This window comes from Arvicanthis niloticus, chromosome 4 (assembly GCF_011762505.2).
Source record: "Arvicanthis niloticus isolate mArvNil1 chromosome 4, mArvNil1.pat.X, whole genome shotgun sequence".
NCBI classification, from domain to species: Eukaryota; Metazoa; Chordata; class Mammalia; order Rodentia; family Muridae; genus Arvicanthis; species Arvicanthis niloticus.
This window is the reverse complement of record NC_047661.1, coordinates 85,446,716-85,518,804: the sequence shown is the minus strand read 5'-3', so window position 1 is coordinate 85,518,804 and position 72,089 is coordinate 85,446,716. Positions and strand designations below refer to the sequence as shown.

Sequence of the window (72,089 nt, the reverse complement as noted above, 5' to 3'; positions counted from 1 at the left end):
ATGTGTGTTCTTTTGTGATTAGGTTACCTGACTCAGGATATTTTCTAGTTCCATCCATTTGCCTAAGAATTTCATGAAGTCATTGTTTTTAATACTTGAGTAGTACTCAATTGTGTAAATGTACCATTTGTATAAATGGATACATTTTTCATATCCATTCTTCTGTTGAAGGATATCTGGATTCTTTCCAGCTTCTGGCTATTATAAATAAGGATGCTATGAACATAGTGGAGCATGTGTCCTTGTTATATGTGGGAACATCTTTTGGGTATATGCCCAGGAGTGGTATAGCTGGGTCCTCAGGTAATGCTATGTCCAGTTTTCTGAGGAACCGCCAGACTGATTCCCAGAATGGTTGGACCAGCTTGGAATCCCACCAACAATGGAGGAGTGTTCCTCTTTCTCCACATCATTGCCAGCATCTGCTGTTACCTGAGTTTTTGATCTTAGCCATTCTAACTGGTGTGAGGTAGAATCTCAGGGTTGTTATGATTTGCCTTTTCCTGATGACTAAGGATACAGAACATTTATTTAGGTGCTTCTCGGCCATTCAAGATTCCTCAGTTGAGAATTCTTTGTTCAGCTCTGTATCCCATTTTTTAAATAGGATTATTTGGTTCTCTGGAGTCTAGCTTTCTCAGTTCTTTGTATATATTGGATATCAGCCCTCTATCAGTTATACAGTTGGTAAAGATCATTTCCCAAATTGTAGTTTTTTCCTATTGACAATGTCCTTTGCCTTAAAGAAGCTTTGAAATGTTATGAGGTTCCATTTGTCTATTGTTGACCTTAGAGAAAAAGCCATTAGTGTTCTGTTCAGTAAAATTTTACCTGTGTGCATGTGTTCGAGGATCTTCTCCACTTTTTCTTTTATTCCTTTTAGTGTATCTGGTTTTATGTGGAGGTTCTTGATACACTTGGGCTTGAGCTTTGTACAAGGAGATAAGAATGAATCAATTTGCTTTCTTCTACATGTTTTCCTCCAGTTCAACCAGCACCATTTCTTGAAAATGCTGTTATTTTTCCACTGGACGATTTTAGCTTCTTTGTCAAAAATAAGGTGACTATAGGTATGTGGGTTCATTTCTGGGTCTTCAATTCTATTCTATTGGTCTTCTTGCCTGTCTCTGTACCAATAACATACAGTTTTATCGCCATTGCTCTGTAATACAGCTATGAGATTAGATAATGGAAGAAGGCTATGTTTTTAAGGAGAGTTTAGATCCTTAAAAAATATCCTGTCAGCCTCTGCACTGAATAGGTACTCCATAAGTGTCCACTAAAGTGAAATTCCCAAAGCTGCCTATACTGCAGATGGAGCTTCTTCAGGGGGAAATTAGGGATTGTACTAACCTAATAATCTTGAGCAAGCCAATTAGAGCTACCATTGATACCTTTTGTCAGAGAGTCATCCCTATGATGCAGGTGATTCCTCTGAAGATTCATCCTACACTAAATGCTAAAGATTCACAATGTTTTTCATCAGTGTCCACTGTCATGCAGGTAGAAAAGGCTGTTTCACTCAAACAGTTCCTTGTAGCCTCTCTTCTGTCCCTAACTTATCCACCACTAGCATTTCACATATAAAGAAGTAGGTTTTTTAAGCACTAATGTTTAAAAAATTATAGATGGCCATTCAATTGTAAAACTTCACATTGGAGGACATGGCCTTGAGGAGGAGCAAAAAAGATTGAAGGACCTTGATAAAGGTTGACAAATGAAGTTCTTGCCCTGTTGTATCATCCCAACAAGTGTCAATGACAAGTACTCAAGTACTATGCTAGATGGATTTTGGTCAATGTGATAAAAGCTAAGTTCATCTTAAAGGAAGAAATCTCAATTTTTAAAAATGCCTCCATAAGACCTAGCTTTAGGCAAGCCTATAGATCATTTTCTTAATCAGTAATTGATGGGGAAAAACTCAGCTTTTAGAATGTGGTAACACCCCTGTGCTGAAGTCCTGGCTTTTATATAAAGCAGACTCATCAAGCTACGAAGAAGCAAACCTGTAAGCAACATCCCTCCATGGCTTCTGTATCAACTTCTGCATCCAGGTCCCTGTCTTGCATGAGTTCCTGTCATGACTTCCTGTGATGTGTATTTTTAAGCCAAATAACCCCTTTTCTCCTTAATTTATTTTGGCCATAGTGTTTTATCACAAAAATAGTCACCCTAACTCAGACAACTGAATTGTGTATCAAACAATGGGGTATTGCTGTAACAGTTCTGACCACATTGCTTGGAGCAGAATTGGGGTAGGACTTGGAATTTGGAGCTATAAAAACCATTGAGTTTTGAGATTTCATTGAGCTGTTCTTGGGGAGATTGGAAGGTAAGAATGTTGACAGCAGTGCAAATGATTGAGGCCTGGCTTTTGACATTTCACAGGGAAGCAAAAATTCTATATGCCTTTTGTGTGATGAATCTGTGATGTCTGCTCAGGTGGAGCTAAATAATGTGCAATGATTAACAAGAGAACAGAGCCACTAAAGTAAAAACTTTGTTTTTACTTTGTAGCTGGAACTGAGAAATTAGTGGTCACTGAACTGATAATCAGGGAGCCTGCTTGGCTTTAATCTAGGCCCTCTGTATATATGTTATGGTTGTGTAGCTTTGTGTTTTGTGGGATTCCTAACAGAGAAAGCATTGGCTTTTTTCTGACACTTTTGACATTTTTTTTTTTTTTTAGAAACTTTGTCTACCTACGTGGTTGACTTATTTCACCATAATAAGAGGGTAGGTGCTTAATCTTATTGAGGCTTGATATGCCTAGTTATGTTGATATCTCTGGGATGACTTGCCTTTCTGAAGGGAAACATAGGAAAATTGGACGAGGAGGGAAAAGGTGGAGAAGTGGATGGCATCAGGGGAGTAAGGGAAAACTGTAGTAAGAATGAAACATGAAAGAATGAATGAAAATGAAGAAATAGAGGAGGAGAAGGTAGAAGAAGAGGAGGAGGAAGAGAAAGAGGAGAAGGAGAAGGAGGAGGAGGAGGAGGAAGAGGAGGAGAAGGGGTGGTGATGATGGTGGTTGTGGTGGTGATGATGGTGGTGGTAGAAGAAGACAAGGAGGAGGAGGAGGAGGAGGAGGAGGAGGAGGAGAAGGAGGAGGAGCAGGAGCAGGAGCAGGAAGAGAAGACCAGCATCATTGATTCAAATCTTCTGAAAAATGTGTTCTGAGAATTAGGACAAAGAAACTATGTTCCAGAGGCTGACAAAGTTATACCTCCTTCTGGCAGCTGAACTTGGTAATAGATTCATACACTTCTTACTGATTTTGAAGGCATAAGTGGAACATAAAATGTAGTTGAGTCTTGGTACCATACGAGGCCAGGAGAAGCTATTGGTAAAGATGCCACCTCAGAATTAGAGCCCTTAAATTTGAGAGGGTCATGCAAAGAAGTTAAGGGTTGGCACTATGAAGAGAGCCCAAGGGAGCGTATTGGGGGAAATCTCCCAAGCTGAAACAATGACCCCAGTCTTTCAGAGATGCCAGTACCCTGGGATGACTACCAAGAACCACAGCAGCAATGGAGCAGAGACAGAAGAACATAAGAATATATATATATATATATATATATATATATATATATATATATATATATATAGAGAGAGAGAGAGAGAGAGAGAGAGAGAGAGGAGAATGAGAGAGCAAGAGAGTGAGAGAAACAGAAATAGAAAAAGAGAGAGAGCAAGAGAGTAAGAGGAAGAGAGAGAGCAAGAGAGAGAGAGAGAGAGAGAGAGAGAGAGAGAGAGAGAGAGAGAGAGAGAGAGAGAGATAGGACTATAAGGTTGAGCTGGAGAAGTGACACAAACTCTTTGGAAGAGACGAGGAAATTCTGAGTGAATCTCAGGAATCAGACATTGTGTTTTTTATACTGTGGGAAATTTGTTGTACTTTTATCTGATTGTGACCTTGCACTGCTTCTTTCCCCCATGAAGTGAGAAACTATTTAGCTAAATTTAATTTAACTAATTCATTTAAATAAATTTAATAACACTTGTAGAGACGGTAGTTTGCTTCACAGCCAGGATACCCATAGCCACAGAGAACACTGTAATGGTTTGGATAATCTCAAGGACCTTGATGAGAAAGAAGGAATCCAAACCATTTTTAAATTAAAAAACATTTACTTAATATATACATGTGTGTTTCCTTGCATGTTTATCTGTAACATTTGGATTAAATGAATAAGAGCAGGTTAACAGATCCACTCCAACTGGAATTATGGGCAGTTATTACCTGCCATGGTGGTAGTTGGTATCAGGACAGAGTCCTATGGATAGCTACCAGTGTTTTAAACTATTGATCTATTTTTGTTCGACATAATTCCTGATGGTCATTTACCATTTCAGTACAAAAGATGCTGCACAATGCCAAAAGGACATGTGTTTTACTATGTTTGTAGTGGCCTTATTTGTGATAGTCAGAACCTAGAAACAACCCAGATGACCCACAACAGAAGAATGGATACAGAAAATGTGGTTCCTGTACACAATGAAATACTACTCAGCTATTGAGAATAGGACATCATGAGTTTTGCAGGTAAATGAATGGAAATAGAAAATATCATCCTGAGTGATGTAATTCAGACCCAAAAGGACAAGCATGGTATGTATTCACTAATAAGTGGATATTGAACAATAACAAAAAGAATAACCCGGATATAATGAACAGAATACAAGAAGGTTAACAAGCTGAAAAGCCCAAGTGAGGATGCCTCAATCCCACTTGAGAGGAAGAAGAAAACAATCACAGGGGGCAGAAGAAGGGAGGAACCTGGATGGGTGAGTCGGCAGGGAGGGGTAAAGGAGAACATGATCAAGTATTGGGAGGTAGGAAACAGGACTGAAGCCCTGAGCACCAGCAGAACAAATGGAAACAGGCAACCTTGGGAATTAGGAGGTGGGGGGACTCTCTAGAATTTGCCAGATACATGGGAGATGAGAGACTCTCAGGACTCAAAGGGAAGGACCTTAGATGAAATTCCCTCCAGTAGGGAGAGGGAACTTATAGAGTCCACCTCTGGAAGAAAGACAGGGGATCAAGTGGAAGGATGTGGTTGCCATCCCACAGTCAAAATCTCTGATCCATAATTGTTTCTGTCTAAAAGAACTGCAGGGACAAAAATGAAGAAGAGACTGAGGGAAAGGAGGTCCAGTTACTGGCCCAAATTGGCATTCAGCTCAAGGGGAGGCTCCAAGACCTGACATTCTTACTGATGCTATGGTGCTTAAAAACAGGTGGCTAACATGATTGCCCTCTGAGAGGCCCAATGAGCAGCTGAAAGAGTCAGATGTAGATACTAGCACCCAACCAATGGGACTGAAGCTGGGGACCCCTGTGGTTGAATTAGAGAAAAGTTGGAAGAAGCTGAGGAGGAGGGTGACCCCATGGAAAGATCAGCAGTCACAACTCTCCTGGACCCTTGAGATCTCTCAGACACTGAGCCACCAACCAGACAACATGCACCAGCTGATATGAGACCATTGATACATATATAGCAGAGGACTGCCTGGACTGGACTCAGTGAGAGAAGATGCAACTAACTATCAAGAGACTTGAGGCCACAGGGAGTGGGGAGGGCTAGGGCTGGGGGCATCCTCTTGGAGATGGGGCAGGAGGTATGGGATGAGGAAAAATCAGAGGACAGACTGGGAGGGGGATAATGACTGAACTCTAAAAGAGATTAAAGAATAATAAAAAGAGAAAGAAATAGACTTCCTATATATCCTCCTCTAACTTGTTTTATAGGAAAATGGTAAGGCTTGTGAGCAGGAGAAATTTGAGAACTACAAATTCAGGCTGATATAACATCCTGAGTGTCTATACTCATCTTTAACACCTTGATTAACAATGAGATCCTCAACTGAGCAGATCCAGGTCAGCTCTGCCCCCAATCTCTAAGAATCCAGAGGAAGTGGGGCTCCCAGGTGCTCTAACCCTGGCATTATCTTAGGTAAGGAAAAAGCAATGCCTGCCCCAAACAGGGAGTAACTGGGACCCACAAGGACCCAGGAACTCACTCCTGGTCCAGAGCACTGGTTCCTTCCAGTCTGAGCTGAGCACTGAGAAGATCCTGGGCAGCAGCTCTGCCCCCAATCTCTAAGAATCCAGAGGAAGCCCTTGCCCTGATCCTGGTGGATGGAGCATCCACACAGCTGATCTGCTCCCCTGAGGAAACAGTGTCTGGAGGCATCCTAGAGAGGTCACGGACCTCAGAGCTTCAAAGCAAGGGACAACATATCCTAAAGCATCCTAGAAGAGCAACTACACTCAGAGCAGAAAACATTTACCTGGTCTACTACCATGGAGACACCATATCCTGAGATATCCTAGAGGAGCCACTGTACCCAGAACAGTGGGAGCTCAGGATCATAGAGACATCCGGACCCCAAGGAGTTCTGACACAACCAAGATAACCGAATGGCAGACTCCAGTCAGAACCAGTGAGTGCGAGTAGCACTACAGCTAACCAAATGGCCAAAGGCAAGCATAAGAATGTAAACAACAGAAACAAAAGTTACTTGGCATCACCAGAACCCAGTTCCCCCACCATAGCAAGTCCTGAATACCACATCACAACAGAAAAGCAGGACTCAGAATTAAAATCACTTCTCATGATGATGTTAGAGGACTTTAAAAAGGACATAAACAACACCCTCAAAGAATTTGAGGAGAACACAGGTAAACAGGTAGAAGCCCTTAAAGAAATGCAAGAAAACACAAATAAACAGGTGAAGGAATTACACAAAACCCTCCAGGACCTAAAAATGGAAGTAGAAACAATAAAGAAATTTCAAAGGGAGACTACCCTGGAGATAGAAAACCTAGGAAAAAGATCAGGAGTCATAGACACAAGCATCACCAACAGAATACAAGAGATAGAAGAGAGAATTTTATGTGCAGAAGATACCATGGAAATCATAGACACGGTCAAAAAAATATGAAATGCAAAACATTCCTAACACAAAACATCCAGCAAATCCAGGACACAATGAGACCAAACCTAAAAATAATAAGTATAGATGAGGATGAAGACTCCCAACTTAAAGGGCCAGTAAATATCTTCAACAAAATTATAGAGGAAAACTTCCCTAACCTAAAGAAAGAGATGCCCTTAAATATACAAGAAGCCTATAGAACCCCAAATAGACAAGATTAAAAAAGAAATACCTCCTGTCACATAATAATCAAAACATCAAATATACAAAACAAAGAGAAGATAGGGAAGAGCAGTAAGGGAAAAAGGCAAAGTAACATATAAAGGGAGACCTATGAGAATTACACCAGATTTCTCATCAGAGACTATAAAAGCCAGAAGATCCTGGACTGATATCATCCATGCCCTAAGAGGACACAAATGCCAGCCCAGACTACTATACCCAACAAAACTCTCAATCAATATTGATGGAGAAACCAAAATATTTCATGACAAATTCAAATTTATACAATATCTTATCACAAATCCAGCACTTCAAAGGATAATTGGTGGAAAACTCCAATACAAGGAGGGAAACTACAACCTAGAAAAAGCAAGAAAGTCATCTTCCAACAACCCTAAAAGAAGGTAGCTATACAAACATAATTCCACTGCCAATAACAAAAATAACAGGAAACAACATTTATTTTTCCTTAATATCTCTTAATATCAATGGACTCAATTCTCCAATAAAAAGACATAGACTATCAGACTGGATACATAAACAGGACCCAACATTTTGCTGCATACAGGAAATGCACCTTTGTGAAAAAGACAGACACTACCTCAGAGTAAAATGTTGGAAAACAATCTTCCAAGCAACTGGTCCCAAGAAACAAGCTGGAGTAGCGATTCTAATATCAAATAAAATAGTTTTTCAACCAAAAGTAATCAAAAAAGATAAAGAAGGACACTTCATATTCATCAAAGGAAAAATGTATCAAGAGGAACTTGCAATTCTGAACATCTATGTCCCAAATGCAAGGGCACCCACATACATAAAAGAAACATTACTAAAGCTTATAGCATACATTGCACCTCACACAATAATAGTGGGAGATTTCAACACCCCACTCTCAGGTATGGAAAGATCATGGAAACAGAAACTAAACTGAGGCACAATGAAACCAACAAAAGTTATGAAACAATTGGATTTAACTGACATCTATATAACATTTCATCCTAAAACAAAAGAATATACCTTCTTCTCAGCACCTCATGGTACCTTCTCCAAAACAGACCATATAATTGGTCACAGAACAGGCCTCAGCAGATACAAAAAGATTGAAGTAATCCCTTGTACCCTATCAGGGCACCATGGACTAAGACTCATCTTTGACATGGGCAAAAACAACAGAAAGCCCACATACATGTAGAAACTGAACAATGCTCTACTCAATGATAACTTGGTCAAGGAAGAAATAAAGAAAGAAATTAAAGACTTTTTAAAATTAAATGAAAATGAGGACACATCATATCAAAACTTGTGGTATTTTAATGAAAATGGAAAGACCATACATTAACAACTTGACAGCACCCCTGAAAGTGTTAGAAAAAAAAGAAGCTAACATACCCAAGAGGAGTAGATGGCAGGAAATAATCAAACTCAGGGCTGAAATCAACCAAGTCGAAACAAAAAGAACTATACAAAATACCAACAAAACCAGGAGCTGGTTCTTTGAGAAAATCAACAAGATAGACAAACCCTTAGCCAGACTAACCAAAGGGCGCAGAGACAGTACTCAAATTAATAAAATCAGAACTGAAAAGAGAGACATAACAACAGAAACAGAGGAAATTTTAAAAAATCGTCAGATCCTACTACAAAGGCCTGTACTCAACAAAATTGGAAAATCTGGATGAAATGGACAACTTTCTAGGCAGATACCAGGTACCAAAGTTAAATGAGGAGCAGATAAACCATCTAAAAAGTCACATAACCCCTAAAGAAATAGAAACAGTCATTAAAAATCTTCCCACCAAAAAATGTCCAGGGCCAGATGGTTTTAGTGCAGAATTCTATCAGACCTTCAAGAAAGTCCTGATACTAATCCTCTTCAAGCTATTCCATTGGATAGAAACAGGAGGAACACTACCCAATTCATTCTATGAAGCTACCATTATGCTCATACCTGAACCACAGAAACCCCCAACAAAGAAGGAGAACTACAGAACAATCTCTCTTATGAATATTGATGCAAAAATACTCAATAAAATTCTAACACACCGAATCCAGCAACACATCAAAACAATTATTCATCAAGATCATGTAGTCCTTATTCCAGGAATGCAGGGATGGTTCAATATTCAGAAATCCATCAATGTAATCCACTACATAAATAAACTCAAAGAAAAAAACCACATGGTCATCTCACTAGACGCTGAGAAAGCATTTGACAAAATTTAACATCCTTCATGTTAAAAGTCTTGGAAAGATCAGGAATTCAAGGCCCATATCTAAACATAGTACAAGCAATATACAGCAAGCCAGTAGCCAACATCAAACTAAATGGAGAGAATCTTGAATCAATCCCACTAAGATCAGGGACTAGACAAGGCTGCCCACTCTCACCTTACCTATTTAATATACTACTGGAAGTTCTAGGTAGAGCAATTAGACAACAAAAGGAAGTCAAAGGTACAAATAGGAAAGGAAGAAGTCAAAATTTCACTATTTGCAGATGATATGATGGTATACTTAAGTGACCCTAAAACTTCCACCAGAGAACTCCTAAACCTGATAAACAACTTTAGCAAAGTGGCTGGATGTAAAATCAACTCAAACAAATCAGTAGCCATCCTCTACTCAAAGGATAAACAGGCTGCGAAAACATTATGGAAATGACACACTTCACAATAGCCACACATAAAATAAAATATATTAAAGTGAATCTAACCAAGCAAGTGAAAGATCTGTTTGACAAGAACTTCAAGTCTCTGAAGAAAGAAACTGAAGAAGATCTCAGAAGATGGAAAGATCTCCCATGCTCCTGGATTGGCAGGATTAACTTAGTAAAAATGGCCATCCTGCCAAAAGCAATCTACAGATTCAATGCAATCCCCATCAAAATTCCAAATCAATTCTTCATAGAGATAGAAAGAGCAATTTACAAATTTATTTGGAATAACAAAAAAAAAAAAAAGTAGGATAGGGAGAACTATTCTCAACCATAAAAGAACTTCTGGGAGAATCATGATCCCTGACCTCAAACTGTACTACAGAGCAGTAGTGATAAAACTGCATGGAATTGGTACAGTGACAGGCAGGAAGATCAATGGAATAGAATTGAAGATCCAGAAATGAATCTGCACACCTATGGTCACTTGATCTTTGACAAGGGAGCTAAAGCCATTTAGTGGAAAAAGGTCAGCATTTTCAACAAGTGGTGGTGGCTCAACTGGAGGTCAGCAAGTAGAAGAATGCAAATTAAACCATTCTTGTCCCCATGTACAAATTTCAATTCCAAGTGGATAAAGGACCTTCACATAAAGCCAGATACACTGAAACTAATAGAAGAGAAGGTGGGGAAGACCCTCAAATACCTAGGCACAGGGGAAAAGTTCCTGAACAGAACACCAATGGCTTATGCTCTAAGATCAAGAATCGACAAATGGGACCTCATCAAATTGCAAAGCTTCTGTAAGGCAAAGGACACTGTCAATAAGACAAAACAGCAACCAACAAATTGGGAACAGATCATTACGAATCCTAGATCCGATAGAGAGCTAATGTCGCATATATACAAAGAACTCAAGAAATTAGACACCAGACAACAAAATAATCCCTTTAAAAATATGGTAAAGAGCTATACAAAGAATTCTCAACTGAGGAAACACTAATGGCCTAGAAGCACGTTAAGAAATGCTCAACATCCTTAGTCATCAGGGAAATGCAAATCAAAACAACACTGAGATACCACCACACACCTGTCAGAATGGCTAAGATAAAAAAATTCAGGTGATATTCTGAATTCTGAATTCTGGCGAGGATGTGAAGAAAGAGGAACACTCCTTCATTGTTGGTGGGGTTGCAAGCTAGTACAAGCACTCTGGAAGTCAGTCTGGCAGTTCCTCAGAAAATTGGACATAGCAGTACCTGAGGACCCAGCTATACCACTCCTGGGCATATACCCCCAAAATGCCCCAACATATAACAAAGACATATGCTCCACTATGTTCATAGCAGCCTTATTTATAGTAGCCAGAAGCTGGAAAGAACCCAGATGCCCTTCAACAGAGGAATGGATACAAAAATTATGGTACATGTACACCGCGGAATATTACTTAGCTATTAAAAATAATGAATCCGAGAAATTCTTAGGTAAATGGATGGAACTAGAAAATATCATCCTGAGTGAGGTAACCCAATCACAAAAGAACACACATGGTATTTACTCACTGATAAGCAGAGATTAGCCCAAAAGTTTGAAACAACAAAGATTCAACTAACTGACCACAAGAAGCTCATGAAGAAGGAAGAACAAGTGTGGATGCCTAGGTCTTTCTTAGAAGGAGTAACTAAATACCCAAGGGAACAAATATGGAGACAAAATGTGGGACAGAATCTGAAGGAGAGGTTGCACGGAGACCATTCCACCTGGGTATTCATCCCATGTGCAGTCACCAAAAAGTTATACTGATATGGATGTCAGGAAGGGAAACCTGACAGCAGCCTGATAAGGCTGTCTCCTTAGAGGTCCCCCAGAGTCTGACATACCCAGAGGCAGATACTCACAGTTAACCATTAATCTGATCAAAGGTTCCCAATGAAGAAGTTAGAGAGTAAACTGAAGGAGCCAAAAGGGTTGGTGGCCCCATGAGGAGAGCAACAATACCAACCAGCCAGAGCTCCCCAGGGTCTAAACCACCAGCCTAGGGGCACATATGGAGAGACACATGACTCCAGCTGTATATGTAGGGGAGAATGGACTTGTTGGGCATAGGTGGGAGAGGAGATCTTTGGTCCATGAAGGCTGAACACTGAGTGGTGGTGGTGAATCTGAAGGTGGGGAGAAGGAGTGGGGGTAGGTGAGTGCACACCCTCATAAAATCAGGAGGAGGGGGGATGGGATAAGGGGTTCCTAGGTGGTTGGAGGAATGCTGTAAGGGGATAAAATTTGAAATGTATATATTATATCCAATAAAAGAGGGGAAAAAAAGAAAAGCGGTTAGAACCAACATCCTTAATAAAATGTCATCCCTCTTAAAAGAATTATCTTGATACTAAAATTTGTTTTGAGAATTGTATATTGCAGAATAATCATCCCTGATGTATCTACTCAACAAGCAAGCTGGACAGACTTGCTCAAACCTCTGAGGTCCTGGAATTCCATCTGGATGCAATGAAGACACAGCATCAGAGGCTTATCAATTTACTCTTCCCCCCACTCCTCTTCTAATATCTGAATGCTCATAATCAGCTTGAAGAAGCTAATGAAGCGTCAGCGCCCCTATTCCCTGGGCTTGGGGACTAAGGTGGTAAATGTTGGGCTGTCTTTCTAGGGAAAAGTAGTGGTTTCGTGGGAATAGAGAGGATTAGCTAGGATGTATTGCATAGCCAAAACCTATTGGTAGAAATCTGTAAATTTATTATCAAGATGAAGATATAATTTCTTAAATGCAACCAATTTACTTTGATTACAAATTTTAAGGTTTTCATTTGTACAAGCTTCTTATTGATATAAAAGTGAGATGAATATTGTTACTCTCATAGGCATTGTACCAGTATAACACATTTAGGAATACAAGGCTTAGACCCAGTCCTTCTTAACTTTCTTAACAGGTTTGAGATGGTCAGCCTGTGAGTTAAGGACCTATAGCAAATTCATGGCTTGGAGTTTATTGTTAGGGTGTTTTCTATGTTTTATTTAGAAATAGCTGAGTGGAGTTAACAGACAACAGTCCAGATTACCTTACATGGATAGTTGGTTTTCAAAACATCAGAAGTCCACAGAATTGATGTGACAAACATTTCTATATTAATGTTCATTTTGATTAGAGACCTGTCTGCTCCTGACAGCTTCCTGTATTGAATTCTAAGAAGAAATTGAGCATCTTTGGAGTTACTCCAGTTGTGTGGTGACAGCCACTAGACAAGAATTGCCTCTTTCCATCTACAGACAAATTACTGTCCAGAAAAAGGACACACTTGCAGAATAGTCGACTGATTATATCTGCCTAGACAGAGTAATCAGCCCTTAATAATTCTGCAGCACTAAGGTCTGTAAAATGACCCTGGGACAGAAGATGGAAGAACAGATACTCCAATGTCTTGTAGTAGAGGGAGTGTCCAGGTGTTCAGAGGTCTCTATAAATTGGCTAAGGTTTAGAAGCTATGCTTTGTGCTTCCCACAATTATAGTTAACTCAGTCATTCTGGATTTCTGATGGGGTTGAAAACTTTTAGTCTCATAGCCAATCTTGGCTATTTATCTTGAGAGAAAAGATTTAAGTGGATGGTTTTCACCTGATATTCATTCTAAAGCCAAGGAAAAAGCCAGGTTCAGAACTAAGTGTTTTAGTTAGGATAGGTGACAGAGGTTCTGGTTAGTCAACAAAATGATGGACTGGGTATTAGGACTATCTTGTACCTCACTGGTACAAATTGGCATAATTATGCTCTAATTGTATTTTGAGAGAAAAGTTTTATTTTAACAGGAAGGTTGCTATGTAGGAGGAGCTAAGGTGGGAGGAGTACTGAGAGGAAGAGAAGGAGTAAAGAGAAGAGGAAAAGAAGGAGAGGAGAAGCTAGGTGATGAGGGAGAGAAAGAGGGGGGAGACAGGGAGGCAGATGTTCACATATCTCCACCAGTCAAAGATAGTCGATATATCTAGGTTGGGTAGTGGGTTACCCCTCTGATTGAGCATTACCAAACTTATAAAGCCTTTGATTAACATTTTCAAAAAATGTGTATAAATGAAAAAGGAAAAGGGGGCATGGGATAGGGGTTTTCTAAGGGGGGGGAATGGGGAAAGGGATGGCATCTGAAGTGTAAATAAAATATCCAATAAAAATGGAAAAAAAAGAAAAGGCGATTGTTGTTTTCTGTTATTTTTGTTATTAGCGGTGGCATTTCTTTTGTGTGGCTATCTTCTTTTTGATTTGTTGAAAGAAGATTACTTTCTTTCTCTTTCTAGGATATAATTTCCCTCCTTGTATTGGAGTTTATCTCTGTTATACTTTGTAGTTGTTGGTTTGTGGAAAGATAGTGTAAATTTGGTTTTGTCATGGAATATCTTGGTTTCTCCATGTATGGTAATTGAGAGTTTTGCTGGGTATAGTAGCCTGGGCTGGCATTTGTGTTTTCTTAGGCCTGTATGACATGTGTCCAGGATTTTCTGGCTTTTACAGTATCCAGGGAGAAGTCTGGTGTAATTCTTATAGGTCTGCCTTTATATATTACTTGGTCTTTTTCCATACTGCATTTAATATTCTTATTTTGTTTTGTGCATTTGATGTTTTTATTATTATGTGATGGGAGGACTTTCCTTTCTGGTCTAGTCTATTTGGCATTTCTTCAGCTCCTTGTATGTTTATTTGCATCTTGTTCTTTAGATTAGGGAAGTTTTCATTTTCAATTTTGTTGAAGATATTTATTGACCCTTTAAGTTGGGAATCTTTACTCTCTTCTATGTCTATTATCCTTAGGTTTAGTGTCATCATCATGTCCTGGATTTCCAGGATGTTTTGGGTTAGGAACCCTTTGCACTTTTCATTTCTTCAACAGTTTTGTCAATATTTTCTATGGTATCTTCTGCACCTAAGATTTTCACTTCTATCTCTTGTATTCTGTTGGTGATGCTTACGTCTATGACTTCTGATTTCTTTCCTAGGTTTTCTATCTTCAGGGTAGTCTCCCTTTGTGATTTCTTAATGTTTCTACTTTTATTTATATGTCCTGGATGATTTTGTTAAATTCCTTCACCTGTTTGGTTTTGTTTTCATGTAATTCTTTAGCGGATTTTTGTGTTTCTTCTTTACGGACTTCTACCTGTTTACTTGTGTTTTCTTTAATTTCTTTGAGGGAGTTATGTGCTTCTTAAAGTCCTCTATCAGCATCATTAGAAGTGATTTTAAATCTGAATCTTGCTTATCTGGTGTGATTGGGTATTCAGGATTTTCTATTCTGGGAGAACTAGGTTTTGATGATGCCAAGTACTCTGTGTTGCTGATGCTTATGTTCTTAGACTTGCTTTTCTGGTTATCTTTAGTGCTCCCTGTATTGTCTCTGATGGGAGCCTGTCTTTCCGATTATTTTTGTTGTATCAGAATTGTTTGGGGTGGGTATTGCTGCCAGGTTGCAGCTCCTGGGAGCCCCACTTCCTCTGGGTTTTGTGGGATTTTGTGCAGATCTGACGCTCAAGATCTCAGTGCTCAGGTGCAGACCAGAAGGAACCAGTGCCCCTGGCCAGGAATGAATTACTGGGCGAGTCTCAGTTACTCCATATTTGGTTCGAGTGTTGCTGTCTCCTTACCTAAGATACTGCCAGTGTTAGAGCTCCTGGGAGCCCTGGTTTTTTGTGGGATTGGGTGCAGAGCTGAAGCTCAAAATCTGCTCAGTGCTTGGGCGCAGACTGGAAGGAACCAGTGCCCCTGGCCAGGAGTGAATTCCTGCATCCCAGTGGGTCCAAGTGGGTCCCAATTAGTCCATTTGGTGCAAGTGTTGCTGTCTCCTTACCTCAGGTACTGCTAGGACTAGAGCTCTTGGGAGCCCTGCCTCCTCTGGTTAGAAGAATTTAATGACTATTTCTATTTTCTTAGGTATTATGGTGGTGTTTAAGTAATTTACCTGATATTGATTTTACTTTGATAAGTTATATGTGTCTAGAAAAGCTTCCATTTTCTTTATATTTTTTAATTTTATGGAATACAGGCTTTTGAAGTAAGAACTAGTGATTTACTTTTAAGTAAAAGGGTACTTGCCAAATTATGCTATGTGATTATGATTCTTTGGGGTTTTTTGAGCATATTTTATTTATATGTGAGATCATAACATAATTTTATCATTCATATCAACATATGTATATATTTTTAGCACATAAACATAATGGCTCAATTAGAACATTGTTCCTAGTATACGTATGATTCGAGTTAGTATATAGATCCACTTAATTTTGCTGTCCATTTTTGGTTTTCATGCTGACACATCCTGTAAACACTTGTGAAATGTGTCTTAGTGAGGAGTTATTCACAATATTTTGGCATGTGGATATATTCTTGGGGCTGTTTTTTGTATTAATTGATGAAGTAATACTCTTCATATTGTGTGGTATACAATTATCTAGGCAGAATTTCTCTAGATAATGAACATTAAATGACATAAGTTAGTTAGATAAGAACAAATGAGGAGCCGTGTTTTATTCTCTTTAAGGTCTGGACTGTGGATGTGTTCTTTCAGATCCTTCCTGACTTCCTTAAAATAATGGCATGTAGCCTGAAATTTAAAACCAAACAGACTGTTTCTTTCTTAAGTGGCATTTTATCAGAAAATGAGAAATGATACAGTGACATAAAGTCCTCATCCTAACTCTAAAATAGAATAAGTGAGGCCCAGATACCGGTGGCTCCATCAGTCTCCCGGCCGATCTGCTCCCCTCTGGAAACTGAGTCCAGAGGCACCCTAGGGAGGGCTTGGATCACAGAGCAGAAGGTAGGAGAACCTGCCCACAGACTTAGGCCCTAGAAGCACAGTTGGTAGTAAAGAGCCCCCCAGAGGGCACCTGGCAGCCAGACCCTGCCCCTGCAGAGAACCACTCCCCGTCCACCTCTGGTCAAGATACCTGTGGCTCGAGCAGTCTTCCAGCTGAGCTGCTTCCCTCTGGAAACAGAGTCCAGAGGCACCCTAGGGAAGGCACAGACCTCAAAGCTGCAGAGGCACACAAGAGAGGTCAAGGACCCTAGAGCTGCAGGCATCCTAGAGAGGACACAGCCCACAAATCAGCAGAGCAGGGAACACCATATCCTGAAGCATCCTAGAGGAGCAACTACATTCAGAACAGCAAACACCTAGCTGGTCTACCACTGTGGAGACTCCATATCCTGAAATATCCTAGAGGAGCCACTGAACCCAGAGTAGCTGGAGCTCAGGATCATAGAGTCATCCATACCACGAGGAGTTCTGATACATCTAAGACAACTGGAAAGGCAGACTCCAGTCAGAACCAGTGAGTGCAAGTAGCACTACAGATAACCAAATGGCCAAAGGCAAGAGCACAAATGTAAACAACAGAAACCAAAGTTACTTGGCATCACCAGAACCCAGTTCCCCCACCATAACAAGTCCTGAACACCACATCACACCAGAAAAGCAGGACTCAGAATTAAAATCACTACTCATGATGATGATGGAGGACTTTAAAAAGGACATAAACAACATTCTCAAACAATTTAAGGAGAACGCAGGTAAACAGATAGAAGCCCTTAAATAAATGCAAGAAAACACTACCAAACAGGCGAAGGAATTACAGAGAACATTCCAGGATCTAAAAATTGAAGTAGGAACAATAAAGAAATCTCAAAGGGAGACTACACTGGGGATAGAAAACCTAGAAAAAAGATCAGGAGTCATAGACGCAAGCATCACCACCAGAATACAAGAGATAGAAGAGAGAATTTCATGCGCAGAAGATACCATGGAAAAGATAGACACAACAGTCAAAGAAAATATGAAATGTAAAAAAGTCCTAACACAAAATATCCAGGAAATCCAGGACACAATGAGAAGACCAAACCTAAGGATAATAGGTATAGATGAAGGTGAAGACTCCCAACTTAAAGGGCCAGTAAATATCTTCAACAAAATTATAGAGGAAAACTTCCCTAACCTAAAGAAAGAAATGTCCTTAAATATACAAGAAGCCTACAGAACCCCAAATAGACTAGACCAAAAAGGAAATAACTCCCCTCACATAATAATCAAAACATCAAATATACAGAACAAAGATGCTAAAAGCAGTAAGAGAAAAAGGCAAAGTAACATATAAAGGCAGACCTATAAGAATTACACCAGATTTCTCACCAGAGACTTTAAAAGCCTGAAGATCTGGACTGATATCATACAGGCCCTAAGAGAACACAATTGCCAGCCCAGACTACAATACCCAGCAAAACTCTCAATCAATATTGATGGAGAAACCAAAATATTCCATGACAAATCCAAATTTACATAATATCTTACCACAAATCCAGCACTTCAAAGGATAGTTGGTGAAAAACTCCAACACAAGGAGGGAAACTACAACCTAGAAAAAGCAAGAAAGTAATCTTCCAACAACTCTAAAAGAAGGTAGCTATACAAACATTACTCCACTGCCAATAACAAAAATAACAGGAAACAACATTTCTTTTTCCTTAATATCTCTTAATATCAATGGACTCAATTCTCCAATAAAAAGACATACACTATCAGATTGGATACATAAACAGAGCCCAACATTTTGCTGCATACAGGAAATGCACCTTTGTGAAAAAGACAGACACTACCTCAGAGTAAAATGTTGGAAAACAATCTTCCAAGCAAATGGCCCCAAGAAACAAGCGAGAGTAGCAATTCTAGTATCAAATAAAATTGTTTTTCAACCAAAAGTAATAAAAATAATAAAGAAGGTCACTTCATATTCATCAAAGGAAAAATGTACCAAGAGGAACTCGCAATTCTGAACATCTATGCCCCAAATGCAAGGGCACCTACATATATAAAAGAAACCTTAACTAAAGCTTAAAGTGTACATTGCACCTCACACAATAATAGTGGGAGTTTTGAACACCCCACTCTCAGCTATGGACAGATAATGGAAACAGAAAATTAAACAAGACACAATGAAACCAACAGAAGTTATGAACCAACTGGACTTAACTGACATCTATAGAACATTCCATCCTAAAACAAAAGAATATACCTTTTTCTCATCACTTCATGGTACCTTCTCCAAATTAGACCACATAATTGGTCATAAAACAGGCCTCAACAGATACAAAAAGATTGAAATAATACCTTGTACCCTATCAGACCACCATGGACTAAGACTTGTCTTTGACTTGGACAAAAACAACAAAAAGCCCACATACACATGGAAACTGAACAATGCTCTACTCAATGATAACTTGGTCAAGGAAGAAATAAAGAAAGAAATTAAAGACATTTTGGAATTAAATGAAAATGAGGACACATCATATCAAAACTTGTGGGACTCCATGAAAGCAGTACTAAGGGGAAAAATCATAGCTCTAAGTGCCCACAAAAAGAAAATGGAAAGAACATACACTAACAACTTGACAAAACACCTGAAAGCCTTAGAACAAAAAGAAGCTAATATACCCAAGAGGAGTAGACGGCAGGAAAGAATCAAACTTAGGGCTGAAATCAACCAAGTCTAAACAGAAAGAACTATACAAAATACCAACAAAACCAGGAGCTGGTTCTTTGAGAAAATCAACAAGATAGACAAACCCTTAGCCAGACTAACCAAAGGGCACAGAGACAGTACCCAAATTAATAAAATCAGAACTGAAATGGGAGACATAACAACAGAAACAGAGGAAATTAAAAATATCGTCAGATCCTACTACAAAGACCTGTACTCAACAAAATTGGAAAATCTGGATGAAATGGACAATTTTCTAGATAGATACCAGGTACTAAACTTAAATGAGGAGCAGATAAACCATCTAAACAGTCACATTACCCCTAAAGAAATAGAAGCAGTCATTAAAAATCTCTCCACCAAAATAAGTCCGGGGCCAGATGGTTTTAGTGCAGAAATCTATCAGACCTTCCAGGAAGACCTAATACCAATTCTCTTCAAACTATTCCACAGAATAGAAACAGAAGGAACTCTACACAATTCGTTCTATGAAGCTACAATTACACTCATACCTAAGCCTCACAAAGACCCAACAAAGAAGGAGAACTACAGACCAATCTCTCTTATGAATATTGATGCAAAAATACCCAGTAAAATTCTCGCAAACCGAATCCCACAACACATCAAAGCAATTATTGATCATGATCAAGTAGGCTTTATCCTGGGAATGAAGATTTGATGCTCCAACTTTTGGTAGTATAGGGGCTTTTCAGGTGTTCAGCGGTCTCTATAAATTGGCTAAGTTTTAGAAGCTATGTTTAGTTCTTCCCATAACTTCAGTTAACTCAGTCATTCTGGATTTCTGACGGGGTTGAAGACCTATACTCTCATAGCCAATCCTGGCTATTTACTTTGAGAGAACACATCTGAGTGGACGGTTTTCAGCTGACATTCATTCTAAAGCCATAAAAAAAAAAAGCCAGGATCCAAAGTAAGTGTTTTAGTTAGAAGTGATGACAGAGGTTTTGGTTAGTCAACAAAATGATGTACTGGGTATTAGGACTATCTTGTACCTCACTGGTACATTTAGGAATAAGTATGATCTAATTTTATTTTGAGAGAAAATTTTAATTTAACCAGAAGAGAAATATGTAGGAGGACCTAAGTTGAAGGAGTACTGATAGGAAAAGATGGAGTAAGGAGAGAAGATGAAGGAAAGGAGAAGCTAGGTGATGAGAGAGCGAAAGAGAGAGGGGGCATGGAGGCATATATTCACATGTCTCCACCAGTCAAAGATAGTTTTTATATCTAGGTTGGGTATTGGGTTATGCTTCTGATTGAGCATTACCAAACTTATAGATCCTTTGATTAACATTTAAAAAATTGTATAAAAGCAAAAAGGAAAGGGGGGGCATAGAACAGGGGTTTTCTAGGGAGGGGAAATGGGAAAAGGGGATGGCATCTTAAATGTAAATAAAATATAATATAAAATAAAAAAAGACAAAAAATAAAACAGAATAAGTGCTTTTACAATATATTCATGATAGTTTTACAATAGCATCATTCAAGAGAGGATTACTACAAGATTAGTATACTCCTGTTAATGGGAAACAAAAAGGAAAGTCGTAATAATTCTAGGTTGAATAGGAAAATTTAAATTACAAAATGTTTTAAATAGAGACAATCATGTGGTTGTCCACAAACATGGGCAAGAAGCCTATGTTCTATGATAAATACACTTTTGCCTATAACTTGAGTGCTGTGTATCACCATGTCACTCCATACAATTAGGACAGAAAAAATATGTGATGTAAAGTCTACAGGGATTATGAAGAAGAGAATATTATTTAGTGATAAAGAAAGGTCCTGATCTGGACTTTGAAGAATGGGTTTTATTGAAAATCATGGCAGACTAGAGATCTTGAAAAGTGGCAAGTAAAAGGTATGTTTAAGGTAGAATGTAAGAAATTTTGTAGAAATCAAAATTTAGTTAAAGTTTCCAGTATTGCATGGTATTTGGAAAGAGAATATTGAAATGAATTCTAAATATAGAATTCTAAAATTATATATGTGGCTGACATTGGCATAAAATTGTCATTATAACATTATCATCTTTATGTAGTAGTAAAAGGGAATTTTCCTCCTCACTCTGTATATCATGAGACAGCATGGAAGGACTACTGAGTACTTGAGGATATGAGATGCAACAGGATCTGATCTAAAATTTTCTCCTGAAAAAAATCGCTGGGACAATGTCAAGAGAGCTGCCCATAACACAAAAAATTGCCCTTAAATAACGATCTCAGGATTAAGGTAAATGAATGAAGGAAGTACAATGTCTTCCATCAAATAAACTTGTTTACTTTTCAATAAGAATGTGATTTGCTTAGGTATAAAATATATACAATAAGTATTAATTCCAATATCCAAAGAGATGCTGAGTTCCTGGGAACTAGAAAGATGATCTTAGCTTGATGACTGAAGAATGTATACCCACTTCTTAGAAAAATAGCTTTTTTGTCTGAACAGGTGATAAAAGGTACTGGTTATGTAATACAGATTATTCAGCAGTATTAAGCTATGAATTAAAAGATTATCCACAAAGACTTCCTGATTCAAACTTTACATTTTCAAAACATTATGAAAACCATAGTCTCAGAGTATAAAATCGCCAGTAGAAGCTGTCCCGATGCAATCCTGAAGACACCATGGCCAAGCTCATTCTTGCCACAGGTGAGTTGATAATCAGATATAGAATTTCAGTCTTGCCTGGCTTTTCCCTCACAGGATCTGACAAGGAAGCAATTTGAACACTACAACTTTATGCTTTTCCATTCTTCATATTTGCAAACTTTCTTTTCTTATTCAGTTCTTCCCTTGCTCTCGTAAGTCCATGGGCTGAAAGAATACTTCTGCCTTCACTAGTACCACAGCCAAAAAGTAAAGTAATATTTCAACTTTATTCAAGGCTTTGTTTTGCTCTTCCTTTCCCACTCATTCATTACCCTGCTCCTCTTACAATACCACCTGCCTAAAATTCCTCATCTTTTTATTTTCATGTTACTATTCTAGATCAACTTTTTCAGAGACAGGTATCTGTAGAATCTGAGATAGAACTATCCAACGTTGGTTTTCTCTTCTTCTTTTGAAATACTTTACATTTATTCTTTATTGTCCTTTTCCATTGATGACTTAAATTGACACATGAAGAAGTATTATGCTATTCATAGAGCTAGATTTAAGTATTTTAGACCAAGTTTTTGAAAATATGTGAGTTGCTTAAAATCTGTGCCCTACACAATTTTTCAGCTTCATAAATTCATTCCAGAAAAGACTAAACACAATGTTTAAAAGATTCACAATAGAGGTGCTCTACTTAAATAATGTTTTAAATCCAAAATATTAGCATCAAAGAGGCTCAGTCAAAACTCTTTGCATAGAAATACAGCCATGCCTACATGATAAGATACCCTGAATTCAAAAGCAAATCAACACAAAGAGAAAACCTCTTCAAAACTAAACTGTTCCTTTGTTGCTAAAATTTATATCTCAAAAAAATTTTATATCAGCTAGCCTATCTTTTGATAGATCAATTTCAACAATGACCAACTTCAAAAGACATTGAGTGCCATGTTTTAGATGTTGTCTTTACTGGTGGAAGGCTTGGTTCATTAAGGCTCTGGGGACTGAAAGTACTACATGTCTGTTCTCTGATTAGAGGACCTTGTGAATAATTTCATTCAGTATCTCTTGCAGAGGTAAAAGATTTCAAATTTTATAACAATTAGGAAACAAGAGGTAGATCATGTGGACATTGCCAGGTTTTACTGATCACTGTAGAGGAGTTGAATGGCATTATGTCTCCAAGGTCCATACATCATAGAGCTGTTTCTAGGGGATGTAATATTCAATAGTAGGTAGGATGGCCCAGTAGGATTTTCTCCCTAAATTCCATATGTAATGATCAGTCATTTAGAACTTTAAGTCAAATGAGCCACAGCTCATCTCTGTGGTATTTTACTAGGTATTCACTTAATCAGAATGACAGATATAATACTAACAAAGAGGCACAAACTTCTCATGCCAACCCAGTACATAACAAATTCTTTTACAATTTGTTGATGTAACTGTCAAGTAAATCATTCTTCCAAAAATATCTGCTAAATAGTGAGGTGTATTGTAAATGGTAATCACACTAAAAACTACTATTCATCCAAGAATAAGTACATACATTGAATTTGCACACTTATTAAACAGGTATAAATATTTAGACACACAAGAACATTGGTATCTTAAAAATTTGGTACTTGTTCTTCCTGCCAGTTCCATGCTCCCAGAAATTAGACTCTGATTCAAAATATATTTATATATATATCTTGTCCATATAGTTTGGCTCTTCTCTGATTAGATATAACATAAAAGAAACCCTTATTCTAACCTGTATTTTGCCAGATGGCTGGTGACCTGTGCTCAGATACTGTGCACCTATCTCATTGTCCCATATTCACAGCAAATATGTGGTACCAGGTACTAACCTAGAATCTTTTATGTCTCCCAGATGTCCCACCTACTCTTTTTTACCTAAGATACAGGTCATCAAATTTATTACTGAAAGGAACGACATCCATACAGAAACAAGATATTTTCTCTATATGGTAAGGTGCTTACTTACCATGAAAACTATAAACTTTCATCAACATAGTATAGTGTATAATCCCAGGTTAGTACCATATATAAAATATATATAATAAGCTCTAGAATTTCTATAGGAACTAAGAGAAAGATGATATCAATAAAGATAACGAGGGGATCTGTTTTTGAGTTTCAAAAATTAATATTAAGATTGGGATAGAAATTTACAATCAACTGCGTGTGCCATCTTGAACTAGTAAGTGTACAATTTTGCTTAACTTGAAATTTAATATGATATACTAGTATCATATAGAATTTGGAAGAGTAAATTGGAATGAATACTAAAGACAGAATACTAAAAATACTGATATAAAAGGAATGGGATTTTTCCATAATCAAGTTTACATATTAGCGACTGTGAATAGTTTCTAATTTTTTATATCAGCATATATATATATATATATATATATATATATATATATATATATATATGTATGTATATAGGACTAGAGGGTGCTTCTGTCCTGGAAAAGGAAGTTGTTGGGTACATTTAATCATAGAAAAATAAATGTTTAGTAACCTTACCTAGAAAGCTTTCTATAGAACAAGAGTTGACAGAATAGTTAGACAGTGGCTGTGAAAGAGATACTATCTTAGACACTGGCATTAAGACTTTCCTATGAATGACTGAAGAGAGTAAATTGACAATGACTAAGTCTTGCATAGAATCATTTTATTACATTTGAATATGAATTTGATTATACAGGAAGCATGCACAATACAAATGAATTACTGTATAAGAAAAGAATATACATCTCTCGGAACTGCCAGAATCATTTAAAATGGTGATAGTTTTCACCCACTCTTAGGAGTCAGAACATTTTTACTTATACAAGGCCATAAAGGTTTTGTTCAGATACTAAAGGAGATATGTCAACAGTAGATAACACTTTTTGTTTAATAACTAGCCACACACATATTCTGGTAAAAACTTACTACCTTGAAAATGTTGTGATAATTAGGGTCTGAAATGATATAAAAAGCTAACTGAATGAAGCACTCTGTAGCAGTCTCAAAGACATGGCCAAGTGCATTGTTGTCACAGGTACATTGAAAATCACAAATGCAGCCTTTGTCTTGCCTGAAAGAAGCAGTTTTAGCTCTACCACATTATGCTGTGAAATTCTTTATTCATCATTTCAAATTGTATCACTTTATTCAGGATTTTTCTAGCTCTCATGAGTCTACTTGCTGGGAGAATGTTTATGCCTACATTGATGCCACAGGCATGGTACTAAAGACTCACCTTCACTCAAGGGTTCTTTGTTGTTTGTCTTTTGTCCAGCCATTCATTACCCCACACCTCTTGCTATGCCTCATTACTGAAAATGCAATTCTGTGACTTTATCCTCTTTGATGTCCAGGAACCTATTTTGAGGGATGGAAATCAGTAGAATCTGAGATAAAGTTATCCACATTTCTTGCCTCTTCTCTACTCAGAGTCATTTCACATTTTTCCTCTATTGTTTTTTTTTTCTTTAATGACATAGAACTGTCATAGATAGACAGACAGACAGCTATCTGAAGTGTTAGAGTTAGTCACTGTTTTAAGCCAAGTTAGTGAAAGCTTAATATTTTCTTAGTATCTGTTACTTTATACAGTTTCAGGAATTTATTCAAATGACTTCAATCTCAATTCATAAAAGAATCAGATTTGAGAAACTGTAAATTTATGATGATGATTCACACCTAAAACACACACTTAAGGCAAACTCAGAAGATTTTCCAATAGTTATCTTGATTTGGGTTACTAATGAGACATCATGATAGAAAATACACACACACACACACACACACACACACACACACACACACATACACACACCACTAACACCACCACCACCAACATATACAGACAAACATACAGAAACAAAACAAGAAATAGTACAGTCATTAACAGAAAAGATTTTTTCTTTTTTAAATGTATTTTTATTGGATATTTTATTTACATTTCAGATGCCATCCCCTTTCCCCATTCCCCTCCTTAGAAAACCCCTATCCCATGCCCTCTTCTCCTTTTTGCTTTTATACATTTTTAATGTTAATCAAAGGCTTTATAAGTTTGGTAATACTCAATATCAATCAGAAGTGAAAACCAATACCCAACCTAGATATATCAACTCTCATTGACTGGTGGAGACACATGAACATCTGCCTACAGGATGTTCCCCCTTTTTCTCTCTCATCATCTAGCTCCTTCTCTCCTTCTCCTCCTCCTCTCCTTATTCCTCCTCCTCTCCTTATTCCTCTTCTTCCTCTCGGTACTCCTCCCACCTTAGCTTCTCCTACATATCACCCTTCCTGTTAAAATAAAACTTTTCTCTCAAAATACAATTAGAGCATAACTATACCAATTTGTGTCAGTAAGGTGCAAGATAGACCTAATACCAAGTCTGTCACTTTGTTGACTAAACAGAACTTCTGTCATCTCTCCTAACTAAAAACTTAGTTCTGAACCTGGCTTTTTTTCTTGGCTTTAGAATGAATGTCAGCTGAAAACCATCCACTCAGCTCTTTTCTTTCAAGGTAAATAGCCAGGATTGGCTATGAGACTATATGTTTTCAACCCCGTCAGAAATCCAGAATGACTGAGTTAACTGAAATTATGGGAAGCACAAAGCATAGCTTCTAAAACTTAGCCAATTTATAGAGACTGCTGAACACCTGGACAGTTTCTATACTACAAAAATTTGGAGAATCTGATATTCGGCCTTCTGGCACAGGATCATCTGACAGACCTAGTGATGCAGAATGATTAAGGGCTGATTAGTCTGTCTTGGCAGATATAATCACTTGACTATTCCACAAGTGTGTCCTTTTCTGCACAGTGACTTTTCTGTAGATGAAAAGAGGCAATTTTTGCCTAGTGGCTGTCTCACCACAACTAGAGAAACTCCAAAGATGCTCAATTTCCTCTTAGAATCCAAGACAGGAAGCTGTCAGGGGCAGACAGGTCTCTAATCAAAATGAACATTAACATAGAAATGCTTGTAATGTCAATTCTGTGGACTTCTGATGTTTTGAAAACTACCTATCCATGTAAGGTAATCTGGACTGTTGTCTGTTAACTCCTCTCAGCTATTTCTAAATAAAAGATAGAAAACACCCTAGCAATAAACTCAAAGCCATGAATTTGATATAGACCCTTAACTCACAGGCTAACCATCTCAAATCTTTTAAAAATGTTAAAGAAGGACTGGGACAAAGCCTTGTATTTTTAAATGTGTAATACAGGCAAAATGCCTATGAGAGTAACAATATTCCTCTCACATTTATATCAATAAGAAGCTCATACCAATGAAAACCATTAATTTGAAATCAAAGTAAATTTTATTAAATTTTTACTTAAGAAATTATAACTTCATCTGAATAACAATTATACATATTTCTACCAGTAGGTTATGGCTATGCAATAAGTCCTAGCTAATCCTCCCGGTTGCAACAAAACCACTGCTTTTCCCTAGAAAGACAGTTCAATATTAATGACCTCATTCCCCATGTCCAGGGAAAAGGAGCACCAACAGTTCATTAACTTTTTAAAGCTGATTATGGGCATTGAGATATTAGAAGAGGGGAAGGGAGAAGAGTAAATTGATAATCCTCTGACTCTGTGTCTTCACTGCATCCAGCTAGAATTCCAGGACATTGGAAGTTTGAGAAGGTCTGCTTGGCTTGCTTGATGAGTAGATGCACCGAGTTTGTGTATTCTGCAATATACAATTCTCAAAACGAGTTTTAGTACCAAGATAATTTTTTGTTTGAATTCTGGAATCTAGTCTTCTTGTGGCCTGCCTCTGTCATGTCTAAGCCATATAATTCTGGGAGTTTCTATGAAGGTGTGCTCCCACCTTCTTCCATTTCCACCTCCCTACTCTCAAATTTACCAACACTATGGAATCCAAACTTTCAGGCACCAAGGCCCTTCACTCCCACTGATGCCTAACCCCTTACTCCATACACCCTCCTGCAATTACTATGAGGGTGTGCTCCCACCATCCTTCCATTCCCACTTCCCTGCTCCTGAAATTCCCCAACATTACAGAATCCAAGCTTTCAGGCACCAAGGTCTTCCATTTCCACTGATGCCTGGCAAGGCCACCCTCAACTACCTATACAGGTGGACGCATGAATCCATCCCTTTCTATTCTCGAGCAGGAGATTTTAGAATGGATACTCCAGCTTGTTTCTTAGGATCATTTGCTTGAAAAATTGTTTTCCAGCTTTTTACTCTAAGGTAGAATCTGTCTTCATAACTGAGGTCCTGTATGCAGCAAAATGCTGGGTCCTGTTTATGTATCCAGTCCATTAACCTATGGCTTTTAATTGGGGAATTGAGTCTATTGATGTTAAGAGATATTAAGGAACAGCGATTGTTGCTTCTTGTTATTTTTGTTATTAGAGGTGGAATTATCTTTGTGTGGCTATCTTCTTTTGGATTTGTTGAAAGAGGGTTACTTTCTTGCTCTTTCTAGGGTACAATTTCCCTCCTTGTATTGGAGCTTCCCTGCTATTATCCTTTGTAATGCTGGGTTTGTGGAAAGATATTGTGTAAATTTGGTTTTGTCATGGAATATCTTGGTTTCTCGGTAATTGAGAGTTTTGCTGGGTATAGTATTTGTGTTCTCTTAGGGTCTGTATGACATCTGTCCAGCATCTTCTAGCTTTTATAGTATCTGGTGAGAAGTCTGGTATAATTATGATAGGTCCGGCTTTATATGTTACTTGGCCTTTTTCCCTTACTGCATTTAATATTCTTTCTTTGTTTTGTGCACTTGGTGTTTTGATTATCATGTGACAGGAGGTTTTTCTTTTCTTGTCTAGTCTAGTTGGCATTCTATAGGGTGCTTGTATGTTTTTGGGCATCTCATTTTTTTTAGATTAGGACAGTTTTCTTCTATAATATTGTTGAAGATATTTATAGGCCCTTTACATTGGGAATCTTCAATCTCATCTATACCTATTATCCTTAGGTTTGGTCTCCTCATTGTGTCCTGGATCTCCTGGATAGTTTGTGCTAAGAAGTTTTTGCATTTTGCATTTTGCATTTTCTTTGACAGTTGTGTCAATATTTTCTATGCTATCTTCTGCACCTGAGATTCTCTCTTCTATCTCTTGTATTCTGTTGGTGATGCTTGTGTCTGTGACTCATGATTTCTTTCCTAGGTTTTCTATCTCCAGGGTAGTCTCCCTTTGTGATTTCTTTATTGTTTCTATTTCCATTTTTATGTCCTAGATGGTTTTGTTCAATTCCTTCACCTGTTTGGTTGTATTCTCTTGTAACTCTTTAAGGGCTTCTACCTGTTTACCTGTGTTCTCCTCAAATTCTTTGAGAGTGTTATATATGTCCTTCTTAAAGTTTTCTATCATCATCATTTGAAATCATTTTAAATCTGAATCTTGCTTTCCTAGTAATATGGGAAATTTAGGACTTTTCTGTGGGGGAGAACTAGGTTCTAATGATTCCAAGTACCCTGGGTTACTGATGCTTATATTCTTGCACTTACCTTTCACCATCTGGATCTCCTTAGTGCTACCTGCCCTGTCTCTGACTGGAGACTGTCTTTCCTATTATCTTGGTTGTATCAGAACTGTGTGAGGTGGGTGTTACTACTGGGGTAAGAGCTGGGGCACAAAATCTGCTCAGTGCTCAGGCACAGACAGGAAGGAACCAGTGCTCTGGGCCAGGAGTGACTTCTTGGGTCCCAGTGGGTCCCAGTTACTCCATGTTTGGCGTGGGTGTTGATTTCTGCTTACCTAAGATACTGCTCGGGTTAGAGTTCCTGGGAGGCCTGCATCCTTGTGTTCTGTGAGATTGGGGGCAGAGCTGTCACCTGGGATCTGTTCAATTTTCGGGCTCAGATCAGAAGGGGACAGATTTTTTTTTTTTTTTTTTTTTTTTTTTTTTTTTTTTTTTTTTTTTTACTAAACTGCCCACTGACAGTCCAAAATTGTATCTTGTGTCAGTCATTACATTTTCTCTTTTAGCAGGTTTTGATATATGTTTTCAAACATCAAAAAAGCTCCAGGAGATACTCAGTTCAATGCTTTAGATATTGCATCAGCTAGAGAAGAGTTGATTCATTACAGCTCTTAGAACTAAGATTCATAAATGTATGGCTACTAAGCAGGTGAAAATGTGAATAATTTTAGTCAGGAATTCTTGTATGTATAATAGACTAAATTTAGAATAACAATTAGGACATGAAGGATGAAATATGAAATATTGATAGGTTGAACTTCAGAGTAAATATAAATAGATGATAATTTTAAGGTCCACACATTGATGGAGCAATATTTTTTCCAAAGCCAATTCCCTTGTGTGATGTAATGATCTACAGTTAGTAACATAGTTCACAAGGATTACAAATTTTATGTTACACCCATTGTTATGGTTATAGCAATTTATCCCAAGCAAGAAATGTGTTCTCTCTCCCTCTCTCTCTCTAGGTCTGGCAATTCTTCTGAATGTACAGCTGGGTGAGTTTTATATCAAACCTTTCTTCAACATCAATCTTTAATCCTGATTCATTATTTCTCATGTAATTATCTGCTAATCTGATTTAATTTTCATTTGATGTATAAACTCAAATGTTCATACATAATTGAGGAAATGTAGTAGACTTGCCTCTCAGGTAGTCGAATAGTATCAGTTTTCTTTGCTGTACAGACAAGTAAGATGAGTTGAGAGTTTTGAAATTGCCAACTTCTAGATTTTACAAATACTGTGCTTATCTCTTGTTTTTTTTTTTCATAAGGCACAAAATTTTTCCAAGATTGGACTATGAATTTGTTACAATTATAAGCAATGGAGTCAGAGGCTGGTTAGTAAGGTGTACACATTAGCATAAATAAATATTCACAGCATTCATTACTTCCTGGATATCATGTATCTGATATCCAACAAATAAAATGATAAAGGCAAAATTATTAGACAGTGTCACAGACATCTACTTCAGAATACTATTCCTCTGATAACTTTCCACAGCATTTTCCTACCAGCTGATGTGCTACTATACCAGTTGGGCTAAGGACAGACCATCAGTAGGGAGTTTCAAACCTGGCAATATTGACCCCTGCCTGTGTACTCACCTGATCTATGCCTTTGCTGGGATGCGGAATAATGAGATCATCTATACAAGTGAGCAGGACTTGACTGACTATGAAGCATTAAATGGTCTGAAAGACAGGTAAGGACAGAGATATCTGTTTTTTTTATCAGTGTGCCAATAGTTGCTAAATCTCAGTGCATTCTAAAACGTATGTCAGAATCAACAAAATTGCTTGATGATTCCATCAATGTATTCTTAAGTTTTAAATTGAGAAAGTTGTATCATTATTTTTTTTGACTTTTTTTTTATCACTTATGGCCTTAGATTCTGTATATACATATGTAAGTGTGACAACTCTGTTAGGATATATGTTACTTCACACTATACTTTGTATGTTGTGTTCTTTCTCTGGTTCAGTGTGTTGTTTGACCAACACTATATTCCTATCTCTCAGTGAGAATCATCATTATATTTTCACATTCTATGTGTTCAAATATCATAGATAGCATTTGTAATTTAGACCATATTCTGCTTGTCTGTCTTCCACCTATTTCATATAATACCATGCCTAACAGCTACATAAATATATTTGCAAAGAAACAGCCCCAACTTTCATTCTTTTAATGTTTGAGTAGTATTTCTGGATATAAGCAGAGCACACCACATTGCCCATTCATCTAATTCTCTATAATTACTGCGACTTAAGTTGCATTTGTGAACCAAGCTACAATTACCGTTGGTACACTGCCTCATCTTAAGAACCTTCAGTATATATACTTTGGAGATAAACTTAAGAGTCTGGTTTTTTTTTTTTTTTTTTTTTTTTTTTTTTTTATAATGTTGCAGTTCTACCATTCTGAAGGTTCTTCATAATGCTTTCCTGTGCAACTGTATTTAATTATGTTTACATCAGTAGTGTATAATTTTTTATTAATATACTTGATAATTAGTTTCAATCTTCTATTATTATAGCTACCATCAGACAGGAGAGTATAGGCCAATGTACATAAAATTTAAATTTAACCTTTAATCATGGTGTTAAGTTTGCTTAATTCAAAAGTTAGATAGGTGTCTTTCTTTGAGAAAAGTCTTCCCAAAACTTTTTTCTTTTTTTCAAAATGATTTTTATTCTTGATATTCAATTACTGATTTATGCATTTTATATTAATTCATTATCATATTATACTTTGCAATTATTCTCATGAGTCTAAACCTCCTAATTCTATTCAGATTATTTCTTTCCCTTTCTGTATTTGTGAGAAATAAATTGACCAAGCTATTTTAATCCTTCAATAGTTGCTTTTAAGTTTGTGATACATAATAAACATTCATGGTCCAAATCAATCACATGGAGGTTTCTTCATGTTCTTTTAATAATTTCAAAGCTTCAGATCTTATGTTTATATCCACACTCCTATTTCAGTTTAGTTTTGTCTGTGCCGTAAGCCTGGGTCACAACTTCTTGTTTAAATTACTTGTGTGAACACCATTTTCCTAGGAACATTCTGCTGTGGGACTTTTGTCACTTATGGGTTGGAATCCAAATGTTAAATAGCAAAGAGGTACACAATTCTTTTTTTTTACACAACCTCTTCTGACAGTGTCAAAGATATTATAGTGATGGAAACATTAGTGGTATGGTTCATCTTTTCTCTGTCAGGGTTTTTTGTTTGTTTTTTTTTTTTTAAAAAAACAAAAACTGCAACCTTTGCTAATTACTTCAGGAAGCTAGAACTGTGGGCCACTAGAAGGTAAATATCATTGAGCCCAATAATTATAAATGTTTAATAAATTCTATAAAAATTTTGTTATATTTAACAATAAACTGATCACTTATTTCCAGCAATTGATATGTTAGCTAGTTTAGACATACCAATGCTCTGGAAGACTCAGATGGCATCTTTCATCAGTACTAATGTTATATTTAGGATGAATCTAAGCTATGATTTCCAACTGCAAATGGGTTAAATAAAAGATCTTATATTTAATAATGTCTCTTGTATATCTCTCATCAAAACTAAATAGATTGCTGAAAGTAATGTCTATTCCTACTACAGATCACAGAAACTGAATATCTGAAGAAGGGCAAGAAATCTAGAAGTTTAACATCTTCTTGAAAGTGCTAATCAATTACTATAGGATATGATGTGTCAAAAAAGTATTTCAGTGAATATGTATACTTCCAAGAGAACTGATTAGTATGTACTGATATGGATTGAGAAAATAAGAAAGATCAAAATATTTCTCATTTTTTAACTAGGGAGAATGTGAACTAACTATGGGTCTAAGTTCCTTGCTCAAAAATGCAGCCACTATACTACTTGGTAAACATTTCTCAAATCTACTATTAAGGACCCTACCCTAAAATTATGATAATAAAGAAGTTTATTAAAAATTACACAATAGTGAAAATAAACTTCCTCTGTAATGTGATGTTATGTCAGAAAAAAATGAATAGTATAAGAAATATTTGTAAAAAACACTGACTTTTTATATAATGAAGGCAAACAGTTTTGATATTTGTCTTTTTCTGTCATTTTTGAGGAACACTGAGCTAAAAACTCTTCTGGCCATTGGAGGATGGAACTTTGGATCTGTCCCGTAAGTTCTATACACATGGGATACTGGCTTTTGTACTTGTAGGCAGACTAGAGCTAAAGAATCACAGGTCAATTACTTTACCTGATTGAAAAGATAATTAAAGAAAAATTAAAGAGAATTAAAGAAAATCCATTGAGGAAATAGGTTAACATAAAAATAATTACAATAAAGACTCCAATAAAACAGTAAATATTCTTCCCAGGTATACATATGGACTTCACAATTTCAGATATAGCCTAATATTTTGGGATGCATCCACATAGAGATTCTTAGCTATAAGAAAAAGCATTTAATTAAAGTATTTAATGTTCTTAAGACATTGAAACTTGTTAGTAGTTAATATGGTGCTGGGAATATAAAGGGTATTATGAGACAGGTGATGTGAGTGCAAAGGAAGGATGAGAGAGAGAGACAGGACATCTTGGTGAAGGACAAGGAATCAAAAATCAGCTGTGAACTGTTTTGTTCCCAATGTGTCCATGTCATTGATGCCTAAAACTAACTTCTTTCAATATACATAAGGTTCAGTGCCATGGTATCTAGTCCTCAGAACCGTCAGACATTCATTAAGTCAGTCATCAAATTTCTTCACCAGTATAAGTTTGATGGCCTTAATCTAGACTGGCAGTACCCTGGGTCACGTGGAAGCCCTCCTAAGGACAAACATCTCTTCAGTGTACTGCTGCAGGTGGGTCAATTCAAAAAATTCTTTGGTCCTAAATGGTTTAAATCTCTCTGTTTCAAGGATTCTGAGTACTTGTAGAGTAAAACCAAACAATTATAGACTTATAGAATCTTAGCACTGTAAAGGTCCTAACTTATTATTCATTTATTCAAAAAATCATGTGAGACATTCCTTTTCATGGTATTTATAACCAGAGTGCATCATCATGTGGCATCTAGGGAGTGATTCCAGTGTCATGATCTTCATGCTACAGACAAAACTATTAACGTACAGAGAGTGTTTGAGTAACCCTTTCAGAATCACACAGCTAGTAAGTATCACAACTACTTGTGTTGTTTGCATATAGAGTTCAATTCTTATAAGCCAGAAGTTCATGGGTACAGTTTTAAGCAAAGAACAAGGCAGAATATTTGGCTTCATAAGTGACACATATGAGGTAATCTAGGCAACAAATGAAACATCTTGATAACTGGCATGAATCACCAGAGTACAAAAGAAACTCAAAGTTGTGAGTACCTGACTGGGTTTGAAGAAGGATTAGAAAGCACTTGTGACTGAGAAGGACTCTGTTGTCATTAAATTAGGTAAGGAGGCATTAGTCACAGTGAAGAGATAGAGATCTGTCAGAAGTGACATGGTAAGACATGTGAGTTCAAAACAGCATCACGTTCTGATCATGTGGGAGCTTTATGTTTACTTAAGGATCTGTAATTCTCATGTATAACTATGGGGTACTTTGAAGAATTGTACATAATAATCAAGATGTATGACAAAACTAGGTCTTTTGTGACATTAACTAATAATGAATTGGTGGTATCCTGATCTGACAGTAAGGTACTGAGGTGGGACACAGAGTCAGATGAAAGCCAAAGGCTGATGACCTCTGGCTTTAACTCTCGTACTGTCCTGGGGACCAGAAGCTGATGGCTTCTAGCCATTTAACTCTCTCTTGCTGTTCTGGGGGGCAAGAAGCTGGTGGCTCTGGCAGTTTAACTCTCTTGCTATTCTGGGACCAAAAGCTGATAGCTTGTGCAAATGTAACCCTCTTATTCTGGGGGCCAGAATCTGATACCTCCTGCAACTAATTCTCATTTCCTCTCAAGAGTCCAAAAGATATGAATTCTGGAAATTAACTTCTGCTGAAAGCACCAGAGACATAATGAAAGAAAAAACTTAATTACTTGGGTTTTTACTATCTGAGTCAGCGGGCCCTTGCTAGCCAAGATAGAGGCTACAAGTTCTTTATCTCTTCCTGAGAGAGAGAAAAAAAAAGAAAGAAATTCAGGCACACACAGACACATGCACACTGGATGAAGTAGCAAATGGCTACACCAACTTTTATTTTTGCTTCCAGATTTCATATATTTTTATATCAAATTTCCTATGTAAGAAAAAGACTACCTCATAGATAATATATTACACAAATGGGGAGTTACAGAAGGATTTAGATAGTAAGTTCAAAACAGTATTTCATTTTATAATCTTATTATAATTTCAAAACAACTGTTTCACATGGCCTTCCTCTAGCATAGTATATATATTTGGCCTTATTTATTTTTGGACTTGACCTAGGATAAAGAGTTTTCCTTGATCACAAGTCTTTTGTAAGCCTATTTATCTTCTAAGTGCAATTTATCAAAGCTCATAGTTTTCCTTATTATGTAGGCTTTATTTAATATTCTATGAAGAGGAGCCACATTCTATTTTTAACACTAACTTTATTATCCCCACAAGTTGATTGGTATACTCTGTTAAATTTCATGATATGAAATTTGATTTGAAGGCATATACTGGAGATATCATCAGGGGTAGATGATCACCATTAAAAATGAATAGAATACCTGTGCCACAATGCTGTATACCCAAATACCACCAGGAGAAAGCTGGTCTCCCAGGAGTGCAGACACACCTGTGAGCACAGGTAAAACAACCCCTTATTATCAGAGGTACCCACTCAGAACCCTCAGGACACAGGAACCAAGGAACAGCCTGAGACAGGATCCTTCAAATTTCTGTCTGCACCCCAGAGCTGATCCTGCACCACAGCTCTCCATACCCAAATTCATCATAGAGAGAACAGGTCTCCCACGAGTACTGACACACAGGCTTGCAAGAGGGACAAGTCACATTCAGAGACAGAAATACAAGCTAACACCAGAGATAACCAGGTAGCAAGAGGCAATGGCAGGAATATAAGCAACAGAAACCTAGGCTACTTGGGATAATCAGAACCCAGTTTTCCTACCACAGCAAGCCCTCGATATCCCAACACACCAGAAAATCAAGACTCTGACTTAATATCACATCTCAATATGATGATAGAGAACTTTAAGAAGGATATAAATAACTCCCTTAGAATAATATAGGAGAATACAGGTAAATAGGTAGAAGCCCTTAAAGAGGAAACACAAAAATCCCTTAAAGAATTGCAAGAAAACTCAACCAAACAGGTGAAGGAATTAAACAAAACCATCCAGGATCTAAAAATGAAAATGAAAACAATAAAGAAATCACAAAGGAAAACTACCCTGGAGATAGAAAACCTTTTTTTCTAAAAAGAGATCAGGAGTCATAAATGCAAGCATTACCAATAGAATACAAGAGATAGAAGAAAGAATCTCAGGTGTAGAAGATACTATGGAAAACATTGACACAATTGTCAAAGAAAATGCAAAATGCAAAAAGCTCCTAACCCAAAACACCCAGTAAATCCAGGTTACATTAAGAAGACTAAACCTAAAGATAATAGGTATAGATGAGATTGAAAATTCCTAACTCAAAGAGCCAGTAAATATCTTCAACAAATTATAGACAAAACTTCCCTAATCTAAAGAAAGAGATGCACATGAACATACAAGAAGCCTGCAGAACTCCAAATAGATTAGACCAGAAAAGAAATACCTCCCATCACATAGTAATCAAAATACCAAATGCACAAAAGAAAGAAAAAATATTAAAAGCAGTAAGGGAAAAGGGTCAAGTACCATATGAAGGAAGACCTATCAGAATTACTCCAGCCTTCTCAGAGAGAATAAAATGTAGAATAGAAGATCCTGGGCAGATATTATACAGAGCCTAAAATAACACAAATGCCAGCCCAGGCTACTCTCAATTACCCAGCAAATCTCTCAGTTACCACTGATAGAGAGACCAAGATATTCCATGACAAAACAAATTTACACAGTATTTTATCACAAATCCAGCCCTACAAAGGATACTAGATGGAAAACACCAACACAAGGAGGAAAACTACAACTTAGAAAAAGCAAGAAAGTAATCGTCTTTCAACAAAACCAAAAGAAAATAGTCACACAATCATAAAAATAACATCAAAAATAACAGGAAGCATCAATCAGTATTTATTAATATCTCTTAATATCAATGGACTCAATTTCTCAATAAAAAGACAAAGACTAACTTACTGGATACGTAAATAACACCCACAATTTTGCTGCATACAGAAAACACACCACAATATCAAAGACAGAAACTACCTCAGAGTAAAGGGCTGGAAAACAATTTTCCAAGCAAACGGTTTCAAGAAACAATCTGGAGTATTCATTTTAATACCAGATAAAATCAACTTTTAACCAGAAGTTATCAAAAAGAATAACGAATAACACTTCATACTCATCAAAGAAAAAAAATCTACCAAAAAGAACTCTCAAATATATATGCTCCAAATGCAAGGGCACCCACCCACGTTCGTAAAAGAAACTTCACTAAAGCTCAAAGCACACATTGTACCTCACACAATGACAATGGGGGATTTCAACACCCCACTCTCAGCAATGGACAAATCATGAAAACACAAGCTAAACACAAAAATTGAAACTAACAGAAGTTATGAACCAAATGAATTTAACAGATATATATTGAACATTCCATCCTAAAACTAAAGAATATACCTTCTTCTCAGCATCTCATGATACTTTCTCCAAAATTGATCATATAAATGGTCACAAAACAGGCCTCAACAGATACAAGAAAATTGCAATAATCCCATGCATCCTATCAGATCACCATGGACAAAGGTTTGTCTTCAAAACAACAAAAACAACAAATAGTTTGTTAGCAACAAAAACAACAGAAAGCAAATGTACACATGGAAGCTGAACAATACTCTACTCAATGATAACTTTGTCAAGGAAGAAATGAAGAAAGAAATTAAAGACTTTTATAATTTAGTAAAAAAGAAGGCAGAACATACCCAAACCTATGAGACACAATGAAAGCAATGCTAAGAGGAAAACTCAGCTCTGAGTGCCTCAAAAAAGAAATTGGAGAGAGCATACACTACCAGGTTAATAGCACACCTGAAAGCTCTAGAACAAAAGGAAGCAAATATACCCAAGAGGAGTAGAGAGAAAATAATCAAACTCAGGGCTGAAATCAACCAAGTAGAAAGAACTATACAAAAAATCAACAAAACCAGAAAAAAAGAACTATACTAAGAATCAACAAAACCAGAAGCTGGTTCTTTGAGAAAATCAACAAGATAGAGAAACCCTTAGCCAGACTAACCAGAGGACACAGAGACATTATCCAAATTTATAAAATCAGAACTGAAAAGGGAGATATAACAACAGAAACTGAGGAAATAAAAAAATCATCAGATCCTACTACAAAAGCCTATATTCAACAAAACCAGAAAATCTGGGTTAAATGGATAATTTTCCAGACAGATACCAAATGCCAAAGTTAAATCTGGATCAGATAAATCATCTAAACCATCCTATAACCCCTAAAGAAATAAAAGCAATCATTAAAATCACCCAACAAAAAATTTTCCAGGACTAGATAGTTTCAGTGAAGAATTCTAACAGACCTTCAAAGAACACCTAATACCAATACTCTTCAAACTATTCCACAAAGTAAAAACAGAAGGAACACTACTCAATTCATTCTATGAGGCCACAGTTATGCCATGTATTCTTCCTTGGAGATGGAATGACAAGTTACTATTAGTAACTTGTCACAATTTATTTTTATAGAGGACTTTATAAGATTTTTTTTTCTAATTTTATCATGTTTAATGTTCGAACTCGATTTTTAAAACTGGGTGAGTGCATATTACTTTTAGCTTCACAAGATATCAATTATATTTAAGAGGCATTTAACTATTATAAACTGTTTTGATGGCTTTAAAAAGTGAATAGAATATAAAGGAAGTCTTTTAGTGTTCCCTTGCAGGCCTTTCATCAGACAGGAAAACAACCAACCATGGTGAGGTAAAAATGTAACTTGGTTTAGCTCAAATTTTTTTGTAACAACCATTGCTGGATCAAGACTTGTTGAATATGTCCCAGACCATTTTATTTTAGTCATATTTGGGCACAAAATAATTTTGAAAGAAATATTCAGATAACAAGTCAGTCCCAAGATTACAACAATGTAACACATGTTTACACTGAGATTACTTACAAAACCCATCTGCACAACAAGAATGAGTACTGCTGACACAGAGAAACTGTCCAAGATTTGGGTGCCTGTGGAACTTCACTGAGGTAAACATAATGTGTCAGTATTGTCCAGATGACTTAAGATAACATAGAAGTCACTTAGGCTGTTGAAAAGCACAAATTATATCACTCATAAGGATGGGATTTATGGCCTAGAAGTGATGTTCAATGTTTTATGGGGTAAAGGTTTGAGAAAATAAATTCTAGCAGATATGGAAAGAATGTGATTAATCAGAAAACAAAGGATCTCCACGCTGTAAAACTACATCATTGCTGACTTTCCAAGAAAAACAGCTAAACATCTCATTCTATTGTGAGGGAAGTTGTATGATTTATTTTCCTGGCTTCTCTGGTGCTTATTTGTGTGCAGAAGGCCTTTCTGTTCTCTAGAAAGACAAAAGAATAAATTCAATTTCTCCTAAAAGGATGTAAAAAACATTATTGCTATTTAATTTGCAGGCTGTTCTTCTAGACACTTAGCAACAAATTATTTTCAATATCACTGCAGTAAATGGATTTTTACTCAGCCTCTAAAAAGTTGCAATATTAAGTACTAGTGAATGACAATATTTTTATGTTTAATAACTTTGATAGAAATAGAACCTAAATAGTAATTAAATCATGCTTCTGACTGATATTTACAACTGAGTGATTTTATTAAATGAGACAAAACTTAAAATCACATACTACAACTGATAGGCTTAACATTTGAAATGATTTGTAACACTCATTTTTTCATGACTTTGGCCAGTAACATGTTCTCATCATTTATTCCTCTTACCACATGGCAAAATGTGGAGTTTTGGTTTCTTTCTTCATTTCATAAAATTTCATTTTAACTTACTTTCTAAAATATTCTGAGATACTTCCCAACTCCATGCTCACCCAAATTCATGTCTTCTCCCCAGCTTTCTCAAAAGAGAAATAAGGCAATGAACAAACAATGCCCACAAAACATATCAGAAGAAAAAATGAGAACATATGAGAAGAAAAATGAGCAGAAGAAATAAACATACTTTGAAACAATGTGTGTCACATCCAGATAATACAGCTACGAGACAAGCCTGAATATGAAGACATGATTTGAATTTTATAAAGTCCTATGGATTATAAACAGGCACTGAATTTGGACCTCTTACTCAGATCTTACAACTTTCTCATTTCAATATTTGACTAAGCACAATACAGATCCTCTGAGCTAATTCAACCACAGGAGCAATGCCAGCATCTCTCTGCATCATTGCAAGACATTACAGGTTCAGATCGAAATCACTTACAGAGTGCTGGATTTAGAATCAGCTCTAACCAGACATTAGAGCCTGCAATTTTAAAATTTCTATACATATTAGGTGTCAATATATTAATATAATCTATTTATTTTTAATAATTCTTGAGGTATTTACACAATAAAGTAAGAGAAAATTTGTAAATGTATACTGAAATAATTTTATAGGACTCATACTTATCTTAAAAATATCTGAAATAATGTAAGTATATTGTACTTTTTTGTAGGAAATGCGTAAAGCTTTTGAGGAAGAATCCATTCAGAAAGACATTCCAAGGCTGCTACTCACTGCCACAGTAGCTGGAGTCATTGCCACAATCCAGTCTGGTTACAAGATCCCTGAACTGTCTCAGTAAGTGAGGATACATCTTCAGGACTCCTGTGGGAGTTTAAACAAAGGTCACTTGTTCATGAGCTTCTTGTTGCTTCAAGGCATTGTGTATAGGCAGTGTTATGGTTGTGCTTTGACTACATAGGTATAAAAAATGGCCCTAAGAATAATTCTTAAATTTATGTTCACTGATCTTCTAAATAATATGTTTATGTATATAAATATTTCATACATTAATACAATGTATTTTGATTATATACATTCAATAATAACTTGCTCTCTAAATCATTCTAATAGCTTATAATTTTCATTCCTCTAAATTACAGGTTTTCTGCTTTTAATTTTTCATGATGATACTATCTTCTTATACAAATTCTAAAGCCAATATATGCATGGCTATGGGCTCATCCAGTGGAATACAGGCACCTAACAATGACCACATTCCTAAGGGAGGTTGAATCTTGTACATTTTGCAGCCATTAATTAATAATTTTTTATAATATGTTGGGCTTGGGAGTGGAACTGCCTGCCCAAAATTCTGCAATTTTGTGAGACTTGATATCCTGTAGGTATTGTGCATTTAACACCAGCTGCTCTGAGATAATGTTTCAACAGCCACATCTGGTGAAGAAATCAGCATTTCACCATCTTCCTTTCTTACTTCAGCAGCAGTTAATTCTTCCCAAACTCTCTTTGTATCATATTCTTTCAACCTTGAATATGAGAGATGTTAGTAGAAATGTCAGTCTAGAGTTGAGAACTCACACTTACTTAAGATTCTGTACTTTAACCAATAACGAGTATATGAATTAAGAACTTTTCTTCAAAAAAGCATATATTCTGGAAAAAACTAGAAAGCATCTTATATCTATGGAAATAAACTCATAGTTGAATGGAAGTTTAATACTATGAGAGTCTAGTCAAACAACAAATGTTGGTTTCATGTTGGACCTGTGAGTTTTTAAGGCATGAATGTTTGGCCAGATTTACCATAACAGGTATAAAAAATACCAAATATTAGGCTTCATATACAATCAGAAAGCAGGTTATTGTCTCCATAGTGATCATACCTTTAGTGAATAACTTGTATAGTGTATTGGTACTTTAGCATTCAAGGCCTATCACTGGATATGATCATTGGTGTCTTTTTACCCCAGAAACCTACCTTACATATTTGTCATGGTGTAGGCTTTCTGTACAAAGAGAAATTGCACTGTAAGTTTTAGATAGGTTTCTCTATGTCTAGAGCTAATGTGCATTGCTTTCAGCAGAATGTTTTTAGCATCAAGTATTGGTGAGCATTCTAGAGCATTTGCAATATGCTGAATTGTTTTTTGTGTCTCTGATGACTGCAGGAAAGATCATATATTAGAATTATAACATGTTTGACAGTGATATTTTCATTTAATAGCTCATATCTTTTTGCAGTAGTATTTTTATCCATACAGTTTACTTGTATTCGAATATATGATGAATATTATATTTTATTTATATTATGAGCAAGTATATTAACTTAATTCTCTTTTCTATATAATTCATTACTTTATAAGTTATTTTCTATCCCCTAGTCTCACAAAATTCCCATGCTTACTTAAATACATTAAAAATCTAACTCCTAAGTATTTCATTTCACCAATGTTCTATTATACTTTGATTTTATTTTTTTCTTTTGAGTGGTAGAGGATAACTTTACCCATGAATTTTTTTCAGCACTCATAGCTGTAGAAAAAGTGAAATCAGAGAACTGGACAGGAGAACATGGGGTAGAAAACAGATACATATATTAGGGTGTATATTAGGGAAGAATACAAGGATGAACTTGAAGAAACATAAATGAAACATTGATTCTAAGACCTTTCCTGTACTCCAGGTCTCTTGACTACATTCAGGTCATGACATATAATCTCCATGATTCACAAAATGGGTACACTGGAGAAAACAGTCCTCTCTATAAATCTCCAACTGACTCTGGAAAGAATGCCTATCTCAATATGGTAAGACATTAATAGATTCAAGTGAAATTGGGATATTAATGCATGAACTTATGCTATTTAATGTATCTAAAACACTGCAACTATGTAATCTATTTTGGAAAACATATTTATTAGCTAAATATCATACATTTTGACATATCAGAGCTAGGAACTAATCTATACAAACACGGGTCACCAGATGTCTACCAATAATTTTAATTTCTGCCCTACAGGATTCAATCATTACCTACTGGAAGGAAAATGGGGCAGATACTGAGAAGCTCATAGTGGGATTTCCAGCATATGGGCATACCTTTATCTTGAGTGACCCCTCTAACACTGGAATTGGTGCCCCTACTGTTAGTGATGGCCCACCAGGGAAGTACACAAGTGAAAGAGGACTCTGGGCTTACTATGAGGTCAGTATATTGGTTGTAGTAGGGAACTAGAGACACATTTCTGTTTAAAAACTAGAATCTACTGAAAGTGTATGTTGATTGTATTCAGTATGTAACTTCCTATTCAGATAAAACGTGTCAAATTCTTAAATAATTTTATAGTATAATTTCATATAATTAGTAGTAAGAGGTACTTGTATACTTTTTCTATTCAAGTAGATACAATGGATCAAAATCTAGTAATCATAAATATGACTATAGGGTATCCATTTCCGGCTAGGGTGGCTTCTAAAAGTACAGTACAAGTATGAGGGCTACATATGATCATTTTAAAACCAACTCAAGAATTAGTATTCCTTTGTGTCCCTGCTTTGTTTGATATGCTTGTTCTCAAATTCAATGTCCAGAAGTATGTATAGATAGATGAAATCACACCATGGTAGTATACGCAATGAAGATTACTGTGAAACCCCATGACTAATACTTACAATTTCAACTTTTATGAGGCAGGAATATAAGAATCATCAGTTTGAAAACTATCTTAGCTATAGATTAGACAAAATTTCAGAAAATAAAAATGGGGTAACAAGGACTAGAGATGCACCTTAAGTTAGATCACTTTCCTAGTCTAGGGAAAGGCCTAGATGTATCCTGTAGAGCCAGTAATTCCAAGGAAATATCTGTTAAATGTAAGACAAATAAAAATTCTTTAGAAAATAGAGAAAACTCTACAAGAGAATGGAGAAACTACAAATGAACTGGATGTTATTATTCCTTCTTGGTATTAAAATTTAAAAGATCTGAATCTGTTTGTTTAAAGATTTGTACATTTCTGAATGATGGAGCCACTGAGAGCTGGGATGCCCCCCAGGAAGTACCCTATGCCTATCAGGGCAATCAGTGGGTTGGCTATGATAATGTCAAGAGCTTCAAGATGAAGGTAAGCTTAGACCACTGAATGTGCTGAGATTGAAGCATGATTTCCAAGAAATCAAGAGACTCATGTCCTCTGTTTCAATAGGCTCAGTGGCTCAAAGACAACAAGTTAGGAGGTGCCATGGTCTGGCCCCTGGACATGGATGATTTCACTGGTTCTTTCTGTCACCAGGGACGTTTCCCTTTGACTTCTGCTTTAAAGAGAGATCTGAATATACACAGTACAAGTAAGTGACACTACAATTATACTCATAGTGTACAGTGCCCTACATTCATTCAAAGGCTGCCTGGACAACCCCATCCCCACTCCTGAGTCATATTTTCAATTCATTCATGTGCTCTTTTCAAAGTGATAGACACTTCCCCACCTGTTCAATACCATTAATTTATGTTACACACTTACTGGGAACCAGGGCTACCTTGAGGGTGAGGCAGGCTGTTCCAGGTCTATTAAGTATTCGGGTTATATGAGTCTGCAGAAACTGTACTCACCTTCACTATCAGATTTTATCCTCTTTTAGCTGTGTCATAGAGTGGAAATCTGTCCCTTTGTGGACTTTTATCAGAAATACTTTGAATGTGGTGTCATATATATGTCTGTCTATATTTTCTGTAACTTTTTTTTTTTATTTTTTTTATTTTTTATTTTTTTTATTTTTTTTTATTAGATCTTTCATTTACACTTCAGATACCATCCCGTTTCCCCATTCCCCCCCTTAGAAAACCCCTATCCCATGCCCCCTTTTCCTTTTTGCATTTATACATTTTTTTAAGAAATGTTAATCATAGGCTTTATAAGTTTGGTATTGTTCAATCAGAGGGGTAACCCACTACCCAACCTAGATATATCAACTATCTTTGACTAGTGGAGATACATGAACATTTGCTTCCCTGTCTCCCCCCTCTATCTCTCTTTCATCACCTAGCTTCTCCTCTCCTTCTTCTTCTCCTCTTCTTACTCCTTTTCTTCCTCTCAGTACTCCTCCCACCTTAGCTCCTCCTACACATCACCCTTCCTGTTAAAAGGAAACTTTTCTCTCAAAATACAATTAGAGCATAATTATGCCTATTTGTACCAGTGAGGTACAAGATAGTCCTAATACCCAGTCCATCCTTTTGTTGACTAACCAGCACCTCTGTCATCTATCCTAACTAAAACACTTAGTTCTGAACCTGGCTTTTTCCTTGGCTTTAGGATGAATGTCAGCTGATGACCATACACTCAGATCTTTTCTCTCAAAGTAAATAGCTATAAGTTTTCAACCCCATCAGAAATCCAGAATGACTGAGTTGACTATAATTGTGGGAAGCACAAAGCATAGCTTCTAAAACTTAGCCAATTTATAGAGACCTCTGAACACCTGGACACTCGCTCTACTTCAAAACGTTGGAGCATCTGTTCTTCTGCCTTCTGGCCCAGGATCATCTGACAGACCATAGTGCTGCAGAATTATTAAGGGCTGATTACTCTGTCTAGGCAGATATAATCAGTCGACTATTCTGCAAGTGTGTCCTTTTCGGGACAGTAATTTGTCTGTAGAAGGAAAGTGGCAATTCTTGCCTAGTGGCTGTCTCACCACAACTGGAGTAACTCCAAGGATGCTCAATTTCTTCTTAGAATTTAACATAGGAAGCTGTCCGGAGCAGACAGGTCTCTAATGAAAATGAACATTAATACTGAAATGTTTGTCATGTCAATTCTAAGGATTTCTGATGTTTTGAAAACCAGCTATCCATGTAAGGTAATCTGGACTGTTGCCTGTTAACTCCACTCAGCTATTTCTAAATAAAACATAGAGAACACCCTTATAATAAACTCCAAGTCATGAATTTGCTATAGTCCCTTAACTCACAGGCTGACCATCTCAAATCAGTTAAAAAAAAGTTAAAGAAGGACTGGGTCTAAGCTTTGTATTCCTAAGTGTGTTATACTGGTACAATGCCTATGAGAGTAACAATATTCATCTCACTCTTATATCACTAAGAAGCTCATGCCAATGAAAACCTTAAAATTTGTAAACAAAGTAAATTGGTCCCATTTAAGAATTTATATCTTCATCTTGATATTAATTATACAGATTTCTACTAATAGGTTATGGCTATGCAATAAACCCTAGCTAATCCTCTCTATTCTGACAAAACCACTACTTTTCCCTAGGGAGACAGCCCAACATTTACCACCTTAGTCCCCATGCCCAGGGAATAGGGGCGCTGACTCATCATTAGCTTCTTCAAGCTGATTATGGGCGTTGAGATATTAGAAGAGGAGTGGGGGGAGAGCAAGTTGACAATCCTCTGATGCTGTGTCTTTGCTGCCTCCAGATGGAATTCACGGACCTCAGAGGTTTGAGCAGGTCTGCCCAGCTTGCTTGTTGAGTAGATACACCAAGGTTGATCATTCTGCAATATACAATTCTCAAAACAAATTTTAGTATCAAGATAGTTTTTTTTTTTTTAAAGAAGGCTGACATTTTATTAAGAATGTTGGTTCTAACCGCTTTTCTATTTTTCCCCTCTTTTATTGGATATAATATTTACATTTCAAATTTTATCCCCTTACCATATTTTCCCTACCACCCAGGAACCCCTTATCTCATCCCCCCCTCCTCCTGCCTCTATGAAGGTGTTTACCCACCTACCCCCAGCCTCCCTCCCCACCCTCAGATTCCCCCCCCCTCAGTGCTCAGCCTTCAGGGTACCAATGATCTTGTCTCCCACCTATGCCCAACAGGGCCATCCTCCCCTACATATACAGCTGGAGTCATGTGTCTCTCCCTATGTGCTCCTGGGCTGGTGGTTTAGACCCTGGGGAGCTCTGGCTGGTTGGTATTCTTGCTCTCCTCACAGGGCCACCAGCCCTTATGGTTCACGGTTCCTTCAATTTACTCTCTAACTCCTCCATTGGGAACTTTGATCAGATTAATGGATAGCTGTGGGTATCTGTCTCTGGGTATGTCCGACTCTGAGAGACCTCTAAGGAGACAGCCTTATCAGGCTGCTGTCACCTTTCCCATCCTGACATCCCTATCAGCGTCTATTTTTGGTGACTGCCTATGGAATGAATACCCAGACACAATGGTCTCCCTACAACCCCCCCTTCAGATTCTGACCCACACTTTGTCTCCATATTTGCTCCCTTGGTTATTTAGTTACTCCTTCTAAGAAAGACCTAGGCATCCTCACTTGTTCTTTCTTCTTCATGAGCTTCGTGTCGTCTGGTAGTTGAATCTTTGTTGTTTCAAACTTTTGGGCTAATCTCTGCTTATCAGTGAGTAAATACCATGTGTGTTCTTTTGTGATTGGGTTACCTCACTCAGGATGATATTTTCTAGATCCATCCATTTACCTAAGAATTTCTCGAATTCATTATTTTTAATAGCTGAGTAATATTCCATTGTGTAAATGTACCACATTTTTTGTATCCATTCCTCTGTTGAAGGGCATCTGGGTTCTTTCCAGCTTCTGGCTATTATAAATAGGGCTGCTATGAACATAGTGGAGCATATGTCTTTGTTATTTGTTGAGGCATTTTCTGGGTATATACCCAGAAGTGGTATAGCTGGGTCCTCAGGTAGTGCTATGTCCAATTTTCTGAGGAACCGCCAGACTGACTTCCAAAGTGGTTGTACCAGCTTGCAACCCCACCAACAATGCAGGAGTGTTCCTCTTTCTTCACATCCTCGCCAGCATCTACTATGACCTGAGTTTTTGATGTTAGCCATTCTGACTGGTGTGAGGTGGTATCTCAGTGTTGTTTTGATTTGCATTTCCCTGATGACTAAGGATGTTGAGCATTTCTTAAGATGCTTCTCGGCCATTCGAGTTTCCTCAGTTGAGAATTCTTTGTTTAGTTCTGTACCCCATTTTTTAATGGGGTTATTTTGTTGTTTGGCGTCTAATTTCTTGAGTTCTTTGTAAATATTCGATATTAGCCCCCTATCAGATGTAGGATTGGTAATGATCTTTTCCCAATCTGTTGGTTGCCGTTTTGTCTTGTTGACAGTGTCCTTTGCCTTACAGAAGCTTTGCAATTTGATGAGGTCCCATTTGTCGATTCTTGATCTTAGAGCATAAGCCATTGGTGTTCTGTTCAGGAATTTTTCCCCTGTGCCTAGGTATTCGAGGGTCTTCCCCAACTTCTCTTCTAATATTTTCAGTGTACCTGGCTTTATGTGAAGGTCCTTTATCCACTTGGAGTTGAGCTTTGTGCAAGGAGATAAGAATGGATTAATTTGCATTCTTCTACATGTTGACCTCCAGTTGAGCCAGCACCACTTGTTGAAAATGCTGTCCTTTTTCCACTGGATGAATTTAGCTCCCTTGTCAAATATCAAGTGACCATAGGTATGCGGGTTCATTTCTGGGTCTTCAATTCTGTTCCATTGATCGTCCTTTCTGTCTCTGTACCAATACCAAGCAGTTTTTATCACTACTGCTCTGTAGTACAGTTTGAGGTCCAGAATGGTGATTCCCCCAGAGGTTCTTTTATTGTTGAGAATAGTTCTGGCTATCCTAGGTTTTTTGTTATTCCAAATGAATTTGTAAATTGCTCTTTCTATCTCTATGAAGAATTGATTTGGAATTTTGATGGGTATTGCATTGAATCTGTAGATTGCTTTTGGCAGGATAGCCATTTTTACTAAATTAATCCTGCCAATCCAGGAGCATGGGAGATCTTTCCATCTTCTGAGATCTTCTTCAATTTTTTTCTTCAGAGACTTGAAGTTCTTGTCATACAGATCTTTCACTTGCTTTGTTAGATTCACTCCAAGATATTTTATTTTATTCATGGCTATTGTGAAGGGTGTCATTTCCCTGATTTCTTTCTCTGCCTGTTTATCCTTTGAGTAGAGGAAGGCTACTGATTTGTTTGAGTTGATTTTATATCCAGCCACATTGCTAAAGTTGTTTATCAGGTTTAGGAGTTCTCTGGTGGAAGTTTTAGGTTCACTTAAGTATACTATCCTATCATCTGCAAATAGTGAAATTTTGACTTCTTCCTTTCCTATCTGTATCCCTTTGACTTCCTTTTGTTGTCTAATTGCTCTAGCTAAGACTTCCAGTACTATATTGAATAGGTAAGGTGAGAGTGGGCAACCTTGCCTAGTCCCTGATCTTAGTGGGATTGCTTCAAGTTTCTCTCCATTTAGTTTGATGTTGGCTACTGGCTTGCTATATATTGCTTTTACTATGTTTAGATATGGGCCTTTTATTCCTGATCTTTCCAAGACTTTTAACATGAAGGGATGTTGAATTTTGTCAAATGCTTTCTCAGCATCTAGTGAGATGACCATGTGGTTTTTCTCTTTGAGTTTATTTATGTAGTGGATTACATTGATGGATTTCTGAATATTGAACCATCCCTGCATTCCTGGGATAAAGCCTACTTGATCTTGATGGATAATTGTTTTGATGTGTTGTTGCATTCGGTTTGCGAGAATTTTATTGAGTATTTTTGCATCAATATTCATAAGAGAGATTGGTCTGTAGTTCTCTTTCTTTGTTGGGTATTTCTGTGGTTTAGGTATGAGTGTAATGGTAGCTTCATAGAATGAATTGGGTAGTGTTCCTTCTGTTTCTATTCGATGGAATAACTTGAAGAGGATTGGTATTAGGTCTTCCTTGAAGGTCTGAAAGAATTCTGCACTGAAACCATCTGGCCCCGGACATTTTTTGGTGGGAAGATTTTTAATGACTGTGTCTATTTCTTTAGGCGTTATGGGACTGTTTAGATGGTTTATCTGCTCCTCGTTTAACTTTGGTACCTGGTATCTATCTAGAAAATTGTCCATTTCCTCCAGATTTTCCAATTTTGTTGAGTATAGGCCTTTGTAGTAGGATCTGATAATTTTTTTAATTTCCTCTGTTTCTGTTGTTATGTCTCCCTTTTCATTTCTGATTTTATTAATTTGAATGCTGTCTCTGCGCCCTTTGGTTAGTCTGGCTAAGGGTTTGTCTATCTTGTTGATTTTCTCAAAGAACCAGCTCCTGGTTTTGTTGATATTTTGTATAGTTCTTTTTGTTTCGACTTGGTTGATTTCAGCCCTGAGTTTGACTATTTCCTGCCGTCTACTCCTCTTGGGTATACTAGCTTCTTTTTGTTCTAATGCTTTCAGGTTTGCTGTCAAGTTGTTAATGTATGCTCTTTCCACTTTCTTTTTGTGAGCACTTAGAGCTATGATTTTTCCTCTTAGTACTGCTTTCAATGAGTCCCACATGTTTTGATATGATGTGTCCTCATTTTCATTTAAATCTAAAAAGTCTTTAATTTCTTCCTTGACCAAGTTATCATTGAGTAGAGCATTGTTCAGTTGCCAAGTGTATGTCGGTTTTCTGATGTTTTTGTCCATGTCAAAGACAAGTCTTAATCCATGGTGGTCTGATAAGGTGCTGGGGATTATTTCAATCTTTTTGTATCTGTTGAGGCCTGTTTTGTGACCAATTATATGGTCTATTTTCGAGAAGGTACCATGAGGTGCTGAGAAGAAGGTGTATTCTTTTGTTTTAGGATGAAATGTTCTATAGATGTCAGTTAAGTCCAATTGGTTCATAACTTCTGTTAGTTTCATTGTGTCTCGATTTAGTTTCTGTTTCCATGATCTGTCCATAGCTGAGAGTGGGGTGTTGAAATCTCCCACTATTATTGTGTAGGGTGCAATGTATGCTTTAAGTTTTAGTAAAGTGTCTTTTATGTATGTGGGTGCCCTTACATTTGGGGCATAGATGTTGAGAATTGCAAGTTCCTCTTGGTACATTTTTCCTTTCATGAATATGAAGTGTCCTTCTTTATCTTTTTTGATTACTTCTGGTTGAAAACTGATTTTATTTGATATTAGAATCGCTACTCCAGCTTGTTTCTTGGGACCATTTGCTTGGTAGATTGTTTTCCAACCTTTTACTCTGAGGTAGTGTCTGTCCTTTCCACAGAGGTGCGTTTCCTGAATGCAGCAAAATGTTGGGTCCTGTTTACATATCCAGTCTGATAGTCTATGTCTTTTTACTGGAGAATTGAGTCCATTGATATTAAGAGATATTAAGAAAAAATGAGTGTTGTTTCCTGTTATTTTTGTTATTGGCAGTGGAGATATGTTTGTTTAGCTACCTTCTTTTACGGTTTTTGGAAGATTACTTTCCTGCTTTTTCCAGGTTGTAGTTTCCCTCCTTGTGATGGAGTTTTCCACCAATTATCCTTTGAAGTGCTGGGTTTGTGTTGAGATACTCTGTAAATTTGGATTTGTCATGGAATATTTTGGTTTCTCCATCAATAATGATTGACAGTTTTGCTGGGTATAGTAGTCTGGGCTGACATTTATGTTCTTTTAGGGTCTGTATGATATCAGTCCAGGATCTTCTGGCTTTTATGGTCTCTGGTGAGAAGTCTGGTGTAATTCTTATAGGTCTGCCTTTATATGTTACTTTGCCTTTTTCCCTTACTGCTTTTAGTATTTTTTCTTTGTTTTGTACATTTGATGTTTTGACTATTATGTGGCGGGAAGTATTTCTTTTCTGGTCTAAACTATTTGGAGTTCTGTAGGCTTCTTGTATATTTATGGACATCTCTTTCTTTAGGTTAGGGAAGTTTTCCTCTATAATTTTGTTGAAGTTATTTACTGGTCCTTTAAGTTGGGAGTCTTCCCCCTCATCTATTCCTATTATCCTTAGGTTTGGCCTTCTCATTGTGTCTTGGATTTCTTGTATATTTTGGGTTAGTAGCTTTTTGTATTTTGCATTTTCTTTGACAGTTGTGTCAATGTTTTCCATGGTATCTTCTGCACATGAGATTCTCTCTTCCATCTCTTGTATTCTGTTGGTAATACTTGTATCTATGACTCCTGATTGTTTTTTTAAGTTTTCTATCTCCAGGGTGTTCTCCCTTTGTGATTTCTTTATTGTTTCTACTTCCGTTTTTAGATCCTGCATGGTTTTGTTTAATTCCTTCTCCCGTTTGGTTGCATTTTCTTGTAATTCCTTAAGGGATTTTTGTGTTTCCTCTCTAAAGGTTTCTATCTGTTCTTTGAGAGTGTTATTTATGTCTTTCTTAAAGTCCTCTATCATCATCATGAGAAGTGATTTTAATTCTGAATCCTGCTTTTCTGGTGTGATGGGGTGTTCAGGGCTTGCTATGATGGGGGAACTGGGTTCTGATGATGCCATGTAACTTTGGTTTCTGTTTCTTACGTTCTTGCGCCTGCCTTTTGCCATCTGGTTAATTCTAGTGCTACCTGTACTTCTGTCTCTGATTGAAGCCTGTCTTTCCAGTTGTCTCGCTTTTGTTTGGTCTTCTAGGAGTCCAGATGTCTTTGTGATTTTTTTCCAGCTGCCCTGATTACAGTGGCATCTCTAGGATGCCTCAGGATATGGTGCCTTTAAGGTAGCAGTCCAGCTAGATGTCTGCTGTTCTGGGTGCAGTGTCTCCTCTTGGATATCTCAGGGTATGTTGTCTGACACTCTGAGTTCAGTTGTTCCTCTCTGGCTCTGGGTTGAGCGGACCTTCCAGTATGTCTCAGGTGGAATCCGGGGTCCACACAACTGCAGACCTGGTAGAGGTCTGGTCTGGGACTCAGACCCTGCAGCCCTCAGACCGGAGGGGGGGCGAGCAGCAGAAGGAGCGTGCTAGCGCTGGCTATGGGTTCTATGGATCCCCCAGAATGTGTCTGGGGGACTCCTGGGTGCACTCACCCGCAGGCCTCAGACTGCAGGAGGGGCGAGCGGCGGAAGGGGCGTGCTAGTGCTGGCTATGGGTTCTATGGATTCCCCAGAATGTGTCTGGGGGGCTCCTGGGTGCACTTACCCGCAGGCCTCAGACTGCAGGAGGGGTGAGCAGTGGAAGGGGCGTGCTAGCGCTGGCTATGGGTTCTATGGATCCCCCAGAATGTGTCTGGGGGGCTCCTGGGTGCACTTACCCGCAGGCCTCAGACTGCAGGAGGGGCGAGCGGCGGAAGGGCTATTTTCTGTAACTTATAGTATATTCTGAGATTTTTTCAAAAACTCGTTTACCCAGTTAATATCAAGGAAATATTGCTTATGGCACTAATGGTAAAAAGCAATACTTTTAATTGCTAGTCCAGCTTGCTCTGAGGTAGATTTAAGAGACCTGGAGATAGGTTAACCCCTAGAATTATGTTGCAAGTTTCCTAAATACTATATCTGGATTTATTATCTGATATAACCTGAAAGACTCTGAAATCAATTGCTTTTCTAGTCCATGTCATCTAGATTGTATTTTTCTTCTCCAGTTGAATCCAGGATCACTTCTATGTCTTGCTTTGTGTGTTTCAGGTTGTTACACCTCTTATCGAGGAGAACTTTAGACAGTAATTTGTCCTTAAAACTAAGACTAAAAGCAAGTTCAACAGCTTTTCAACAATGGATTCTGCATCATTCTTCTATGGAGAATAATAAGACTAAGTCCTTGGCTAGCCTGAATTGAATCCCAGATTAGTACTACTAAGATGGACATCTTCCTGCTGTACCAGCTGGGAAGAAACAAAGAATGATCTTCATCTATCTGTTTTAGCTAAGCTCTGAACATCTTCCTTTGCTTTTTGTAAAACCACCTTGCTTGTTTCTTGCTTTCATAATAAATTTCACATTCAAAACATCAGAATCTCTTGTGCTTTATGTACAACTTTGAGGAAATCATTTCTGCTCATGGGTTATACTGATAAAATGGCTGTGGGAAGTAGTGGTTAAACTATTTTCTATTTGACTTCAGGCTTTCTCATGATTGAGGCTGAGATGAAAATGTTTGATAATTGTCTCAGATTAAGAATGACAACATGAAGAGGATGGGTTTGTTACTTTGCCTATAATCCAGAAGTTGCTACAGCATCCTCAGGATGACAGCCTACACACAGTGACTTTTGATGTAACCAATTATGCACTCCAACGTATTTTTACACATGCCTTGAGAAACCAGAGCTGTTTGATCCCTTCTTGAGTTTCTTCCAGCTTTTGAAGACCTCTAAGTATTCCTCATGACTTGCTGCCTGAATACTGCTGTTGAAACAGGGTCTTACTAAACCACCAAGTTTCTTAGGTTTGTTTGGCACCTGTTCTCCCCTCCTTCTCTTTTGGTTTACTTGGCATTCTCATTCAAATGGCAATAAGTCCATTTGTTGTTTAAGAAGTCACTATTGCTGATGTCAAGAAGTGCTTGTTGAGAGGAGCCTGATATAATAATCTCCTTAGAGCCACTGCCAGAGCCTTACCTATACAGATGCAGATACTTGCAGCCAACCATCAGACTGAGCACCAGAACCCCAATGGAGGAATTAGGGGAAGAACTGAAGGTGTTGAAGGGGTTTTCAAACCCATAAGAAAAACAAAATGTCAACCAACCAGACACCCCAGAACTCCCAGGGACTAAACCACCAACCCAGGAGTACACATGGAGGGACCCATGGCTCCAACTGCATATGTAGCAAAGGATGGCCTTATCTGGCATCAGTGAGAATAGAGGCCCTTGGTTCTGTGAAATTTTGATATCCTACCATAGGGAATTGCTAGGGCAGTAGGCAGGAGTGGTTGTATGGGTGGGAGAGCTCCCTCATAGAAGCAGATGGGAGGAGGGGTGGGATAGAGGCTTTGTAGAGGGAAAACCAGAGAAGGGGATACCATTTGAAATGTAAATACATAATAGAAACAATAAGTAAAAGAAGTGGATATAAACTTTACAATATTCATCTTCTTTGGATGCAGTTCATTTCTCTCAGTGTAAACATGTGTTACATTGTTGTAATCTTGGGACTGATTTGTTATCTGAATATTTCTTTCAAAATTATTTTGTGCCCAAATATGACTAAAATAAAATGGTCTGGGACATATTCAACAAGTCTTGATTCAGCAATGGTTGTTACAAAAAAATTTGAGCTGAACCAAGTTACATTTTTACCTCACCATGGTTGGTTGCTTTCCTGCCTGATGAAAGGCCTGCAAGGGAACACTACAAGACTTCCTTTATATTCTATTCACTTTTTAAAGCCATCAAAACAGTTTATAATAGTTAAATGCCTCTTAAATATAATTGATATCTTGTGAAGCTAAAAGTAATATGCACTCACCCAGTTTTAAAAATCGAGTTGGAACATTAAACATGATAAAATTAGAAAAAAATCTTATAAAGTCCTCTATAAAAATAAATTGTGACTAAGGAGAAGCCACCCAGAGACTGACCCACCTGGGGATCCATCCCATGTGCAGTCACGAAATGCAGAGAGACTGTTGTGGATGCCAGGAAGTGCATGCTGACAGGAGCATGATATAGCTGTCTCCTGAGAGGCTCTTCCAGAGCCTAACACATACAGAGGCAGATGCTCGCAGCTAACCATTAAACAGATCATAGGGTTCCCAATAGAGGAGTTAAAGGAGCTGAAGGTATTTGTAGCCCCATGGGAGAGTGACAATACCAACCAAACAGAGCTCCCAGGGTTTAAACAGCCAGCCTGGGAACACACATGGATAGACACACAGTTCCAGCCATATATGTAGAAGAGGATGGCCTTGTTGGCATCAGTGGGAGAGGAAGCCCTTAGTACTCTGAAGGCTGGATGCCCCAGGTGGTGGAATGCGAGGGCAGGGAGGCAGGAGTGGGAGAGTGGGTGGGAGAATACTCTCATTGAAGCAGGAGGAGGGGGGATGGGATAGAGCATTTCTGGGGTGGGAATGAGGAAAGGGGATAACATCTGAAATGTAAGTAAATAAAATATCCAATGAAAAAATATCAGCAAGTTATTCATAATGCAATATATACTATATATTATGATATATTACATATTACTTTTTATATATTCTATATTTTAAATATATTCTGAATTCTTAGGAATATATAGAAATATGCATTAAAGTAGAAAAGCGACATAAGATTATTTTTGACACATATGATTATTCATGGTATAGGTTATTATCTTACAAAAGAATAAATAAGGATAGACTCTGTGAGTGTCATATCTATCCCTAGTTCCTAACTTAAAGCCCACTGATTACAGTGATTACACTGGATTATTTGTGATTTTTTATTTTTTATGTTTTAATCCTTTTCTACAGTCCAGTCTTTATCCCCATCCAGGTCTACCCCCTGACTGCTCCCCATCACATACCTCCTCCCCCCTGTCCCCACCATACTAGGCTTCTCCACTCCCTGAGGCCTCAAGGTTTTGAGGGTTAGGTGCATCCTCTCTCACAGAGTTCAGACTAGGCAGTCCTCTGCTATATATGTGTTGGAGGCCTCATATAAGCTGGTATGTGCTGCCTTGTTGGTGGCTCAGTGTGAGGAATTTCAGGGATCCAGGTTAGTTGAGACTGCTTGTCTTCCCATGAGGCCACCCTCCTCCTCAGCTTCCTCCTGCTTTCCCCCAATTCAACCACAGGAGTCTCCAGCTTTAGTTCATTGGTTGGGTGCTAGTATCTGCATCTGACTCTTTCAGCTGCTTGTTGGGCCTCTCAGAAGCCTTCTAGGCTTCTGTCCATAAGCACACCACAGCATCAATAACAGTGTCATGCTCAACTGTCATGAGTAGGAAAAGATGTAAAGGAAGTAACTGAGCAATGGTTTTGAAAGTACATTTAGAAGGAAGATAGAGGAATATTCTGTATTGCCAATGAGCCCAACAAAAGTAAAAAGTGTAAAGTGGTTTTGTGCACAAAGAATAGGATACTAATTGTGATCAAAAGCAGTAAAGTCAAAATGTGATCTAGTAAAGTCTGTTGAGTACCCAAAAATAGGTAATGAGAAAAAAACATATTCCAAGGCAATATTAAGGTATGAAGCTCTGTAACCGTGTGCTTGGCATTGTATTCACAGAGAGTAGATTTTGTAGTTAACAGGCCAACAGGAGCAAACTCTCTCATTGTTTATTCTCAGAGATACGGTAATGGGCAAGAAAATATACAAGGCTCTAAAGATTAGAGTATTCCAGGATCCGTGAATGGGGAGTGCTTGGTCAGGGAAAAGAAAAGAGTCCAGAATAAAGCTTTGTAAGACCTTAAATGAAGTGGGGAAACTTTTAAGCAAATCAAAGAACACACGAATGAGAAAGAGTGTGTAGTGTTGGAGACATAATACCTGAACTGCCCATACAACTATCTTAGGGTCTGATAGCTAATAGTATTATGTCCAATGATGATATCAAAGTCTGATGGTTCCTGGTGTGATATTCAATGATGAGATCTGAATAACAATGAGAAATATCATGGGGAGTAGTCAACTAAGCATAGAAGTAACAAGCAAAGCATTTGTAATATGATAAAATACAACAGAGAAGAGGAAAATGAAATAGTCAAAGAAAAGAAAGATAATTTTGTATCAAGAGATAAGCCCACCCCCTCAAAAAGACCTGTTTTATACAATGTTTTTACAGTTGACTTCACAGAAGTAATACAACTGAACAGAGTTGCTATCTGAGAGTTATGAAGAGTGAAAGAAATGGTCAGTTTGTTGACTTGTTTTCTCAGTGTCTACAGTTTGCGTGTCATCTTCCATACATAATCTCATCTATCATAGTGATTGTTTATCAGTATTGTTCTTGCCTTTGGACCAATTTTTCTTCCAAGGATATTAAATAAAGACAAGATCGTTTCACTGCCAATATTGATTTCTCTAAGTTCGCTAAGAGCTGTCACGGACCGCTCTGTCGATGTTGGAACATGCACTGCCAAAAGCCTTGGGGGCTAAATTGTTAGAGCCCACAGTGCTCCAGGCTGCTCTGGTCCATGGGTCAGGGTTCAGCAAGAGAGAGAGTGAGGATAGATGCAAGAAATGGAGACCAGACAGAGGGTGATTCAATCCCGTGTATTCTTCAGTCTCTCTTCCTAGTCCAAGTCCCAAGTTTTGAGTTCCTAGTCCCTAGTCCCTAGTCCCTAGTCCCTAGTGTCTCCAAGTTCCAAGTTTCCATTTCCAAGTTCTAGTCCCAAGTCTCATCCAAGTGTCTAATTCCTAGTTTCTATTCCAGGTCTCAAGTCTCAAGTTCTTCTGCCTCTCTTCTGTCTTCTCAATTCTAAGCCATGCCTTTAAGTCACACTTTTAAGTCTTATCTCTAAATTACACCTTTAAGTCACATCTTTAAGTCTCAGCTCTAAATCACAGCTTTAAGTCTCACACACCCAAGGGAAAATCCTGGGTATCTAAAACAAGATGTTATCAGAGTGTGCTCAGCTGTTGTAGGCTATTGTAAAAAAGTCTCTTGTCAGGGTATATGGCTCAATATGGCTGCAAGGGTGATAGTCACCTTCTGTTGGCTCCCCACAAAGAGCAAATAAAGTAAAATAATATCTCACCAAGGAAAGGAGAGGAGGAACAGTGTGTGAATGTAGACAAGGGGATAACAGCAGACTTGTTGAGACAAGTAGCAAAGAAACTAAAAGATGTAAGTAATTGACTGTGTGTGAAGAACTAGAAAGAACACCTTAGAGTCACTGTTGCTTTGATGAACCACCATGACCATAGTCACTTGAGAATGAAAGAGTTTATTGGGGTATACTTCCATATAACTATTGACTGTAGAAAGCTATAAAGACAAAAATTAATCATAACAGGAACCTGGAAACAGGGACTAAAGGTAAAGCTATGGGGGGTGCTACATTTTGGCTTACTGCCCATGGGTTACTAAGCAAGTTTTTTACATTACCCAAGACTACCAGCCTATGGATGGCACCAACTACAGCAGGCTATTTTCTTCCCTATCAATCATTAAATAGTAATATGTCCAACCTCTGAATCTTTGGGGGACAAAGAATATTCCCTTCTTTCAGAAAATTATAGCATGTGTCAAGTTGACATAAAAATATCCAGGAGAGTAAGTAATACTAAGTCTCACTCCAGGAATAAAAGAGTTGTCATTACATTAGGAAAGAGTGTATCTGTCACAATGAAGAGACAGAGATCAGTGACTTTGTGAGACATGTTAGTTAACAAAGATGTCAAGTTCTGATTATGTGACAGCTTTAAATTTACTTAAATATATAAAATTCCCATTGAAGACAATCAGAAAATTTAAAGGTTTTGTATATTGGAGAAATAAGAAAATTTGGGTTTCTGATTTATTACTGTGACATTAACAAAATACAATTAGACTAAGAAGCCAAAAAATGCAGTAGAAAGCTCTGAAGCAAATAAGGGGACATGAGATCAGATAATAATAATGATTTTACACAGAAAAAAAATGAAGGTATGGTATGTAACCAGAGATGTTATGGAGATAAAATCCAATAGAATGAGGTATAAATTTATGTGAGAAAACTTCTCAGATTTTATGAATTAAAGGATGATCTGAGAGTGAATTTGTTAGCTGAGATTAAAATATAACAACAGAGTGGATTTGGGCTTATAAGAAAATGGAGAATAAATTACATGCATGAAAAAGAAGCATTGAACAAATGTTGATTTGGACTTCATGATATGGAACTTGATATACATTATTAAACTTATTGCCCACAAAAATCAATAGAATAATTAGCAAATACTAGAGAATTTTTCAAGTTATTTTTCTTAGATATATTTGTAAAAGAATTATTCACAAATTTTATATTTGACATGTTGCTTTTCCACTGAGCTACATAGTCAGAGACATTATTTTCAATGACACTCTATCTACTTGATACTTACCCAGCCTGTGCAAAGTACTTTATGAATACAATAATGTATTTATTTGAATAGCTATTACAGAAATAGCACCTGAGTAATGAACTGAAACAAAGTTCTGATTGAAATTTATAACTTTGCCTGAACCCATGTTGATGTATTTGGACAGTGAGGGAACTGGGGACTTTGTTGATATGAGTGGCCTGTGTGGCTACATGAGTCCATATTGAATGCCATGGTACATGGTGTGGACTGAAGATATGTTGTTGTCAGTGGCTCATGCTGCCTTCTGGAAACTATGTTGATGTGATTGGACTGAGCTGCCCATGAGGCTATGTGTATGTCTGTTGCTGGGATACTGCCCTGTTGGTTGACAGGGTTCCTGAGAGTAGATTAGGATTTACCCAGTTAGGAGTGAGTCAGGCTTGGTAGCCTGGGGAATCTTGCATTTCTGACTGAGTAACAATTAAGTTGCTTCTTTATTTATGCAGTTTTCATATAATAAATTCAGACTTAAGATTATGCAAGAAGTATAGATTACATCATTTTATCTCTGGACATGTGCCTAATCTGAAGAACCACATGGAACCCCAGGAGCATCCTGTGTCTCCATAGAGGCCTATAGGATCCTAAGACTAACCAGCTTGGAAACTTGCTTATCCAATCCATTACAAATCAGGTCTGCCTGGGGTATAGCCAGCAGAGGTAAGTTGTGTGGGGTCCCCTGATTTCCATTGTCTTGCTCTGTACTCATCCCTGGCTGTTGAACAGTTTTGTGGGACCCCAAAAACAACTCATTTCCCTGTGGAGATCTGCAGGGCCCCAAGACCAACCATCGAGGAACCCTGTCTTGCAAATCCTTTCCATGCTCATGGATCAGTATGTTTACCATAGTAAAATAACGATAGTAAAAACAACCACCTTAATAAAAGTAATCTTCAATTCAATAGAATTCAGTGCAATTCAAATCAAAATTCCAACACAGTATTTCTCAGAGTTTGGAAGAACAATTTTCAACTTCACATGGAAAACAAAAAACCCAGGATTGCAAAAAAAATCCTCAAAAATAAAAGAACTTCTGGAGCTATCACCATCCCTGAACTTAAGCTGTACTAAAGAGCATTAGTAATAAAGAGTATCATTAATAGTGTTAGGGATTGTTTCTGGCCCATGGGATGGGTCTCATGTTGGGGCAGTGATTTGTTGGCCATTCAGTCTGTCTCTGTTCTATATTTGCCCCAGCATATCTTGTAGGCAGGAAACATTTTTGGTTGAATATTTTATGGATGTGTTGATGTCTTTATCTCTCTACTGGGAGTCCTGCCTGGCTACAGAATTTTACAAAGATGCTAAAATGATACAATTGAAAAGGTAGAACATCTTCAAAAATGGTGCTGGTCTAACTGTATGTGTGTATGTGGAAGAATGCATATAGATCTATTATTATTATCCTGAACAAAACTCAAATCCAAATGTGTGAAAGACATCAACATAACAAGATACATTTAATCTAAAAGAAAAGAAAGAGGGGAATCATCTTGAACTCATTGATACTGGTGGAAACTTCCTGAACAGAACATCAATAGCTCTGACACTAAGATCAACAATTAGTAAATGGGATTTAATGAAATTTAAAATCTTCTGTAAATCACAAAACACCATCAACAGGACAAAAAGTCAGCATACAGGTTGGGAAAAGATCATCAACAACTGTACATCTGAGAGAGGGCTAATGTATAAAATATTTAAAGAACTCAAGAAGTTAGATACTAACAAACCAAATAACTCAATTAAAAAAAATAGGGTAAAGAGCTAAACATATAATTCTCAACAAACGAATCTTGAATTGGTGAAGAGCTCTTAAAGAAATGTTCAAAGTCCTTAGTCATCAGGGAAATGCAAATCAAAACAACTCTTGAGATTCCACCCCAAGTGTAGGGGAATGCCAAGGAAGGGAGGCAGGAGTAGGTGGGTGAGGGAGCACCCTCATAGAATCAGAAGGAGGGAGGATGGAATAGGAGGTTTCCAGAGAGAAAATATGGAAAGGTGATAACATTTGAAATGTAAATAAATAAAATATCCAATTAAAGAAATCAAGGGACAGTACATGCTGGTAAGGAAGCAGAGACCCAGCTATAGCACTCCTGGGCATATATACCCAAAATATGCTCTACCATCTCACAAGAACACTTGATCATCTATGTCTGTAGCTGCTTTATTTGTAATAGACAGAAACTGAAAGCAATGTAGATGTCCCTTAACTGAAGAATGGATAAAGAAATGTAGTTCATTTATACAATGGAACAGCACTCAGTTATTAAAAACAAGGCATGATGAATTTTGTAGGCAAATGGATGGACATAAAAAATATCATCCTAGGAGACATGCATGGTATGGACTCATATATAAATGAATATTAACCATAAAGTACAGAATAACTACATTATAATCAATAGACCCAAAGATGCTAAATACCAAGAAGAGCCCAAGGAAAGGTGATTAAATCTTTCTCAAAGGGGTAAGTAAACTAGATGTGAGAAGTAAATGGAGGGAGGAATTGGTTGGGAGAGGATATGGTGATGGAAACAGGAGTGGGGAATCAGGTGTAGGGAGAGCAGAGGAGAGACATGCAAAATCAGGAGTGTGAGACAATGTCTAAAACCTGCAAGAACCACGAGTGGGGGAGGCTGCAGGGTGACTGTAGTAGAGACTTTAATGGAGACTCTTAGCAGTGGAGGATATATTAGTCATAAAATACAGGTAACTTGTTACATTCCACAGACCAAAAGAAACTAAACAAGAAGGAAGGCCCAAGGGAGGAAGCTAGAATCTCACTCAGAATGGGAAATGAAATACTTATAGGAGGCTTATGGAGGGAGGAAACAGAGAGGGAGGAACCATGGGGAACAAAATGGAGATTCAGGATCAGGTGTGGGGAAGTGCAGGAGAGAGGGCTAGATGGCCATGAAAATGAGTGAAAATCTAAACTGATGGGGGTGAGGAGGTGAGGGGATCTCCATGACAAGGCAGAGATTTTGGACAAGGGAAGCACCCAAAAATAAAGTGGTGAACCTAGTTGTGACTCAGTACATTGGACATATGGAACCTGAAGAGGCTATCTCCTGTAGCCAGACAGAAATCCTAATGAAATGATAGAGACACCATTCCACTCACAAATATTTCAATGCAAAATTTATCCTGTCTACAAGTAATTCAGGCATGGGGCTGCGAGCAGAGACTGAAGGAAAGACTAACCAATACTGGCCCAAATTGAGACCCATCCCATGTGCAAGCATGGGATCCCTAACACTATTAATGATACTCTGTTATGCTTGTAGACAGGGGTGTGTTGACCTTTCATAGGCTATATCCAGAAACTAACTCAGACAGGTACAGACACTCATAAGCAAAGATTGGATAGAGCTTGGGGTCTCTTATAGAAGGATAAGAAGAAGAATTGCAGAATGAAAGGGGATAAGAACTCCACAGGAAGAACAACAAAGTCAACTAATTTAGATCCTTGGGGCTTTTAGAGTCTGAACCACCAACCAAAGAACATACATGGGCTAGACTTAGGCCTTCCACTCATATATAGCAGATTTGAATCTTGACCTTAATGTGGGTCCTGAACAATTGCTTGTATGTGGCATATATTGTTCTAGCTGGGCTGCCTTGTCTGGCCTCAGTGGGTGAAAAAGCCCCTAGTGTTGAAGAGACTTGATGTATACAGAGAATTCCCAGGGAGCCCCAAATGCTCAGAGGAAAAGAGGAGAGGGGATAGGGAAAGGATTATGGGGAGTGAGAGGGAGGGGTCAGTGAGATAAATGTAAAGTGAATAAGCAAACAAAATTACCTTTTTAATGAAAATTAAAATAAAATATTTCTTTAAGTGATTCTCAACAATTTGAGATTTTTCTGCTGAGGAATCTCATATAGCCCTCCCACACATTCTTTTAATTGGGTTACTTGGTTTGTGGGATGTCTACTTTCTTCAGCTATTATAAATTTTGCATATCAGATCTCTGTCAGATGTAGAGTTGGTGAAGATACTTTCCCAATCTCTAGGCTGTCATTTGTCCTGTTGAGAGTAGTTGGAGTCTTAAAGAAGCTTTTTAGTTTCATGAGGTCCCATTTGTTAATTTTTGAATTTACTAGTCACTTCCTGTGACTAGTAAAAATCTATGAACTCTTTTATCTCCCTTTGGTTAGTTGTGGGCCCCCATTCTACCTTGATGAGGGCAGGGCCACTTGTTTCAGAAGTTGGAAGACACAGTCTGAGATGGGAGAGAAACCAAAGCTGGTATTCCATGACTTCCTGGTCTCTAGCCAATGCTGGAGAACAGCACAGAGAAATCAGGAACAAAGTGTCAGGGGTTGCCTGGCCTGTGACTAGGCTGGGGCCATGGCAGTTCTCAGACTCCTGGACATCCAGGCACTGCTGGGAGTCATGGAAGAGCCAAGAATGGAAGAGGCCCACAAGCTGAGGACAAGCCTGAGGTTAGGTGGAGGGGGAGCTCTGGCTTAGCTCAGCAGTAATCATATATAGATTGGCAGCACTTATGGCTGTGAGTGCAGAGAAGCCTTTTACAGGAGAATTAAGCTTTGGCTTTGTAGGCAAAGACCTTCTCCATGTTCCTCATGGTGGTGGTAGATGAAAGAGACAGTCCTTGATACCAAACCATTTATCAGTTGTTCATTGTGGAAAATAGATGTGTATTTACTTTTCAGAGTGGACCCAAGATTAAATGTCTTTTGCAGGAAGAAGTGTCTGGGAAGAGAAGCTTATTGGATAAACCCTTAGGTCCTCTATGTAGTTCATTAGCATGGAGAACTCTGTTCTAGACCTATATGGGCATGGGTCACATTTTCTTATGTGTGACACATGTTCCAGGCCAGGAATCTGGCAAGGAGCAGGGAGCTGTCTACTGTCTCAGGTGTGTACCTCAAGATTATGGAGTCTCAGACCCACCATACCCACCAAGCTTCCTAACATGGTTTACCATCCCACAGCAAGTGAGAAAGAAAAGCAAAGATAATATTCATACATACACACACACACACACACACACACACACACACACACACACACACTAAGGGAATGGACCAAAAGTTAGACTTCAATAACTTCATACATACAAATACATACTGAATGTATACATATATACATACATGCATGCACAAATACATGCATATAGACCTACAAACAGAGAAACATATACACATTAATACATTGAATGGCTTAAGCAAGGCTCTAATAAACAGGTTTAAGCATTTCACACATAACACATATATACATATATACACCCAGTTGATGGTTAAAGGAAACTCCAACATACACTCAGACAAGCTTTACATATAAAATACATATGGAGTTGATGGATGGAAGAGAGTTCCAACACAGTTTTACACAGACTTTACATATATACAGATATAGTGAACAGAACAGGATTCCAACACATTCCCACACTAATTTTACACACACACACACACACACACACACACACACACACACACACATATTATATATATATATATATATATATATATATATATATATATATATATATATAGAGAGAGAGAGAGAGAGAGAGAGAGAGAGAGAGAGAGAGTTGATGGGTGGAAAAATAATTTTTCAACAACTTTATTTTTGCTTTCATAGTTTACATATCACAGCAAAATATTGCAATTGCAATGTGATTACATATTAGTTTTCTTCTAGTAAATGACTATAAAAAAATAGTATGTTCCTCAATACTATTACAAGAAATATTGTTACAAACCATAGGTAAATATGGTAAAATGAAGTATTGCCAAGAAACCATTAATATCCATAACTGAGCAAGTTCTTATAGATTAACAAAATGTGAGCAAGCAAGGTAGCTTCCTCAGCCTGTATCTCTTACTGGCCAGCAGCAATTGGTGGTTACAAAGCCCAGATTATTTAATATTTATCATTAAAAAGTAATCTTATAAGAATCTTAAAAGAATCACAGGCCTAAACTTTTGTAATAAAATTAGTCATATCTACTTTAAATCCTTCAAATGCATATCTACTTATCAAGAATTCTTATTAAATCATATTAGTAACCTGAGGACAAAAATGGGTATAAAAAAATCAATCATCACTTGCTGAGTTCAGACTCAGCAAGACTCACATCATTCAGTGATGTCATTATTTTTGTTTCCTGGCCTTAAATGTCTATAGCTGAACTAATAAGAGTGCTTTTTGGGCTTCAAAATGTTCCCTATGATTTTCTACATCAGGGATTGGAGCAAAATCATCTTACCCTAGCATTACTAACAATTCTATTTTTTCAAATGTTTTCTAAGTGATCATAGCTGACAATCTGCATTTCTAAGTTCTTTCCTAGAGTAGAGATTGAATCATTAATCTATTCCAACAGCAATGCCTGAGAAAGATCAAGAATTATTACTATGAGTGTCAGAGATAATGCTGAATGAAGGGTTCGATGTTCCCTTAGAGTTATCATACAATTATTAAATTAAGAAGGAAGTGAGGGTAACTACCAGAGTAGAATTTCATAACGGCATGAAGTCCTCAGGAAGCATAATCCTTGGGGTCCTGCTGTGATAGGTGTTGGGCTGAATTCCATAAATTCTAGAGTCATTTGTCATTTTTCCTGCAGAGTCCTTGATACATTACATGATTAATACAGTATGCTCATGTTTTCATTCACTGAAGAATACCCCCACTTACATATTTTTTCCATTGTTAATATTATTCTGAACACAAATCTACTATCATTTCTCTTTTTTTATATTTTATTGGATATTATGTTTACATTTCATATTTTATCTTCTCATCCCATTACCCCTACCACCCAGAAGCCCCCTATCACATCCCCCCTCCTGCCTCCACAAGGGTGAGCCCCCACCTACCTCCCCATCCCCCCTCCCCACCCTCAAATTCCTCCCCACTCGGTGTTCAGCCTTCATGGGACCAAGGATCTCCTTCCCACCCATGCCTGACAAGGTCATCTTCCCATAAGTACACAGCTGAAGTCATGGGTCCCTCCCTTTGTGCTTCCGGGCTGGTGGGCTGGTGGTTTAGACCCTGGGGAGCGCTGGTTGATTGGCTCTCCTCTTGGGGAAACCAACATTTTCAGCTCCTTCAGTTCTATAACTTTTCCATTGGAAACCCTAGATCAGATCAATGGGTAGCTGCGAGCATCTGCCTCTGGATATGTCAGACTCTGTCAGACCTCTGAGGAGACAGCTATATCATGCTCCTGTCAGAATGCACTTCCTTACATCCATATTGGCGTCTATCTTTGGTGACTGCACATGGGATGGATACCAAGGTAGAGTGGTTTCCAGACTGCCCTTCCTTGACTTTCTGTCCCACACTTTGTCACCATATTTGCTCCCTTGAGCGTTCTGTCACTCCTTCCAAGTAGGACCGAGGCATCCACACATGGTCTTCCTTCTTCATGAGCTTCATGTCATCTGGTAGTTGAATCTTGGCTATTTCAAGTTTTGGGGCTAATATCTGCATATCAGTGAGTAAATACAATGTGTGTTCTTTTGTGATTGGGTTACCCTCACTCAAGATGATATTTTCTAGTTCCATCCATTTACCTAAGAATTTCTCAAATTCATTATTTTTAATAGCTTAGTAGTACTCCATTGTGTAAATGTACCACACTATTTGTATCCATTCCTCTGATGAAGGACATCTGCATTCTTTCCAGTTTCTGGCTATTATAAATAAGGCTGCTATGAACATAGTGGAGCATATGTCCTTGTTATGTGTTGGAGCATCTTCTGGGTATATGCCCAGAGGTGGTAAAGCTGGGTCCTCAGGTAGTGCTATGTCCAATTTTCTGAACAACCGCCAGACCGATTTCCAGAGTGATTGTACCAGCTTGCAATCCCACCAACAATGCAGGAGTGTTCCTTTTTCTCCACATCCTCACCAGCATCTACCATCACTTGAATTTTTTATCTTAGCCATTCTGACTGGTATGAGGTGTTATCTCAGGGTTCTTTTGATTTGCATTTCCCTGATGACTAAGTATGTTAAGCATTTCTTAAGGTGCTTCTTGGCCAATCGAATTTCCTCAGTTGAGAATTCTTTGTTTAGCTCTGTATCCCATTTTAAAATAGGGTTATTTGGTTGTCTGGAGTATAATTTCTTGAGTTCTTTGTATATATTGGATATTAACCCTCTATCAGATCTAGGATTGGTTAAGATCTTTTCCCATTCTGGTGCTGTTTTGTCTTATTGACAGTGTCTTTTTTTTAATGTTTGTAAACAGATTTTCTTTTTTAAAATTTTTTATTAGATATTTTATTTACACTTCAGATGGCATGCCCTATCCCCATTCCCCCCCTCCACCCCCCTTAGGAAACCCCTATCCTATGCCCCCTTTTCCTTTTTGCATTTATACATTTTTTTTAAAAAAATGTTAATCATAGGCTTTATAAGTTTGGAATTGTTCAATCAGAGGTGTAACCCACTGACCGACCTAGATATAACAAGTATCTTTGACTGGTGGAGATACATGAATATCTGCCTCCCTGTCTCCCCCCTCTTTCTCTCTTTCATCACCTAGCTTCTCCTCTCCTTCTTCTTCTCCTCTTCTTACTCCTTTTCTTCCTCTCAGTACTCCTCCTACCTTGGCTCCTCCTACACATCACCCTTTCTGTTAAAATGAAACTTTTCTCTCAAAATACAATTAGAGCATAATTATGCCAATTTGTACCAGTGAGGTACAGGATAGTCCTAATACCCAGTCCATCCTTTTGTTGACTAACCAGCTCCTCTGTCATCTATTCTAACTAGAACATTTAGTTCTGAACCTGGCTTTAGGATGAATGTCAGCTGATGACCATCCACTCAAATCTTTTCTCTTAAGGTCAATAGCTATATGTTTTCAACCCCATCAGAAATCCAGAATGACTGAGTTAACTATAATTCTGGGAAGCACAAATCATAGTTTCTAAAACTTAGCCAATTTATAGAGATCTCTGACCACCTGGACACTCACTCTACTTCAAAACGTTGGAGCATCTGTTCTTCTGCCTTCTGGCCCAGGATCTTCTGACAGACCTTAGTGCTGCAGAATTATTAAGGGCTGATTACTCTGTCTAGGCAGATATAATCAGTCGACTATTCTGCAAGTGTGTCCTTTTCTGGACAGTAATTTGTCTGTAGAAGGAAAGTGGCAATTCTTGCCTAGTGGCTGTCTCACCACAACTGGAGTAACTCCAACGATGCTCAATTTCTTCTTAGAATTCAATATAGGAAGCTGTCCAGAGAAGACAGGTCTCTAATGAAAATGAACATTAATACTGAAATGTTTGTCATGTCAATTCCAAGGATTTCTGATGTTTTGAAAACCAGCTATCCATGTAAGGTAATCTAGACTGTTGCCTGTTAACTCCACTTAGCTATTTCTAAATAAAACATAGAGAACACCCTTATAATAAACTCCAAGTCATGAATTTGCTATAGTCCCTTAACTCACAGGCTGACCATCTCAAATCAGTTAAAAAAAAGTTAAAGAAGGACTGGGTCTAAGCTTTGTATTCCTAAATGTGTTATACTGGTACAATGCCTATGAGAGTAACAATATTCATCTCACTCTTATATCCCTAAGAAGCTCATGCCAATGAAAACCTTAAAATTTGTAAACAAAGTAAATTGGTGCCATTTAAGAATTTATATCTTCATCTTGATATTAATTATACAGATTTCTACTAATAGGTTATGGCTATGCAATAAACCCTAGCTAATCCTCTCTATTCCGACAAAACCACTACTTTTCCCTAGAGAGACAGCCCAACATTTACCACCTTAGTCCCCAAGCCCAGGGAATAGGGGCACTGACTCTTCATTAGCTTCTTCAAGCTGATTATGGGCGTTGAGATATTAGAAGAGGAGTGGGGGAGAGCAAATTGATAATCCTCTGATGCTGTGTCTTCGCTGCCTCCAGATGGAATTCCCGGACCTCAGAGGTTTGAGCAGGTCTGCCCAGCTTGCTTGTTGAGTAGATACACCAAGGCTGATCATTCTGCAATATACAATTCTCAAAACAAATTTTAGTATCAAGATAGTTTTTATTTTTAAAGAGGGCTGACATTTTATTAAGAATGTTGGTTCTAACCGCTTTTCTATTTTTTTACCTCTTTTATTGGATATAATATTTACATTTCAAATTTTATCCCCTTACCATATTTCCCCCACCACCCAGGAACCCCTTATCCCATCCCCCCTCCTCCTGCTTCTATGAAGGTGTTTATCCACCTACCCCCAGGCCCCCTCCCCACCCTCAGATTCCCACCCCCCTCAGTGCTCAGCCTTCAGGGTACCATTGACCTTGTCTCTCACCTATGCCCAACAAGGCCATCCTCCCCTACATATACTGCTGGAGTCATGTGTGTCTCTCTATATGTGCTCCTAGGCTGGTGGTTTAGACCCTGGGGAGCTCTGGCTGGTTGGTATTGTTGCTCTCCTCATGGGGCCACCAGCCCTTAAGGTTCCTTCAATTTACTCTCTAACTCCTCCATTGGGAACCTTTGATCAGATTAATGGATAGCTGTGGGTATCTGCCTCTGGGTATGTCCGACTCTGGGAGACCTCTAAGGAGACAGCCTTATCAGGCTGCTGTCAGCTTTCCCATCCTGACATCTCTATCAGCGTCTATTTTTGGTGACTGCCCATGGAATGAATACCCAGATGGAATGGTCTCCCTACAACACCCCCTTCAGATTCTGACCCACACTTTGTGTCCATATTTGCTCCCTTGGGTATTTAGTTACTCCTTCTAAGAAAGACCTAGGCATCCTCACTTGTTCTTTCTTCTTCATGAGCTTCATGTCATCTGGTAGTTGAATCTTTTTTGTTTCAAATTTTTGGGCTAATCTCCGCTTATCAGTGAGTAAATACCATGTGTGTTCTTTTGTGATTGGGTTACCTCACTCAGGATGATATTTTCTAGTTCCATCCATTTACCTAAGAATTTCTCAAATTCATTATTTTTAATAGCTGAGTAATATTCCATTGTGTAAATGTACCACATTTTTTGTATCCATTCCTCTGTTGAAGGGCATCTGGGTTCTTTCCAGCTTCTGGCTATTATAAATAAGGCTGCTATGAACATAGTGGAGCATATGTCTTTGTTATTTGTTGGGGCATTTTCTGGGTATATGCCCAGAAGTGGTATAGCTGGGTCCTCAGGTAGTGCTATGTCCAATTTTCTGAGGAACCGCCAGACTGACTTCCAAAGTGGTTGTACCAGCTTGCAACCCCACCAACAATGCAGGAGTGTTCCTCTTTCTTCACATCCTTGCCAGCATCTACTATCACTTGAGTTTTTGATCTTAGCCATTCTGACTGGTGTGAGGTGGTATCTCAGTGTTGTTTTGATTTGCATTTCCCTGATGACTAAGGATGTTGAGCATTTCTTAAGGTGCTTCTCGGCCATTCGAGTTTCCTCAGTTGAGAATTCTTTGTTTAGCTCTGTACCCCATTTTTTAATGGGGTTATTTTGTTGTTTGGCGTCTAATTTCTTGAGTTCTTTGTAAATATTCAATATTAGCCCCCTATTGGATGTAGGATAGGTAATGATCTTTTCCCAATCTGTTGGTTGCTGTTTTGTCTTGTTGATAGTGTCCTTTGCCTTACAGAAGCTTTGCAATTTGATGAGGTCCCATTTGTCGATTCTTGATCTTAGAGCATAAGCCATTGGTGTTCTGTTCAGGAATTTTTCCCCTGTGCCTAGGTATTCGAGGGTCTTCCCCAACTTCTCTTCTAATAGTTTCAGTGTACCTGGCTTTATGTGAAGGTCCT

General features: G+C 37.8%; 1 protein-coding gene across 1 annotated transcript; it reads left to right on the top strand.

Moving 5' to 3' along the window:
• Positions 1-21,895: 21,895 nt before the first annotated feature.
• LOC117707236 (chitinase-like protein 4) lies at positions 21,896-54,296 on the top strand. The gene is made up of 11 exons (XM_034500669.2): positions 21,896-22,018; positions 30,425-30,454; positions 30,963-31,164; positions 33,571-33,627; positions 34,150-34,315; positions 41,287-41,411; positions 43,261-43,384; positions 43,597-43,782; positions 44,582-44,701; positions 44,783-44,924; positions 53,977-54,296. The coding sequence occupies exons 1-11, from the start codon at positions 21,994-21,996 to the stop codon at positions 54,006-54,008; spliced, it is 1,209 nt and encodes a 402-aa protein (XP_034356560.1). The 5' UTR covers positions 21,896-21,993; the 3' UTR covers positions 54,009-54,296.
• Positions 54,297-72,089: the final 17,793 nt, after the last annotated feature.

Excerpts from the sequence above, each read along its gene's own strand:
- LOC117707236 (XM_034500669.2), top strand. The coding sequence starts at position 21,994 with ATGGCCAAGCTCATTCTTGCCACAG. Across the intron at positions 22,019-30,424 it reads CAAGCTCATTCTTGCCACAG|GTCTGGCAATTCTTCTGAAT; the intron begins GTGAGTTGATAA and ends CTCTCTCTCTAG. Across the intron at positions 43,385-43,596 it reads AGAATGCCTATCTCAATATG|GATTCAATCATTACCTACTG; the intron begins GTAAGACATTAA and ends TCTGCCCTACAG.